Below are 72089 nucleotides of genomic sequence, written 5' to 3'. Positions count from 1 at the left end.
CGATATTTGGAGACTTTTAACCAGATTGAGGATTGCCCTACAAATCTCGCCATCGCACAATACAAGCGGGGTTTACTAGTTGGTAACAAGTTAAGGAACTCAATGACAATGACGCCACCCCTCACGATGGAGGCCCTAATGGAGAGAGTGCACCAATATATCCGCGTTGAGGAAGATAACGCTCGTGCTAAAGCAAAATCTAGCGCAACAGCAATGCCAAATAAAAAGACTACAGCAAAAGTCAACACGGTAGAACAACCAAGCAGGAATGGGCGTGGCAGACAGGCTAACAAAGAGGACCCAGACAAAAGGAGGTTAAGAGTTCGCACTGCCATCACCATAATATTCAACAAACCAATCTACCGAATTCTTAGCGAGATACGTGATCAACCCTTCGTTCGGCAGCCAGCCAAGTTAGGAGAAGCACAAAAAGGCTATGATGAGAGGTCATGTTGCATCTACCATGATGAGAAGGGGCACCACACTGAAAATTGCACACCACTAAGGCAACATCTGGTGGAGTTAGTGGCTGCTGGACACCTGGACCAGTACATAGAAGGGGGAACACAGCCAGCCTCCCAGGATCTCAACAGACCAAGCGGGATGCCGGTCGATGGCCCATCTCAAGGCGTGATCAACGTTATACATGGGATTGTCGAATTTCAGCGGTTATGTGAGCTCAGAGAAATGATCAAAAAGGCTGAGTACTTGAGGGAGGTATTAAGTGTACAACCTACCATCAAAAAGGAGAGAACAGAGGCCACGAACATCATATCCTTTTTAGACAGGGATCTAGCAAGGCTACATTGCCCTCACAATGACACACTGGTGGTCACTTTGCGCGTCAAGAATTTCGACATCAAACGGATTCTGATTGACCAAGGAAGCTCATGCGAGATAATGTACTACGAGACCTTCAAACAACTGAAATTGGAAGACAATGACTTGGCACCTGCGACATCTCCCCTTGTCGGTTTCAACTCAATGCCAGAATGGCCAGTGGGCAAGATAATCCTACCAGTCAAAGTAGGAACAATGACGAAACAGGTGGAGTTTTGGGTTTTGAAAGTCCCTTCCACCTACAACATAATCTTGAGAAGGGCATGGCTACATGCCATACGCTCAGTGGCGTCAACCTACCATCAGGCATTGCGGTTCCCTAACGAAACTGGCGTGATTGAAGAAGTCTTAGGAGACCAAATCATGTCAAAGTAGTGTTTCGTCACCATAAACGGAAGCCATGCTGTAAAAGGGTTCGTTCAGATGGTGGAAGAGCCAGAAAGCAACGAACTATTTGCAGATGTTGGCAAAGCAGCAGAGCAGAAGGCAGTAGAAGACCTGGTTAAGGTAAAGATCGATGAAAAGAACCCAGAAAAGTTCTTTTTGCTTGGCTCGTCTTTGTCCAGCACTGAGAGAATAGAGGTCATAAAGTTTTTAACCTCTAACATCGAAGTGTTTGTCTGGACATCGTATGACATGCCTGGCATTGACCCTAAGTTCGTCTGCCACCAACTTAATGTCCACCCAACTGCCAGACCAATTAAATAGCGCACTCGCAGATCAACACTCCACCACGCGGATATAGTGGCGGAGGAAGTGGGAAACTTGTTGGAGACAGGAGCCATTAGAGAAGTGCACTATCCCAGGTGGATCTCTAATACTGTAGTAGTGCCAAAGAAGAATGACAAGTGGCGCGTTTGTGTGGAATACAAAACAGTCAACAACGTATGCCCAAGGGATAGTTTTCCCCTACCACGGATAGACCAATTGATGGACCTGATGGCAGGGCACAATCGACTTAGCTTCCTTGATGCGTATAGAGGTTACCATCAGATTGCTATGTACGAACCAGACCAGGAGGTCACATCATTTACGATGCCTAGAGGATTGTACTATTACAAGGTCATTCCCTTTGGCCTAAAGAACGCAGCGGCTACATTCCAACGAATGGTCACCAAAATGTTTGAACCATTGTTAGGCAGAATAATGGAGGCTTACATAGATGATATGGTGGTCAAAAGCAAAGATGAGAAGGACCATCTCAGGGACGTAGATGAAATGTTCCAAATCTTGAAGTCTTAAAAGTTGCGTCTAAATGCATCTAAGTGTGCATTCGGCGTAGACTCAGGCAAATTCCTAGGTTTTCTGGTAACCAACCGAGGTATAGAAGGCGATCCCTCTCAGATCAAAGCAATCCAGGATCTTGAAAGGCCCAATATAGTCAAAGAGGTACAACATCTCACTAGCCTAGCAGCCGCACTCAACCTGTTCATAAGTCGGTCGTCAGATAGATGTCGACCATTCTTCCAAGCATGGAAGGCCAAATTTGAGTGGGATGAGAAATGCGACCGCGCTCTAGAGAGTTTGAAAGACTACATGACCTCTCCTTCATTGTTAGTAACCCCAGTGCCAGGAGAGGAGCTCTTTTTGTACTTAGTGGTTTCACAGCATGCAGTCAGCGCAGTGTTGGTCAGAGCGGAAGGAATCCAACATCTGTCTATCTTTTATGTTAGCAAAACCTTGCTGGGTGCTAAAACAAGGTACTTGCCATTGGAAAAGCTAGCATTAGCTTTGATGATGGCCTCAAGAAAGCTATCGTACTATTTCCATGCTCACACCGTGATAGTCCTAACGGCTTTTCCATTAAAGGCCTTGTTTGAGAGGGCAGAATTTTTCGGACGAATCTTGAAATGGGCGGTGGAGTTAGGGTAGTTCGATATCAAGTTCCAACCCAAAACAGTAATAAAAGCCCAAGCTTTAGCAAACTTTGTGGCTGAATTCACACCAGGAAGTCATCACAACTGCCCAGTCGATTTAACTGACACAACCGAAGTAAGGGGGGAAAGTGCCGCTGGAACTGCGCAGCCCCTAATACAAGACACCCAGCCACATTGCAAGCCATTCAGAGTTGAGGGCATGGAGGAAGGAACAAAACATGATATTCCCAGTGAGAACTCATCAAAAAATGAAGACTTGAAGTAATTAGACAGCCAGGATCAAACCCCAACAGCAGGCATGGACTTGGAAGAGAACACTAACGACACCCATGATCCCAAGACATCATCCGATCCCTCTACCTGCTGGAAGCTATTTGTAGGAGAGATGTGGAAACTCTTCATGGATGGAGTATCCAACAGGCACAGTGCAGGACTTGGCATAGTTCTCATCTCACCAGATGGCCTAACAATCGAACAGGCAGTCAACCTTGGCTTCCCTATATCCAACAATGAGGCGGAGTATGAAGCACTGTTAGCAGATTTAAAATCAGCACTTTGCATGAAGGCAACTGAGCTGATGGTATACAGTGACTCCCTGTTGGTAGTAAACTAGATTTCAGGCAACTACGAGGCAAAAGATGAAATGATGGCTAAGCACCAAGAGTTAGTCAAAAATGAGATCATGAAGTTTGAAGTAGTCCGAATAGAGAAAATTGGCCGAGAAGAAAACAACTGAGTAGATGAGCTGGCAGGCTTTGCCTTAATGGCAGATACATCTATCCCACACCCACTACTAATCGACTTCCTACCCAGACCAAGCATTCAAGAACCCGAAGTAGCTGAGGTATGTTGTGCCGAACTGAGCCCTTCTTGGATGGATCCCATCATAGTATTTTTGAAAGATGGCATCTTGCCTAAAGAAAAGAAAGAGGCCAACAAAATTAGAGCAAAATCACAACTATTCTGGCTCTCCCCATCACTGGCCTTGTACAAGAAATCCTTCACAGGACCTTACCTGAAGTGTGTTTATCCCAGCAAGGTCGAGGCATTCTTATTCGAGATACATAAAGGCGTATGCAGAAGCCACCAAGGGGGAAGATCGTTGGCCTACAGAGTAATTTCATAAAGATATTGGTGGCCATACATGCAAGCAGATTCAGAGAAGTATGTCAAGAGGTGCGGAAAATGTCAGAAGTTCACACACTAAATACATCAACTAGCCATAGAGCTTCTACCATTAACTAGCTCATGGCCCTTTGCAATGTGGGGTCTAGACATAGTGGGACCACTTCCAACAGCACCCGGCAACAGAAATTTCTTTCTCGCGGCAACAGATTACTTCACAAAGTAGGTGGAGGCTGAAGCACTCGTATCAATAAAAGAGAAAGATGTTAAGAAGTTTGTTTGGCAGAATATCATAACCCGATTCGGCATACCAAAGGCTCTAATATCTGACAATGGCACTCAGTTTGATGACAAGATCTTCAGGGGCTTTTGCGAAGAATACAAGATAGAATTCTACAAATCTATACCAGCATACCCTCAAGCGAATGGCCAGGCGGAAGCATCAAACAAGGTCGTCTTGGATGGTTTGAAGAAACAGTTGGAGAGAGCAAAAGGCAAGTGGGCTGAGGAGCTTCCTCATGTTTTATGGGCTTACCGTACTACACCTCGGCGGTCAACTGGAGAGATGCCTTTTTCCTTGGCTTATGGCATGGAGGCAATAATCCCACTGGAAGTAGGCCTCCCAACCATTAGAAGTGAAAATTTTGACCCAAACTTAAATGGTGAAGCCATAACCTTGGAACTTGACCTTGTGCAAGAAAGAAGGGAAAAAGCACTAGTTCACATTGTCTCATACTAGCAAGAGTTATCCAGAAAATATAACAAGACAGTGCATCCGAGGCAATTTAAGATTGGAGATTGGGTACTGTGCAAAGTAATGAGAAACACTCTGGTACCCGAAGATGGCAAGTTAGGGCCTAATTGGGAAGGGCCATACAAAGTGGTTGGTTTGGCAGGAGAATGGGCATATCACTTGGAAGATGGAGACAACAAGACTATTCTCAGGCCATGGAACACTGCAAATCTCAAGTTATTTTATTTTTAGTTTTACTTTAAAGTATTTGTAATTTTCCCTTTTTCAAATAAAACAAGTAGTCTTTTCAGCATAATCCTTTCTATTGTAAAAGTTGTTCTCAGTCATCGCTAGCAAGGGGCAACCAAGAAGTTTGGCAGGATTGGCCAAACAGTCAGTTCTTTCCTTCAGCCTAGATAAGGATCTAGGCTGAAGAAGGTTGGCAAGAATAACCAACAATTAGCTCTCTTCAGCTGAGATAAAGATCTAAGTTGAAGAGGTTTGGCAGGAATAACCGAACGTTTAACCCTCTTCAGCTGAGATAAGGATCTAGGCTGAAGAGGTTTGACAGGAATAACCGAACGTTTAGCCCTCTCCAGCTGAGATAAGGATCTAGGCTGAAGAGGTTTGGCAAGAATAACCAAACATTTAGCTCTCTTCAGTCGAGATAAGGATCTAGGCTGGAGAGGTTTGGCAGGAATAACCAAACATTTAGCTCTCTTCAGTCGAGATAAGGATCTTGGCTAAAGAGGTTTGGCCGGAATAACCGAACATTTAGCTCTCTTCAGCCGAGATAAGGATCTAGGCTGAAGAGGTTTGGCAGGAATAACCAAGCATTTAGCTCTCTTTAGCCAAGATAAGGATCTAGGCTGAAGAAGGTTGGCAGGAATAACCAACATTTAGCTCTCTTCAGCCGAGATAAGGATTTAGGCTGAAGAGGTTGGGCAGGAATAACCAAGAATTTAGCTCTCTTTAGCCGAGATAAGGATCTAGGTTGAAGAAGGTTGGCAGGAATAACCAACATTTAGCTCTCTTCAGCCGAGATAAGGATCTAGGCTGAAGAAAGTTAGCAGGTATGACCAACACATTGTAAACAGATTACAAAGCTCCTCGATTGAGATAGTTATCTCGGCCATAAAAGTTCAAGACATACAATTTAAGTTGAAAGACAAACACAAGCAAGGTATGAACCGGACAAAAAGACTGCAAAATAGTAGGTTTCATTTCAGAGTTAAAAGTGCATTAAAAGAGGCGGGCATTCAGCCCGGTTACAATTTCAAAAGAAGAAATACATCAAGTAAATAGATCATCCAAGTCTGCATCCAGGTCAACCCGAGCTTCACCACTCGGCAGCCCGGTCCCAAAAGGCAGGTCGGTCACGGGCGCATCATCAACCATACTTGGCACCGGTGGCTCCACCCGAGCTGGCAGAGTAGTTTGGAGGCCGTGATCAGTGGTAACAGTTGGGGCGTTGTTTGGTTCTGGGGATTCTTCCTCCCTCCCCCCCCTCTTGAAGCAACTTTTCTTGGATGGCATTGGCATAGTCTGCCATATAACTTGGAATGAAGTGGGGAGGAGGGTTTTGGAAGACCTCGGTTTCTTAACCATAACCGAGCTTTGTGCTAGCCGCCTTCCATCCGCATTTGAAAAATATATCCTTTGCAGCTTCACACTACAGGATGTAGGTGGCCTCCATTTCCTTGTAGCCCCTATCTTCAGCATCCTCCATTTTCTTGTTGAGCTCGGTGATCTTGGCATCTTTTTTATTTTCAAGCTTGGCCAGTTCGCGCAAGTAGCGATCTTTTCTCTTAGCCAAAGCCTTTTGCTTTTCTGCTTCCCCCGAGTTGACTAGCCCGGTAAGTCAGGCGATTTTAGATTCAAGCTCGGTCGTCTTTTGCTTGGCTTCGTTTAGCTCGGCCGTCTTAGCTTGGTGTTTGCCACGGCCAGCCGCGCTGTCTTGCGCAGCTCTAGCACGCGCTTATGAGCTATGTGGTTCTTCTGCATGGCCTATAAAAGGAAAGAGTGAGATTGTGACTAAAAAATCGAGCAAACAGATGCCTAACTTGGAAAACAAACAAAGGGGGCACTTATCAGCACCATTAACTTAGTTGCCGAACGGATGGCTTTGAGCTCGGTCAAGTGGTCGTGGTACTCCATGTCAGCTGGCAGACACACGCTTTTGGCTAGGTTGAAGGAAAACGTGTGGTCCTTATCTGCAACCACTGAGTCTATATTTGTTATGGTTCGGTTCTTGTAAGTCATTCTTGGGGCTCACTCTGAAGGGCTAGCCCAGTTAGAACGCACGGGTTCTGGGCTCGGTAGCGTGGTCTAAGGGAGCACGGTGTCATCTTCATCCACAAGGTGTTGTGGCTCGGTCAAGGAAGTGTGAGCATGCTTCCTCGGCTGGGATGACGAGGCTCGGGCTGTTGGGAGAGCCACCACAGCCTCGCGTGTTTGACCGGCTTATAGTGTCTCAGTTTGAACCTCGCCGGCTTGTGTTGATGTTGTTTCGGTGATCAGGGCTCAAACAGCTCAGCGCTTGGCCATCTCTTGTTCTTCAATTAAGGGAATGAGGTTGATTTGGGGAAGAGTTGGATCTGGTTCTGGTGATGGTTCGAGAAGGAAATCGGTTACCCTGGTCTACCTCCTTCTGCTATATGTATATGTTGGCTTAAAGTTCAAGAGCTCGGCCCAACCCCAGTGACGGTACCGTAGTGCGGCACGAAGGGCGTCTTGATTGGCGTATCGGTAATGTGATTTTAGTTGGTCTAGATCTATAAAGAAGAAGGACAAAGACAACAGTTAGCACGGTGTAAAATTATAACCAAGATTAGTAGAATAAAAAGAGGACTGAGGTATCCTTACCAGCAGTCCCCTTATTCCAATTAATATTGTAGCCCGGTATCTGGGCTTCCTGGTCTTCAAAATTGCCATAAACCCAGAAGAAGTCGTCGTCATTCACGTATTTGTCTGGTGTGTTTTTAATTATTTTCTCTCGGCCTCTTCTTATTCTTAAATAATACACCCAACCGTCGTCATTTTGACCGAGCGAGTATTGATGGAATAGCTCAGCCAATCCAAGGTTGAGGCCAAGCCGGCGATTTAGCTCGGCGAAGCCATTTATTATTCTGTAAGAATTGGTACTTAGTTGGGTTGGGAAAAGTCTAGTCTGCCTAAGGAATTCGCATATCAGTGGCTGAACTGGGAATCAGAGACCGGTCTCAACGATGGATATTATGGTGAAGGGAACAAAGCCTGGTTTGCCTCAGGGCGTGGTATCTAGTTCGGCTAATGAGAGATGGACATTGTCAGGAATGTTGTAGTCCTTGTGAAGTTCAGCAATGGCCCCTGGTGAGTTTACTAAGAACCGATATTTACCCATATAATTTAGATTGTTTATAATTTATCATGGCAGTCTAGCTTGGTGTTGAGATGACGTTGAGTATCTCGGTTGAGCGTGCAAAGGTGTGCCTGGCCAACCTAGTCAAAGTCTGCAAAGTGGAGAAAAAAAGTGTTAAGCCCAGATCACTAGACTGGGCTAAGTAAGAAGGCAAAATAAATATAACTCTAGTTCGGCTAAATGGGATGCAACCCGTTCCTAGTTTGGTTGGGGAAAAAGTCTTTAGCTTGCTAATTAGGAAAGTTCTTAGACCGGTCGTAACATAAGGTGTGATGCGAAGTTTTAGTTCAATTATTGGGTAAGGTTTTCTAGTTCGATTGTGTTCGCACCTGGTACAAACAGGTTCCTAGTTCGGTCATGGTGTTATTTTGGATCAACAAGATTGCATAACAAATTGATTTCTTGATTCAAGATGAAACAGTTGATTTATCAATTTATCCCTTCAATTCCTAAAGCCTCAAACTATGTTTTTCACATCCCCAATTTATTTTAGAACAAGATTGTAGAAATTAATCAATCATCCAAAATGACATACAAATCAGCATATCAATATGTAAGTATACAAATTAGAATACACATAATAAACAGATGAAGATTAAGGGCCCGTTTGTTAACTATACATTTTAGAGTGGTGCCAGGTGCCAAGTAATTTAAGAGTGGTGCCATTAGCACTGTAACAACCCCGTCTTGTGCTTAGCCACTAATCCATGATTAATAGTACCTAATCAATAATTAAGAAGAAATTCTGAATTAATTGCATGTATTATATGCAATTTGTGTTTATATTTGTTGTCGTAGAAATATCTATATGTGTTTCTGTTCTATTCTAAGAATTGAAAGTTTTACAGACCGCTCAAGTGACTGAAGTTGCGCTCAAGCGAAGACCTTGTCTTTGGCTCGAGCGATCGTCGACCGTCCGTTGAGCGTTAAAAGCATGCAACCAATACTTTTGCAGACTTTGTAGCTCGCTCGAGTGACCGAAGTTGCGCTCGAGCAGACTACCTTGCTTTTGAAAATTTGACTAAGTGTTCCATAGCACATTGTGGCATCCTCATTGCATCTTAGGCATTCCTAATCCCTAATTAAGACATAATAATGAGGATAAGACTTAGAAACACACTAAGAACAAAACATAATGAATTATGTATTTTCCAAGCATATGTTTCAGTGAGTATCCGTTATCTGCATGTATAGGTCACGCGCCATAAGCTATTCGATCTGTCTGCTCTGTCTTTCTATCTCTAGAGCCATCTGTGAGTAAGAACTTAGTAAAGCTATGTTCAATTTATTTATTTTCTATATGATGAAATAAGATATGTTTTATGAAATGTTATGTTCTGTATAATGATTGTCCAATTTCTTACATGTACTCATGGTATCCTTAGCATCATGTGATATCTGTTAGCTATTACCCGGTATCAGAGGTTCCATTATGGAACTTAGTATGTTTGCTATCTGTTACCCGTACTGGAGGCTCCATCATAGAGCTCAGCATATTTGTCATCTATTACACGGATCCGAAGGTTCCTTTATGGAACTGGTTACTCATAACCACCGTCTGTTCTGTATTTGTTCTGTTAATACTAATGGATGTACCACATATGATGAAACATAAACTTTGCTTTCTGTATTTGACTTGAATAAGAATGTGAATATGGATCTGCCTCTGTTTTTGAAATAAATATGAATCTGTTTTCCGAACTTGATATGGGACATCATTCATTTAAACTCCTTTACTCCGTTATTATTCACTGGGCTCCAGTTCATTGTATTATTTATGTATGTGGGTGATCAGGCGCGCGACCAGGCTTGATGACGATTGCCTGGAATTCTATTTTGTTGGCCAACCTTTGTGCCCCCGAGGAGGTTACGAAAAAAGTCATGTGGTTGAGTTTTGTGAACCAAGTTTAAGACCTTGTTTTCTTTTACTGAATTCTGAACAAGTTTTTGTTTATCTGTATACTGGATTAAGTCCCATTTTGGTTTTATCTGTGCTCGTAAGTGACGCAAGACTAATGTAATTATGAGGTCACATGTGTGTATATAAAGTTTTAAATTCTTGTCCCATGTATGTTTGCACAACTCATTGGACTATGTATGTTTTATATATCTGCTTCTGCAGCTCCTTATTATGTGTTAATCTATTCTGAGGCTTTTGGTAATCCAAGGATTACTGGCCAGTTACGACACTAAACCTATAAGGGCGGGTTTTGGTCGTGACAAGCAACCCATGAATTATTTTGGACCCCCACTTATAAATTTTGAAACCCTTAAAAAAAATTTTCCCCTCTTAAATAATACCAAAATTATACTCAAACATTCCACCCATTGAATGCACACCCCTACACCCCTATACTCCAAAAAAAACCTCCCTTCCAAAAAACTGTTACAAAACCCACTAAAAAGAAGAAGAGCCTCATACTTTTCAAAACCCCCCAAGAAGAAGAAGAAGAAGAAGAATACTTTTTCTTCTGGTTTAACCATTGTCACAGTTGGTACGCTTTCTCTCTTTCTCTCTCTTATTGCTTCTTTCATACTGAAATAAATAACAATATAAATTAAAGGGTTGTTTTGGATAAACTGTATAAATGCATGTTTTGAATTTTTTGGCTAAAAAGTAGGGGAAAAAAATATAATTGTTTGGGATAAGGATGTAATAATGGCCTGGCCTGGCCTGGCCCAAGCGGGCCACCCAGGTTCCTTCCTTTTTAGCGGGTCGGGCCGACCCATGGGCCAAGAGTGGGGCCCAGGCCCAAGCACAAGCCCACTCATTATAGGGTTGGACCTAGTCGGGCCTTTTATTATTATTATTTTAATATTAGGAATAAAAAATTAAAAAAATTACTAAAGTATTTGAGTTAAGATTAATGAGATGTTTTGTTTGTTATGTTTCATGGTGATATTTAAATTTAATTATGTATGACTTATGTTTTTTTAATTATGAATTTATAACTAAAAAGTATGCAATCATGTAACTTATTTCTTTCGAAATGAATAATTTTATATATATGAAAATGAAACTTTCAATATTGCAACATTAAATTATTTATATAAAATTTAGTGAATGAATAATTTTTTCTTTCAAAATGAAATAAAATATTACAAAAATTGATTTTATTAAATAAAATAGGTGTAAATTATTGATGATGGTAGAACAATTGCATCACTATACGTCCAGTACATCACAACTAGTTCACCACGTACTAGCCTACCAATCATTGGCATTATACCCCACCTCAATAATCTAATACAAAAAAAAAATGAAATTAAATGAAATAGTAAAAAACAAATTGTTGATCAATCATTAGAGGAGACAGACATTTCAGTAGCGTTGCCTGAGGACGTGTCATCCAAATCATTTTGAATTCGCTATTTTTCACTATAATTTTGTCTTTCTTGTAAGGGCATGCATATGATCTCTGGATATCATCAGTGCCTCAACCATTTGGGGTGAAAGCCTGCTCCGGTAATCGCTCAGCACCCGTCCACATGTACTAAAAGTTGTTTCCGAAGCAACTGTAGAAATAAGAACAATTAGTATATCACAGGCCATCTGTGAAACCACATGCCACATAGTTTCATTTTGTTTCCACTATTCCAAAATGTCAAAATCACCGGAATCATCCACTGACGGGCTTTCCAAATAACGTTGTAATTCAGAACTACTTACACTTGTATGTCAAGATATTCTTCTACTTTTTATTGCTGAAAAAACACTTAATCTCCTGCCTCAAGATGAGATTGCTAGTGTAGTGTGTGTAGGTGTATTTACAGATGTAGCTGCCCTGTATTCTTCAAATAATTTGTTGCATGTTTGCATAATAGGGGCAAACTGTGTTTGATCCGCGAAAAGACGCTCTAAAAATTCTTGTAAACTAACTTCTTTATACCTAGGATCAATTATTATGGCTAAAACTAATAGATGAGGCAAAATAATCAAAATATTTATCAATTTTTTCTTTCATTGAAGTAATAATGGTTACATAATATTCATTACTCATACATTTTATGAAAACTTTAATTATTTCTACTAGCATATGTAAAACAAATGGTGAAGTAGGAATATATATATATATATATACGAAAATAATTTTGTTGAAGTATCGAAAACTTTTAAAAAATCTTTATACAAGGCTACTTGGCACTAATTAAGTTATGTGGGAGTCAATATTCCTCCTATTGATGTTGTTGCAAAAAATAAATCTATTACTCTTATTTTTTTACAAGCGATTTTTAACATATTATATGTTGAATTCCACTTACTATCTATATCTAAAATTAATTTTCTAAATGGCATATTTTCTCGTTGACAAATTTTTCTATATTCTGAAACTCGATTACCAGAAGACATAATAGTAACAACTGTATTTTTTTTTATTACAAGTACAAAAGTCTTGTATACATGCATAACTTCTTTAACAATCAAATTTAAAATATGGGCACAACAACGAACATGAAATAAATTACCATCAACAAATAATTGTAAAATTGATTTTAAATGGGCTACAGTTGAATTATAATATGATGCATTATCTAAACTAATCGTAAATATTTTTATTTTGTAAAGCCCATTCATATAATACATTTCTTATATCTACACTAAGCGAATGACTAGTGTATGGAAGTTCAAGTAATTTAAATGAAATAATTCTTTTATTTAATTTTCAATCATTATCAATAAAATGTGTAGTGATACATTGATATTCAAAACTATTATTTGACCATAGATCAGATGTTAAACAAACTTTTCCATTCAAATTTTTAAAGATGTCAAATAATTTACTTTTAACATCCTCAAATTTCTTTAAAATCATGTTTCTAGTAGTATTTCTTGAAAAACTTTGATATTGTGGTGTAAAACTTTCGTGAATCATTTCGGTAAAATCGGGACATTCACTAGTAATAAAAGGTTGTTCTTTTTTAATAATATATCAACTACAGAATTTTGTGTACGTATAAGATCATATGAAAATGCTTGCAAATTATTAGTTGATGAAGCCCCTAATTGCATTTGACTTCGAATATCAAGTTGCTAACTTTGTAAATGTTTGTTAGCATGCCTTTTTAGATGACTAGTACCCCCTGCAGATGCAATACTAAGTAAATGTGCACACTATTTATATTTGGCTTTAAATGTGCTTGTACCATCAGGATTATTTATAGATATTTTTTCAAAATGTTTCCAAACACTGCTACTTTTGCTTCTAGATGATGATCCAACTATTGGAAGAGGGATATTAGAAGAAGAATCAACATATTCGTGTTGTGTAATATATGTATCAACATCGACATAAACTTTAGGAATATTAGGATCCGTAGTAATGTAAGTAAAACAATATATAATAATTAATAATTAATTTAAATAATGTGTAAATACAATCAGTAAAAAATAATAATTAATATATGTGCACAAATAATTAATGAAAAAATGAGTAACTAATAAATTTAATTAAACTAATTAATGTTATTGACTAGCGAATGCGATACATAAATTAGCTTCTTCTAATAAAAGTTTCTTGTTGCACAATTGCAATTGTCACTTAGGGATGACACTTCAAAATTAATTGAGGGTTGCGAGAGATTGAGAGCATTTAAGAGAGAGAGAGAGAGAGAGAGAGAGAGAGAATTATTTGTTGTAAGATTTATTTTGAAAAATGAAGGATATTTATAGTAGTTTTAAAGAGTGAAATAAATTTATATATATATATATATATATATTTATATATTATCGTTTGAATTATGACCGTTGGTTTGTATATAGCACTGGCCGTTGGTTTGAATTATGACTGTTGGTTTGTTGGTTTGAATTATGATAGTTGGTTTCTTATTACACACACACACACACACTCTCTCTCTCTCTCTCTCTCTCTCTCTCTCTCTCTCTCTCTCTCTCCTCTCTTGTTCCTCTGGCTAGTCTGGGGGTGGGTAAACTATTATAAAAAAAAAAATTAAATTATTAATGTTATTTATTTAATTATATAAATTTTTATTTCAATTCTTGTAATTCAATTATAGATAATTGTACAAATTATTAACTATTAACTATTATGTTATTTTGTTTTTGTTTTTATTATTTTTATTATTTTTACAAGATCAATCTTTTTATTTATTTTATTATTTTATTTTTTTTAATTATTTAACCGTTGCAAGTTGTTTTTTATTTTTATTTTTCGAAAATTGACCATTAGTAGAGAGAGGGTCAAATGAGTGGGCTGGGATGGGATGGGATGGGCTGGGCCGGGCCAGGCCGCCCCAATTTTTTTTTGGGCTGGATTGAGTCGGGCTAATAGGCCAGGCCACAAATGGAAGGCCCAAGCCCAAGTTACTGGGCTGGTGTAACAATTATGTTCCATGATTAACGTATAATCCATGATTAAGAAGACTTAATAAGTAATTAAGATGGAATTTTGCATTTCTTGTCTATGTGTTACATTACATGCATTTACATCTGTTTATAATAGGAAGATCTGTTCATGTTTATGTTTTGTTCCGTGAATTGAAGGCCTTATCGGCATTCGATCACGAAATTGATTTGGTATTTATGCTAGTTGGAATTTTTAGAATTTTATGGCATGTTTAATTGAAATCCGATTCGGAACAAATTAATTAAATTAATTAATGCCTACTAGATTAGTTTTAATTAATTACCACTAGGTGAGCCTATATAAGACTCCCTACATGCTCCACTCATCCTTTTGTTCATATCAACACATCCTTAAGCCTATACACACAAACCAAACGTGTATAGAGAGAGAGAGAGAGAGAGAGAGAGAGAGAGAGAGAGAAGGCTTCAAACAAAGGAATTTGCTAGAGAATTAAGGGGAATTGAAGAATTTGAACAAGAACTCACTAGAATTCAAGGAATTGAGAACCTAGGGTAAGAAATCAAGCTTTAGTTGTGTACTTAGGGTACTTAGCACATGAATTCAAAGAATTAAGTTATGTAATGCTAGAATTGAGCTAAAATGAAAGAATATAGGCCATACCATGCATGCATGTCTATATCATGGCATCTTGAGGAAGTTTTCAAAGAATTCTCACATGCATGTTATCATTCTACCTTATTTTTGAGAATTCATCTCATTTTCCATCTATTTATCTCATTTGATAATGTTTTGAAGGCTTTAAACTTACACCTTTACATGCATGATGTATAATGTTATGTTTTTAAAGATTTGGGTTTCATTTTGGATAATTGGCATACTTTTGGACCTTGATTTCATGAAATGATCTTCAATTCTTTATGTTTTCCAAGTTTAGACTTGTTTTCTCAAGTTTTGGGGCCCAAAGGTTGAGTTTAATGGCTTTGAATTCAAGTTTTGAGCTTGGGAGTGCAATCTGGAAGTTCCAGATTCTGCACTTCCGCCCAAGCGTCAAAATCTGCGTTCGAGCGGACACTCTGTTATCTTGTATTTCCGACCAAGAGACCTAAAGTCTGTTCGAGCATGAAATGCATGCTCCCAGAAGTTGCATGTTTTGCAGACCGCTCGAGCAGCAAGAGTTGCGCTCGAGCGAGGGCATGAGTCTCACACTCGAGTGAGAGTTGAGTGGCCATCGAGCGGAGATTCCACCTAACCAATACTTTTGCAAAGTTTACAGAGCACTCGAGCAAAGAAAGTTGCGCTCGAGCGGCCCTTCACATGTTTGCATGTCCGCTCGAGCAAGAGAAGTTGCGCTTGAGCGTGACCCCTATTTTCAGCAAGTTTTGTTAAATGTGTTAAAGTACATTTTAGCATCCACAATGCATCCTAGACATTCCTAGGCCATGATTAAGACTCAATAAGAGGTTAAGACCTAGAAACACACTAAGAATGAAACAAAATAGATTAAGTACCAAACGAGTGTGTATTTCATTATGTATTTCTACTGTGTGCATATAGGTCACGCGCCCCATGTTATTTGATTTGTCTTTTCTACAAGTGGAGCCATCTGTGAGTAATAAGTTAGTAAAGCTATGTTTAACTTTAATTATTTTCTAAATGATATGAATTAAGATCTATTTTATGCAATGTTATATTTCGTACAATGAATGATGGTCCAAGTTTCTGAAATGTAATCGTGGCATCCTTAGCATAAAGCCCTTGCCTGGAGGTAACAATACCTTGGTTTCAAGGCCCTTTCCTGAGGGTAGTAATACCGTGGTTTAAGCAAGTTACAAGTTTTCCGGTACCGGAGGTTCCCTTTAAGGAACTAACAAGCCTGATAATGCTAATGGATGTACCATGTATGATTACGCATGAACTCTGATTTTTGTACGAAGCGTGAACAAGAACGTGATTGTAAATCTATATCTGATATGAACTCTGATTTATGAACCTGATGTGGATATCGTTCATTTAAACCCTTTACTCTGTTATTATTCACTGGGCTCCCGCTCACTGTTTATTTTAGGTATGCAGGTGAGCAAGTGCGTGACCAGGCTTAAGTTACTGCCTGGAGTGTTTAAGTCAACCAACCATTGTGCCTCCTGGGGAGGTTCCTTTTTGAAGAAGTCAAGTTTTGTAAACCTGTTAAGAATGTTTTTGCTGTTTATTTTGCTTGTCTGTATATAGGGACAAGTTTCCCTTTTGGGTTACATCTGTGTATGTGGGTGACGTAAGACTATTGTGTTATGACACACACACACACACGTACATATATATTTGAAAATTTCTATCTCATATACGTTATCACAGCTCTATGGATAATGTATATTTCTATAATTGCTTCTGCAGCCCCTTATTATATGTCATTTTGTTAAGAGGCCTTTGGTAATCGAAGGATTACTGGCCGGTTATGATACTAAACCTATAGGGGGTTTGGGTCGTGACAGCTAGGCTTGGGCTCGGGCCTAATCGGGCCGAAACAGGCCGAGCCCACCTCAGGGCTTGGGCGGGCTTTGCATCGCCTACGGGGCTCGGGCCATTTTTACATCCCTAATTTGGGATAATTTTTTGACTTTTTACAAAAAAATATATATTAAAATATTGTATGAAATACCAGAATTACCTTCCTATTCTAAGTTGAGACATGCTTTCCATGTACGTTAGTGAAGTTGTCAAACTCGAGGCAGTGTACTAAGCTGCACTGGTTTTGTTTTTTTTGTTTTTATTTATTTAATTATTTTTACCTGTGAGCTGTGCAATTTTGTTTTTTTAATAATTGTGTTGAATTCAATAATGTCAACGGCTTGATGGAGAAGTGTTTATACGTGTGTTTGGAGCAGGAGAGGAGATGTTGAGGTGAGACCCTCTGTAAACCCTAGTATCCCTTTAATAATTGTATAGAGGAAGAGACAAAAACAAGGGCAAAATTGTCTTTTTGCCCTCTAAGTATTCAGTCCCAGATTTTCGTCCACACATTGTGAATAGTATAATTTTTTTTTTGCTTTTTTAGTGACTTTTTGTCTTTTTTAGGTGATGTCAAACAAGGGCTAAATTTCAAAATGTGATCAGTAAAATAGGTTCGAACCTATGAATAATGTTCGGTTACCACTTCCCGAACAAATAAACAATGTTCGGGCATGTGTTCCCAAATTTCGGTCATATATTTGGGAGTTCAGTCTCGAAAAAAATGTTGAGTAGATTTTATTATTTTTGCCATTTAAAAAAAAAAAAAAAAAAAAAAAAAAAAAAAAAAAAACTTGCCCTTACAAGGTCAATTTCCTCTGAGCTAAGAACAATATCAAAGTAATGAACTTCTCCAAACTTTTATTGTTGTACTCCTCTCGTTTTATGGAGTTGTGGTTGCCAAAAAAAATTCCACTCATTGTCATTGCTAGAAAAATGTAGTTAATCAAATGGTTGCCACAATTACCACTGGAATATTGCCGCCAAAGAGTTTTCAAAGTTTTGAGGGTGGCTAGGTTTTAAAGGTGGGATTTAGGGAAGATAAATGGATTGTGATGGAGGTGGGTGCTCTTATAAACTCTAATTTATGATGTAGTAGGTATGTAGGTTTAATTGTGAGATGGGGTGTCCCAAAATTAATGATGTCCTTTGTAGTAATTTTATTTGAGGTTATTATTGTAATAAAAAAAAAAGCTAAAAATTTGGGGGTCCAAAATAATTTATGGGGTGCTAATAGAAGAACTTTAATTTAAACGTTTACATCCAATTCTTCAAGGGTTTTTTACAAGGATACCCTCAACCCTCTACCACAATCAAACAATGGTTTAGGTTCACACAACAAAATAGCAACGTCCACCAACACTATGCTAGATTTTATAAAATCTAAAAAAAGGACTTTAACAAGGGGAATTGTACCCTTTGCCGTGATATAGTCTCTATGTGGGACAAGTGTTGTATGGTATGTGCTAACAATAGTGAATTTGCTACACTAAGGGATGCATATTATACTTTCTTTTGTTGTATGGACTAACATACGAATATTGGGTGTGGGTGCAAGTCCAAACATCAAACCTTCCTAAATCTAAATCTTAGGATATTGGATATGTTGGAAGAATAATGATTTTTTGGTGACTTTAATGCAATATTAAAGTGGGTTCCAAATGTCAATTGAGGTGGATTAAAATGGGTTTAAATTCTTTGTAATGTAATCTTTACACCACAAAAAAGAATGACAAAAAACCATTAAGGTTTGAATGAGAAATTGACTTATTAAGTTGGCCTCATGAAAGAGGTGTTGGGAAAGGTGTAAAACCTTGTATCCCACATTGATTGTAGAAGAGAACATTCATGGGTATTTAAGACCCATTTTCTGCATAAAGGTGTAAGCCATTTTCTGAATAAAAGGAGTTATGGATGCTTCAAGGATGGACTTGGGCCAAGACTATGGTCCAAGTTGATTATGAAAAAATTGCAAACGTGCGCCACCTGTCCGCCCGAGCCGGGTCCGTCGATCGTGGATCTTGGGACTTGGGTCTTGGTCTTGGGCATGGGCTTAGGCTTACTAGAATGGATTGAGTGTAGGGGTTGGGCTTGGCCCATCCATCTTAATCTTTTTGGGCCAAGTCTGTAAGGCCCTGGTGTCCCACATCGGGAATGGAGGGGGAGTTCCTGGGCTATAAAAGTAAAAACCTGGACCCTTATATAGCATCAAGGCCTTTTCCCAAGTGGTGAAATCCCTATTAGAACTCCCCAGTTAAGCGTGCTTAGGCTGGAGTAGTTCTAGGATGGGTGACCCACTGGGAAGAACAAATCCATGCAGGCATGACCCAAAGCGGACAATATCGATGACGTGTAAAGGGTCGGGGCGTTACAAAGTCAAATGTGTGGGCTGCAGGAATATGTACACAAAGCCTAGTTTCCTCTATTAATGATGGAATTAAATCCACCAGTTTTGCAGAATTAATTTAGGTTAATGCAAAATTAATTCTTGCATTTGTTGCAGGGGAGCCTCTTCCTCTCTCCCTCCATATGTATAAAAGGAGGCCCTCTCCTTCAGCTTTCTACACCAAAAATTGCTGTTATTCCAGTCTTCGAAAGTGTTCCAGTTTTATTATTTTCTTCTTGTGAGAGAGTGCTGCAAAGTTCTGTTCGCCGAAGCTATTCAGTCGGTGCGTTGCATAGCTGGTGCAACTGTTGTATCTTGGGAGACAGACGTCGAACAACCTCCAGCACCCAACTGGTGAGGCGGCGAATCTGTTTTAAGGACACTTTTTAATGCAGGCTTCAGTTTGCTTCCTTGTGCTAGTTTTATTTTATTATGAATTTTTGTAAATTCAAGCATGTTCTTGTTCTGAAATTCTATTTGTTTGTTCAATATGAATCTATTTGTTTTATCTTATCATACAATTGGTACAACAAACTTAAAACATATTATATATGTTTTCATGATATTAGATAAAAAGATTCATATGTATTAGATGAAATAGAGTTAGTACTGTCGCAAGTGGTGCATATGTATAATCACTGGTTTTATATAGAATTAATGATTTAAGTTATTTGCTTGCTACTGTGCTCATTGGCATATAATAGGCTCTATTTATTTTATATAGAGTACATGAGTAGAACTAGTGCTCTGTGGAATATATAAATAAATAAACCGTACACTACTTTGTTTGGTTCATTGGTTGTAATTATATGTTAGGAACATTGCTTTTCTTTTGTAAGTAAATTATCAAAATGATTTTTGGGCAGCCTATTGTGTTGATATTGTTAGACATATTGATTTTGTTTTGAATTATGATTTGATTTAATTTAAGAGTTAAAATTGGTTGAAATCTCATGATTAATTTAACACCATAATTTTGTCTTATTTATGATTATTAGAGGCCAAAATTTTAGCTCAAACAAGGAAGAACCAAGCAGGAGAACACAGTAGCAAGCAGCAACAGTTACATTGTTTCTAATTTTGTTTTAATAGATTATAATTGAAAACTTATTTTGATTAAATAATCTATAATTCTTTTAATGTTTAACTATGTTTTTGGAGGTCAAAAAGAAGTGTAGTCAAATGTTGAAGAAGTCCCAAAACAGAGCCCAAAACAGTCCAACACAAATAACAGTTCAAAAGGTTCAAACAGTCCAGCTCAAAACAAGGCACCGGACGTCCGGGTGGACATCCGGCCGGACGACCAGCCCATGGATTTTCTACCAGTTCTGCTGTAGTTTGAATTTTCTTCTCAACGGCTCTGAGCTACAACGGCTATTTTTCAAAGTAAAGTTGTTTCAGACCATGGTTTGCCTTCTACCAAGATCAAAGTAATGATGAAATGATTTATATTTAAAATTAATTCAATGGCTCTTTAAGCCTCTTGATCTTTATATATATACCAGAGAGCCTCAGTGAACTAGTTACAGAAAGTACATACTTACAAATTCATAATACATTCTCTGATCTAGAATAACTCTCATTCTCTGAAAAATTCTCTGAGAAGTGTTCTTCAATTTTGTTTACATCTTTCTCTCAGAAATTATACATTGAGCCCTATAGCATTAAGCTCATCTTTCTTGTGTAAGGTTTCTAGAAAAATCAAAGCTCCATTTTATATATCTATCTTTGAGAGATAATTCTTGTAGCTTTCAGTGAAAGCAAAAAAAAAAAAACACCTTCTTTTCAATCTTGTAAGAGTGTAGTACACTCAGTATTCTTGACTTAGAAAGTCTATGTAAAATCCATGGAGGATTGCTTCATCTTTAAAGAGGTTGCTAGCACCCCTGTGAAGCTAGAGCATAATGGAAAATCTCAAGTGAAGCTTGAGGAGTGGATGTAGGTCGAGTTGAAACTGAACCACTATAAATTTGTTTGACTCTCTCTTTCTCTTATCTCTTTATTTTATTTAAATTGCCATAGCTATATTTCATACTTTTACTGTGCTAAAATTATTAACTGACATAGCTATTAGAGCACTTGTTTTAATTATTTTCATTTCATTAACTATATTTATCTGATGTGCTAGTCATAAAATTTTATTAGAGTATTATTTATATAAATTGTAAAAACCTAATTTATCCACCCTTTTAGGTTGTCTTTTGGGTAACAGATATGTATATTGGTTTTGTGGGGATATATTTTCTGTGTACCAACACGTGGCCAAGGTGACACCGACGTGTCAGCCGACATGCCACGTGTCCTGGTCGTGACGCTGAGGTGATCTCGGCAAGGCCGAGATTATCTCCGAAGATATCAGAATCCGAGATAAGTGGATAAGGCACAAGAGTCCTAAAATGATGAAGGGACTTAGCCTGGATAAGGATAAAGCTCTTAGGGAGTTTATCTTTGTATACTGTAGAGTCCAGGATAAGCACTGAGCCAGAGTCCACTGAAGCAAGGCTTCTGTTAGGACAAGGATTGAGTTAGCTATAAAAGAGAGGCACCCCCGATGGGTCTAAGACACGCAATTTATCTTCAGAACAGTGAGTTTAGCACCATTGATTATCTTTGAGAGATATTTGGTTATTGACTTGATCGTCGGAGTACCCTCGGTGGTCGAACCACCGCCGGAGTCTCTTCTTTCTATTGCAGGTCAGCCAGGTGTCATCTATTCTGCTAGTACTCTCCAGCTGAATACTGAGTTGGCAGTGTGGTCAGAAAATCACTCACACAATTTGGCGCTGTCTGTGGGAAGAAAAGAGAATAGATGGCCAGTAACGGACAGAAGGAACAGATTGTGGACGACACTCCTGCTAGGGGTGGCAGGCCTATCGACCTTGACGTCGAAGGAGACAACCGCAACACAGAAACTCGTGACCAGAATTACGGAGTGAAAAACGTCGACCAGACTGGCAACGTACCAAAGAAATCAAATCGAAGCGGGTACTACAATGAAGGCGAGCTCCAGGTATGGAAGGATAGATGCCTACGGAGGGATGAAGAAGTGAAAGAGATGGAAAACAAGTTGGCGGACCTACAAACGGTCGTCAACTTCATGATGCAAAACAATGTCATGCAGCCACCGTTCCCGCTGCAGGACATGCCGATTCCAGCGGCCAATGCCCAGAAGGGGGGGCAAAAAACAATTCCCATAGCCCCTCAGCACACCAGGAGCGAAAGACACTCTCACCGACCTTCTAAGGAGGTCGGACAAGGAGAGTCAAGAAGGGAAGAATCACGGAGGACACATCGCACAAAAAGGCAGACCCCAAAGGACATCGGCATGTTCAGGGGCAGGCACTGTGCTTTGACACAATTAATGGAGAAAGATCGAAGAGGACTCACCACGAAGCTGAAAGTAATGCGCCAAAGAGATTGAAATCAGGAGACAGTCGAGCTCCTGGGCGGACAAAGGAGGAGTTAAGAGATTACCTCAAGAGGAAGCAACAAAATCCCGATGTCGAGGTAAACTCCCCTGATAAGCCGAGAACACCGTTCTCAGTGGAGTTGGATAGATTTGAGGCGCCGAAGAGATTCAGTATGCCGAGGTTCCGAGTATACGATGGTAAGTCAGACCCCAACTTCCACATTGGATTATACTTAAACTCAACGGCATTGTATAGTGGAAACGAGCCGTTGCTCTACAAAGTGTTCCCTTCGTTCTTCGGGGAGATCGCATCAAATTGGTTTCACAAACTACCAAAGGGAAGTGTGAAGACCTGGGAAGGCCTGGCCGAGATGTTTGTGGCCAGGTTCGTGACAAACAAGCTACAGCCATTAAGGGTGGACGCATTGATGGCTCTAAAGATCAGTAAGGATGAGGGCCTTAGGGCCTACGCAAAAAGATACTATGTGTTGTTCAACCGAATACCGAATATAATCAGGAGGTGGCAATCGTATCTTTCAAGAACGGCCTGAAAGATGACTGTCCACTACGAAAGTCTTTGGCAAAGACATTGCCAAAAAGCATAGAAGAGCTCATGGCCAGAATCGAGAAATATGCCAGAGCCGAGGAAGACACATCTGGAGCCAAAGAGACGAAGCAGGAGAAAGGAAACGGCTCGCCGAAGCGAGGCCGAGGTAACAATGGATCCAGCAAACAAGAGACAGAATTGAGGGCTGTATTGGCAATTACAACTGTGTTCCGAATCCCAATTCACAAAGTCCTGGATAAAATTCAGAACCAACCATATTTTAGAGCACCAGTGAGGGCACCTGGAGAGTTTATGGGAAGAAACCTTGGCAGGCATTGTGCTTACCACAATGAAGACGGGCATATGACTCAGGGCTGTAGAGCCCTGAAAACACACTTGGAAGACCTAGTGAGGCAAGGCCATCTGAGAGACCTTGTCGATGAAACCAGGACAAGGGAAGAACAGGCAAGACTGCCTCAGGCACTAGTAGCTCTGCCTCTCCCAGCACAGCAACCTCAGGAAGGAGGACCTCAGGTGATTAATGTAATTCACTCGAAGGTCAATGAGAACGAAATCAGGGGGGAGACCCAGAAGGTGAAGCACTTGTAGCATGTCTACCAAGTCGGGGAGAAGAGACATCGGGCAGAGGAGTGCCAAGGACCAGTAGTGTCCTTTACTGAAGCCGACCTTGAGATGGTGCAACATCCACATAACGACGCCTTGATAGTATCCCTCCAGGTTGGGGAATGCCAAGTAAAGCACATCTTGATTGACCAAGGTAGCTCTTACGACATCATGTACGTCCGATTTACAAGGAGCTCGGCCTTCACCCAGACGATATGGAGCAATCCAATAGCCCAATGGTCAGGTTCAATGAAACCCCGACATGGCCACTAGGAACGACGAGCTGGGAGGTGCAGGCTGGCACCAAGAAGATAAAGACAGAGTTCACTGTAATCGATACACTCTCCCCTTACAACATCATCTTGGGAAGACCATGGTTGCATGCGATGGGGGCTGTTCCCTCAACATTGCATCAACTGTTGCAGTTCCCAACAGAACATGGGATAGAGGAGATCAGAGGAGACCAGCTGCAGGCAAAGAATTGCTCCATAGCAGCAATGAAATCAACCTACAGCATACGAGAACCAGAGAAGGCAGAAATCAAAGGCGAGGACATGGAGGTCCTGGAGGATGTCGACAAGGAGCCAGCCGAGAAGAGTGAAGAGGCACTAAAAAAAATCCTCATCCAAGAGGGGGATGAAGAACGCTTCTTTCTTCTCGGCTCAGGCTTAGCCGAAGAAGAAGAAGAAGAAAAGGAGTTGGAAGCTTTCTTGAGAGAAAATATTGAGGTGTTTGCTTGGACACCTTACGAGATGCCTAGCATTGACCCCGATGTCACTTGCCATAGACTGAACATTAACAGGTTGGCCAAACCTGTAATCCAACGAGCCAGAAGATTGACGTTGTTGCACGTCGAAGCAGTGGAAGAGGAAGTAGACAGACTTCTAGAGGCAAGGGCCACTCAAGAGGTAAACTACCCGATGTGGCTATCAAACACAGTGGTAGTGAAGAAGAAAAATGGTAAATGGAGGGTCTGTGTGGACTTTAGCAGCCTAAATAAGGCCTATCCCAAGGACAGCTTTCTTTACCCAAAATTGACCAGCTGGTGGATGCCACTTCTGGACATGGAAGGATGAGCTTCCTAGATGCTTACAGGGGGTACCATCAGATAGCTATGTACCCCCCAGATGAGGAGGAGACTGTGTTCATCACCCCAAAAGACCTGTACTATTACAGAGTAATGCCTTTTGGGTCAAAAAATGCAGGAGCAACTTACCAAAGGTTGGTAACCAAGATGTTCAAACACCTGATTGGCTGAACGGTGGAAGTTTACATCGACGACATGGTCGTGAAGACCAAGGAACCTGAGGGCCATCTAGCCGACCTAAAAGAAGTGTTTGAAATCCTTAAGACATATCGGCTCCGACTCAATGCATCTAAGTGCGCATTTGGAGTTGGGTCTGGTAAGTTCTTAGGATACTTGGTGACCAGAAGGGGCATCGAGGCCAGCCCAGATCAGATCAAGGCCATCCTGGAGTTACAAAGACCGATGTCGGTAAAACAGGTGCAAATGCTGACTGGAAGGACCGCAGCCCTGAATAGATTCATCAGCAGAAGCTCAGACAAGTGCAAACCTTTCTTCAACTTAGTGAAGAAAGCCACAGACTTTCTTTGGACTGAAGAGTGCGAAGAAGCATTAGCTGACCTGAAGAAGTACTTGACCACAACTCCAGTCCTTTCAAATCCAGAACCTGGGGAGGAGCTGTTCCTGTACTTGGCAGTTTCAGAACATGCGGTAAGCGTAGTAGTAGTCCAAAAAGAAAAAGGGGAACAAAGGGCCGTTTACTATGTAAGCAAAACCCTGGCAGATGCAGAAACCAGGTATTTGCCCTTAGAAAAGTTGGTGCTGGCTTTAGTAATGGTTTCAAAGAAGCTGAACCATTACTTCTAGGCCTATAAAATTGTGGAGCTAACTAGGCACACTTTGAAGTTCTTGTTGCAGCAAGGAGACCTGACAGGAAGAATAGCTAGATGGGTAGTGGCTTTGGGCCAGTATGACTTGGAATACAGACCCAGAACAGCAATTAAAGGCCAAGTTTTGGCCGACTTCGTGGCCGAGTTCACGCCAGAATCCATCGTACATCGGGCTCCATTGAGCCGAGGTGAACGATGTCCAAGCAAGCAAGGAGAAGCCCAGCCGAAGACAACGGAACAAAGGAAGGAAGAAAAACTCAGACCCTGCAGCATTTATATCGGCGACTCCTTCAGACTGTTTGTCGATGGAAGTTCAAACCGACAAGGAGCGGGGGTAGGAGTAGTACTGGTATCTCCAGATGGAGAGATATTGGAACAGTCCATTCGATTGGGGTTCAAGGCCTCAAACAATGAAGCAGAATACGAATCATTGATTGCAGGACTGAAGCTAGCAGTGGCAGCACAAGCAGATGAGATAATAGTCTTTTGTGACTCACAGCTCATAGTTAACCAGACAACGGGCGAGTTTGCGGCCTGAGATGAGAGGATGTCGGCCTACTCTCAAGACGTCAATAGGCTGATGGCCTTGTTTCAGAATTGCCGACTACATCAGGTAAGTCGAGATGACAATAGTCACGCTGACGCATTGGCCAACCTAGCCAGTGCAATATAGCCAGGAAAAGCAAGGACAATTATAGTTGATTACTTGTCGGGCCCCAGCATTGAACCACTGACCACAGAGCATGAAGCAATGTTTGTGGACTTGGGACCAAGCTGGATGGATGCAATTGTATTTCTAAAAGAAGGAAAGCTGCCAGATGACCACAAGGAAGCACACAAGATCAAATTGAAGTCGGCAAGGTTCAGTCTGACAGCATAGGGACATCTCTACAGAAGGTCCTTCATTGGACCCCTTTTAAGGTGTGTACACAGTTTACAAGTTGAAGATTTTTTATATGAAATTCAAGAAGGAATTTGTGGAAGCCATACTGGGGACAGATCACTCGCCCATAGGGCCATTACCCAGGGGTATTGGTGGCCTTACATGCAGAAAGTTGTAGAAGCCTATGTGAAGAAATGTGAAAAGTGCCAAAGCTTGCACCACTGATACACCAACCAGCAGCAGACCTGAACTTTGTATCCAGTCCTTGGCCATTTTCCCAATGGGGCATGGATCTCGTTGGGCAACTGCCCCAAGCAACTGGGCAAATAAAGTACTTGCTAGTGGCAACAGATTACTTCACTAAGTGGATAGAAGCTGAACCCCTTGCCAAAATCCGAGATATGGATGTGAAGAAATTCATCTGGAAAAATATCATCATCAGATTTAGGATTCCAAGAGCAATAGTTGCAGACAATGGAACACAATTTGACAGTAAGCTAATTAAGAGCTTCTGTGCAAAATTCAAGATCAAGAACTACTTTTCAACCCCAAGCTTTCCCCAAAGCAGTGGACAAGCAGAAGCATCCAACAAAGTAATCTTGGATGGGATAAAGAAGAGACTGCAAGCAGCAAAAGGAAAGTGGGTGGACGAGTTGCCCAATGTGCTTTGGGCATATCGGACTACGCCGAGAAGATCAACAGGGGAATCCCCCTTTGCCATGGCTTATGGCACAGAAGCTGTCATTCTGCTGGAGGTCGGCATCCCTGGGATCAGAACCCAGGGAGTAGAGAATGGGACTAATGATGTCCTCTTAGCCTGAGATCTAGATCTCCTAGAAGAACGAAGGGAAAAAGCTACAATTCAACTCGCAGCATACCAGCAGTAGCTTGCCAGAGCTTATAACAAGAAGGTCAACCCAAGGGAGTTTCTAATTGGCAACCTCGTCTTAAGAAAAGTTGTCGACAAGAAGAATGATCCTAGAGAGGGCAAGCTTGGCCCAAATTGGGAAGGACCCTACAGAATCATCTCGGTACTAGGTAATGGGGATTATCGGCTTAAAGATAATGAAGGCAAAGAGCTGCCAAGGCCTTGGAACACTTGCAATTTGAAATTTTTCTATCATTAGAAATTTTTGTTCTTTTGACATTTGCCGAAGTAAATAAAATTTTCGCTTGTTCATATGTTTATACACTTATGACTGATAAAGATACATAAACATCGTTTCTAGAATACATGTATAATGAGAACCCAAATGGAACTTAGGTTCACATCAGGGGGCAGAGAGAAGAGAAATAATGTTTAACACTTGTTGAAACTTGAGAAAAGCTTACAAGTTGAAGTTAAACCGAGATAATGTTTAACACTTGTTGAAACTTGAGAAAAGTTTACAAGTTGAAATTAAGCCGAGATGATGTTTAACACTTGTTGAAACTTGAGAAAAGTTTACAAGTTGAAGTTAATCCGAGATGATGTTTAACACTTGTTGAAACTTGAGAAAAGTTTACAAGTTGAAGTTAAACCGAAATGATATTTAACACTTGTTGAAACTTGAGGAAAGTTTACAAGTTGAAGTTAAACTGAGATGATGCTTAACACTTGTTGAAACTTGAGAAAAATTTACAAGTTGAAGTTAAAGCGAAATGATGTTTAACACTTGTTGAAACTTGAGAAAAGTTTACAAGTTGAAGTTAAACCGAAATGATGTTTAACACTTGTTGAAACTTGCGAAAAGTTTACAAGTTAAACCGAAATGATGATTATACACTTGTTGAAATTTGTGAAAAATTTACAAATTAAAGCCAAAATTGCACTTATGTACTTGCCGATGTATACCATGTTTGGGTATAGAGGTATTTCTCCCCGAGAAGATTAAACAGATAAAGTATGCATTAGAGATGTGAAAATTATTCTAAGTATGGAAACATGCAAAGGCAGTAAAGAGAAGAAGATACAATCACTCAGGGAAGGAAGTTGTATTAAACATTCAAAAACCTACATGTCGGTTGAAGCTTACGTTGTTTCGAAAAAGAAAAAGAAGACAAAGTGCAAAAGATAGAAAAATGCAAAGGGTAAACATCAGAATCAAGACTCCTCAGCAACAGTAGGTGGTTGGGTTTAAACCTTGGAGGACTGCTGAGAAGGCATCTCGGTGGCCTTTTCAGCCGCAAGCTCGGCGTCAATTTTTTGGAGGGTTTCATCGAGGCTCTTGTCGGCAAGAGGCGCGACCGATGATGCCTGCTCAGGGGTAGCTTCCTTGGAAACCTCCTCACCCTCCTCATCCAGAGTCAAGTCCAGGACTTGCTCGTTCAGAGAAGGAGACTTGGTCGCAACAACCTCATTGGGCCTCCTCACCAAAGTCTCCTCTTCAAACTCAGATTTGTCATCAGATTGACTTGGAGTTAGAGGGAAAGGAAGAGGAATGGCATCGGCGTTTCTGAGGGGCGAGTCTTCAGGGACTTCAAGCCTTTTCAGCAAGGTCATCCAACCAAGGGAGAAACCCTTGTTGCATGCCTACTTTACCTGCTTTTCGTAATCAGCCGTGACATCGGCAACCCCCTCGTTATAGCCCTTCTCATCGGCAGCTTTGAGCTTGGCCTCTTTGGTGACCAAGGCATCTTGAAGTTCTTTTTGGGCCTGGGCCATCTTTTCCTCGGCCTCCTTTTTCTCGGCCTCGAGGACTTTCTTTATGGCCTTGACGGATTCTGCCTTTTCTTCAGCATCATCCTTGGCTTTGATAGCAGCTTCGGCCTGGTCTTCCAACTTCTTCATTTTTTATTGTAAGCCTTTGTTGGCCTTCTGAAGACTGGATACCTCTCTCTTCTTATCGGCCAACTCCTGCCGATTCTCAAAAGCTTGCACAGAGAAAGAATGGGCATGCTGGATGGCCTGAAAGTGAACAGAAGTTATTAGAAAGTATCATAAGTATGAAATGAAGAGAAAGAAAGAAAAAATTACCAAATAAAAACACTTACTTGAACAGAGCGCTGGAGCATCAGTGCATAGTTTTCATATTCGCTCAACTCGGCGTTTTGGTCGAGATCGCCGGGGAGAAGCAAAGCGATACTGAGGGAAACGTTGGCATTGATGTCATCAGCGCTGTCATTAGCCATAATTGGCTTGTCCTCCAAAGTAATCTTGGGAGCCCAGGGGGAATCATGCTTTGCAGACCCCGAGGTCGTTGCAGAGGATGACCTCGGCCTTTTTGATCTTTGGGAGTCAGATGGTGGCGCATCGGCTGGCCTTTTTTCGGCAGCAGACTGGGACTTGTCGCTCTCAGCCAGTTTAGAGATTGGCAAGGTGTCCTCAGTGTCAACCTGAGTCACCTTCGCCTTTGGCTGAGCCTTATTGATCCTTTTCTGCTTTGGCTTTAGGGGCTGGGTTGATACTGGTTGAGCATCAACTGAATCTGGGATGTCGGCCAAAAGATCCTTGGCGATTGCTTTTTGACAGCCCATCTCGGCGGTTAGAACAAGTCGACGCCGACGTCTTCATTGAGATGGTGGGATTAGATATGGAGTCGAGGTAGACGGCTACTTGGCTGGATCAGAAGTTGATCCTTGATCCTACCGAGATGTTGAGGCAGTTTGAGCAGTTGTGGCGAAAGGAGGAGACAGACTCTTCCTCTTCTTCTTCTTCTTGGGGACGTCGAGAAGAGCTAACTTGTACGTAGGAATGAAATTAAGCAGAAGAGGGGCCTTCCGTTTATGGACTGGTAGGTCCAAAAGTTTCCTTAAGTCTTTGCTGGGAAAGAAAGACCGACGGAAGCCTTTTGGGGGCTGACGAAGAGCTGCAAGAAAAATAGACATTAGAAACAAATAAAGTATTGAAGACTTTAGGAACAAGTTAGTATGAACACCGGGCTCTTACCATTACCCTCTACAAAAACTGTGCGAGGAAGATGGTAAAGGTGGATCTCCTCGTCTGGAGCAAACTCCCAGTTCCCCGAGGTAATGAAGTAATCATCTCCAGCTCCCTTGTTGGAGTCTGGGAGGTTGGTTATGATTTTGTACTCTCTTGACCTCGGCTTAAGGTAGTAGATATAACCAGTATCGTTTTTAAGGCCACACATGGTGTAGCAGTACTGGATATCGGCTAATGTGACCCTAGCATTCTCTTGTTTGGCTAAGGCTATGATGCCGTTTATGATTCGGTAAGAATTGATGGCAAGCTGCATCGGGTTCAGCTTATAATAGTAAAGTATCTCACGGAAAAGGGTGTTAAGTGGAAGCCGGAGTCCGCACTCAATGAAGGCTACCACAGGGAAGGGCATGGAATTGGTTGTAGGCATGATGGAGTCATCCTCCCCAGCCAACCTCAGATGGACGTCGGCCAGGATGTCAAACTCACGCCTAAAATGATCCAATCTGGTCGGGGTGTCTACCCTATGTTCCCACATACCCATGATGTCGGCTTAAACTAAGAGGGGTTGAATTTCAGAAAGTAGTGTTTTCAAGGGTTATTAGGACCTCGGAAAAAAGCTAAGTATAAGCTGGGTAAGAATTTGTGGAAATAGTTTTAGTTTTTCCTAAAAATCGTGGGTTCTACAAACAAATCCCAAGCCTAGGTCTACAAAAACGAAGATCAAAGGCACGAATCTAGAAAAGTCACAAGAAAACAGAAACAGGTAATGTGATTCAGAGTCAAGAACAATGAAGTATCATCAAGAAACACAAGACAGATGTAACAGGCCAAGAATAGTGGCTACAATCAACAAATGTATGAACAGTATGAATTCGAGACATACATTGGGCAGAAACAAAAGTGTAAGACAAACGCACTCAAATACATGATTCATGAATTGAATACTCAAGTAAACAGCGATGGTGACTATTAATGAAGCAAAAATTCTTGGATGGCAACAAGAAATAAAACCAGGAGGAATAGTCGCTTACCAGAAAAGGGGAAGCTGGAATGGGAATTGCGAAAGTCTGACGATGGTTGCAAAGGCAAAAGAGCAGTGAAAATCGTGCCCCGAGTGGTAAATGGATCGAGTTGCAGAGCTTTGGAAGCTTGAGCAATGGAGGATTTTGGAAAAGCTAGAGAGAAAGAGAGCTTCTGGAACGATGTAAAGTGAAACGACGAAGAGAGAGAGAAAAAGTTTTTGTTAAAACTTGAAACGGCAGCAAAACAGAATTGATGTGCCCAAAGTACGATCCAATGAAAGAAAAACGTGTGGCTGAAACAGTTTAGCTATTGTGTATGATAGCTCATACGCGTGAAAGAGCTCATTGAAATTCTTGTTCCTTGAGGAGACATGTCGGTTTTATATGATGACCTCGGCTAAAAAACTTTAAACTAATGTACTGTTACGGAGTACCGATATAGGTTTCATCACCTCAGAATGCCGAGGTAATAGAACCTAGGGGGCAGTTGTGGGGATATATTTTCTGAGTACCAACACATGGCCAAGGTGATACCGACGTGTCAGCCGACGTGCCACGTGTCTTGGTCGTGACGCCGAGGTGATCTCGGCAAGGCCGAGGTTATCTCCGAAGATATTAGAATCTGAGATAAGTGGATAAGGTACAAGAGTCCTAAAATGATGAGAGGACTTAGCCTGGATAAGGATAAAGCTCCTAGGGAGTTTATCTTTATCTACTGTAGAGTCTAGGATAAGCACTGAGCCAGAGTCCATTGAAGCAAGGCTTCTGTTGGGATAAGGATTGAGTTAGTTATAAAAGAGAAGCACCCCCGATGGGTCTAAGGTACGCAATTTATCTTCAGAACAGTGAGTTTAGCACCATTGATTATCTTTGAGAGATATTTGGTTATTGACTTGATCGTCGGAGTACCCACGGGTGGTCGAACCACCGTCGGAGTCTCTTCTTTCTATTACAGGTCAGCCAGGTGTCATCTATTCTGCTAGTACTCTCCAGCTGAATACTGAGTTGGTAGTGTAGTCAGAAAATCACTCACACAGGTTTGTTCCTTGATTAGACTATCCTACTATTTCACGTTATATGAAAATCCATGATTAGGATTTGTAGCCCACTGTTACATTAAAAAAAAATAAATAAATAAATAAATAACAAAGGCCAATGTTTGCATGCTCCTTTTTACCACTGTGCTTTCATTTGCATGCCTATAAGTCCACTGTGTTTTTTTTTTCTTTCTTGGAAATTCAAAGATTGTAGATTATGCAAGTTTGACATGTTAATTTTTTTCTAGCTTTTAGTTTTTTTTTCCCTTCATGATTTAATTGCTAGAATTATTACATGATCATTGTTTTGTAACAATTTTACATAACTCTTGGCATTTAAAATTTTAATTTAAGGTTTTGGAGTTATAGAGTTTTGTAACTTGTCTAAATTTATGTACACGAATATTGTGTAATTTAATTGGGTGAATTAAATTTTGAATTAAATTTATTTATTTATAGTTATAAGTTTAAATGTTTATTGTGAATTAATTTCATTCATAACTCATGACTATTAATTTTTTTTAATTTATTTATTTGGAGTTATAAGTTTAAATGTTTATTGTGAATTAATTTCATTCATAACTCATGACTATTAAATTGTTTTTAATTAATTTATTTGGAGTTACAAATTTTATTTTAAAGTTGTAATTCAATTTGGAGTTACAAATTTTATTTTAAAGTTGTAATTTAATTTTGGTGTTACAAATATTATTTTAAAGTTTTAATTTAATTGTGAAGTTACAAATTGTATTTTGTTGGTAACTTATCTAGCATTTTAATTCATTGGTTAATTTTATTATTCAATAATTGGCTAGATAGTTTCAATTAATTTATTATATTTATTTTTTTCTTAGATTATTTGTTTGTATTTTGTTGTGGTTTTCTGCTAACATTTTTTTACAGAAATACCTATGCGAAAGGGAAGGGAAAAAAAAAACTAAAACGAAATGAATAGATTTGGGTTATACAAACGAAATTTATGGACTATATAATTTAAGCATTTTTTGCTTGAGGTTTAGTAGTGGTTACTTGCCAATTTTTTAAAGCAAGGTTGTTTGCTTAGCATATTAAAGCATTTTACATGCTTGTATTGTTGTAACAATTTCTATATTGCTTGTAATTGTTAGCAATTTTATTTTAATTGCTTGCAAGTATGGAACTCATTTGTTTTAACCTAGTTCATCCCTTGGAAAATTTAATTCTTAAAATTGTTTATTACGGACTAGGAGTCAACATGCTCTTGAAAGTTTTGTCAAAAGGTTAACTGAGTTTTAAGTGGGACCGATGTGACCCCTCCAGTCTTTCTGGGAACATTCTTGACCATGTTCGATTCTAGGTTTAGTGGTGAGACTAGTTTTGAATTAACTTTCCAACAATGGGATTTTCTAGTGTTAAGTTTAATTTCTAGAAACACAGAAAGTAATATTCTGTTGTAATTTTCAGAAATGGCGACTGTCACCAATGATGCTGCTACTACTAATGTTGGTGGGGATTTGAACCCCGGGTCAACTGGCTTGCCAACCCCAACTATGACCTCTGCGGTCAACCCTGGTGTTACTTCGCTCAGTTACCATAAACGCCCAGAGAAAATTTGCTAGGGTGAATTTCAAGAGATGGCTGCAAAAGATGATGTTCTACTTGACCACGCTGAACCTTGCAAAGGCTTTGAGCGAGGATCCTCCAACCGTAGCAGAGAATGAGCCAGACATGCAAAAGGTCATGGCACTTGACACATGGAAGCAGACAAACTATCTTTGCCGGAACTATGTGTTCAATAGCTTGGCAGACTCACTCTACAGTGTGTTTTATGCCAAGAGCTCAGCAAAAAAGTTATGAGAATCTCTGGACAAGAAATACAGGACTGAGAACGCCGGGGCAAAGAAATTTGTCGTTGGCCGGTTCTTAGACTTTAAAATGGTAGATTCAAAAATTGTGATAAGCCAAGTCCAGGAGTTCCAAGTGATCTTGTATGAAATTCATGCTAAGGGGATGCCTTTGAACAAGTCATTCCAAGTTGCAGTGATCATTGAGAAACTTTCTAAAAGTTGGAAGGACTTTAAGAACTACTTGAAGCACAAGCGGAAGGAAATGTCAGTTGAAGACCTGATTGTCCAACGCCAAATTGAGGAGGATAATAGAAAGAAAGGAAAGAGTACCTCCTTTGTGAAGGCCAATGTCATTGAGCATGGAAAATCTTTTGGGGTGAGGACGAGGCCTCCTGTGAACAAGGGCTCAAAGCTGAGGCCAAGGGGTGGTGTTGCAAAGAAGCCGACATACAAGCCGCAGGAACCTAGTTATCGGTTCTTAAAGAAGTGCTACAACTGTAGTAGCGAGGGGCATGAGTCTAGTGACTGCCACAAGTAGAAGAAGGGATACAAGACCAAGCCTCATGATCACATGGTAGATATGCAAGAGCACTACCATGATGAGGATGGCATGCACTTGTTTGTCGTTGTCTCTGAGGTGAATCTGGTGTGTTCAAACCCAAGAGAATTGTGGATTGATACTGGGGCTACACTCCACATCTGCTCCGAGAAGAAACTGTTTACACCTTTCGAGCCAGTTACAAACGATGAGAAGTTGGTCATGAGGAATTATGCTACCTCAATTGTTGAGAGGAAAGGAAAGGTGGTCCTGAAGTTGACCTCAGGAAATGAGCTGACCTTGAACGAAGTCCTGTATGTTCTGGACATTCGTAAGAATCTTGTCTCAGGGTCTCTTTTCAGCAAACATGGTTTTCGGATGGTCTTTGAGTCCAACAAGGTCGTTCTGACCAAGAGCGGAGTGTATGTGGGCGAGGGTTATATGTCAGGGAGTATGTTTAAACTCAATATAATGATTGTTATCCTAAACATGAATAAAGATGGATCTTCTTCTACTTACATGCTTGAGTCTTCCAATTTGTGGCATGGTAGACTAGAACATGTGAACTTTGAATCTTTACGTAGATTAATCAAGTTAGATCACATACCATCTTTTAAGATTAATCCAAAACACAAGTGTGAAACTTGTGTTGAAGTGAAGTTGACAAGATCTTCGTTTCATTCTATTGAAAGAAGTTCAGAGCCGTTAGACTCAGTGCATAATGATGTGTGTGACTTAAAGTTTATACAATCACGTGGCGGCAATAAGTCTTTCATTACTTTTGTTGATGATTGCACTAAGTATTGTTATGTGTATTTGCTCAAAAGCAAAGATAAAACTGTTGACAAGTTTGTTCTTTATAAGAATGAAGTTGAGAATCAATTAGGCCGCAAGATTGAGGCTTTAAGAAGTGATCGTGGTAGTGAGTATGAATCACCGTTTATTGAGATTTGTGCTCAATCCGGGATTATCCACCAAACCATGGCACCTTATTCTCCTCAGTCAAATGGGATTACTGAGCAAAAGAATAGGACGCTAAAGGAGATGATGAATGCAATGTTGATAAATTCTGGATTGCCATAGAACATGTGGGGGGAAGCAATTCTCTCTGCGAATTACATTTTGAATAAAGTACCTCGGAAGAAGGTGGACACGACCTCGTATGAGTTATGGAAAGGTATCAAGCCTTCTTATAAATTCTTACGAATGTGGAGGTGTCTTGCAAAAGTGACGGTACCTATGTCCAAGCGGGTTCAAATAGAACCGAAGTCAGTGGATTGTGTATTCATTGGATATGCACATAATAACAGTGCATATCGATTTCTTGTGTATAGGTCTGTTATTCCATATATACACAAGAATAATATCATAGAATTAAGAAATGTGTCTTTCTTTGAAAATTTATTTCCGTGTCATTTCCAAGAAAGGATTCAGAGTTCTATGGAAGAGGTTGAAGGTGACAATGATCACATAGCTGATCAAACAGATGATCACTTAGATGATCAACCTGAAGATATAGATGAGCCAAGAAAGAATAAGAAGGCTAGGACTGCAAAGTCTTTTGGTCCAGACTTCTTAACTTATATGTTAAAGAGAGAACCTTGAACTTTCCATGAAGCTATGACTTCACCCGAAAGTCCTTTGTGGAAAGAAGCAATCAAAAATGAGATTGACTCTATCTTACAGAACCATACTTGGGAGTTGGTTGATCTACCCCCAGGTAGTAAGGCCTTGGGGAGTAGGTGGATCTTTAAAGAAAAATGAAAGCTGATGGGTGAATTGATAAGTATAAAGCTAGACTAGTTATCAAAGGATACAAGTAGTGTGAAGGCCTGGATTACTTTGATACGTATTCACCTGTGACAATGATTACATCCATTCGCATGGTGATTGCGATAGCAGCTTTATGTGGTCTGGAGATACATCAGATGGACGTACAGACAACTTTCTTAAATGGAGATTTAGATGAAGAAATCTACATGGAGCAACCCGAGGGATTCTCAACTCTAGGACAAAATAAGAAAGTTTGTACGCTTGTCAAATCATTGTATGATTTGAAGCAAGCTCTCAAGCAATGGCATGAGAAGTTTGACAACGCTATGTTGCCAAATGGATTCAAAATCAACGAGTGTGACAAATGAGTGTATGTCAAAGACACTGACAGAGGTTATCTCATGTTGTGTCTATACGTAGATGACATACTCATTGTTGGTAGTAATGATGAAATGATTCAAACTGCCAAAAGCTTGTTAAACTCTAAGTTTGACATGAAAGATATGGGCATTGTAGATGTAATTATGGGTGTTAAGATTAGAAGAACATCTGATGGTATTGTACTTTCTCAATCTCATTATGTTGAGAAAATACTTGAGAAATTTTGTAAATCAGATACAAGTGTGTCTATGACACCGGTAGACGTGAGTCTATACTTGACCAAGAATAATGGTGAGAGTGTTTCTCAGCTAGAAATTCTCAGGTCATTGGAAGTTTGATGTGTCTGATGAGCTGTGCAAGGCTGGATATAGCCTACTATGTTAATAGGCTTAGTAGATACATGAGTAATCCGAATGCTACTCATTGGAGGGGCATTATGCGGATGTTAGGTCATCTATGCTACACCTAGGGTTATGGGCTATATTATATCAGATACCCAGCGGTACTAGAAGGATATAGTGATGCTAATTGGATATCTGATATAAAATACTACAAATCCACTAGTGGTTATGTGTTTACTCTCGGAAGGGCATCTGTATCTTGGAAATCTTCTAAGCAAACGTATATATCGGGATCAACGATGGAATCTGAATTTATTGTTTGGATAAAGCGACTGAAAAAGCTAAATGGCTTTGCCAGTTCATTGAGGATATTTCATGTTGGTCGAGGCCTGTGCTAGCCATTTGTATTCATTATGACAACCAATCAGTGATTGGATGGGCACAAAGTAATATGTATAATGGAAAGTCTAGACATATTCGTCATAGACATAATTTCATACGAACACTACTCTCGAACGGAGTTTTCACTTTAGACTATGTAAAGTCTCAGGACAACATTGTGAATCCACTAACCAAAGGGTTAAATCAAGTATTAGTAGAAAAGTCGTTAGAAGGAATGGGGTTAAGGTCTTTAGTGTAAGGTGTTACTGGAATGGAAACCCAACCTAGTTGACTAGAGATCCCAAGATCTAGGTTCAATGGGACAACCTAATTGCGTGTAACAGTGGTATGTCATTGAGGAGGTTAAACCTCCATCCATTCCTTTCATCAGTGATACCTGCAAGTGTAGAGGTTAAGCTGAGCTTTTAATGACTCTAGTGTGTTAAGTTATTGAGCTGAGTATAGCAGGATGCTCAAGTAGAGTCACCTATATGAGTGTGAAGTGGGGCCGCTTCTATAAGAATTAACAGGGCCTAATTATTTAAATCACTCATTGAACCACGCTAGTGTTCCAGGGCCAAACCAGACACAACAGTGAGAGCGAAATAATGGTTGGAGTAATTCTAGTGTGAGGACTGTTGTCTTGGTTTACATAAACGGCAGAACAGTTCAAGACTCTGTGTTCACTGGATAGCCAATAAATCTGATAGACTTCACTAGGAGGGGTTCAAAACCAAAAGCTACATTTTTCGATGACGGGGTTATTCTGTTGCGCTCTCTCCGAGTATTTGTTGTGAAGCATTGTCTGTTTGTTATTATTCGGTCAATTTTTATTCATGTGGGGGATTGTTGGAAAAATAATGGTTTTTTTGTGACTTTAATGCAATATTAAAGTGGGTGTCAAACGTCAATTGAGGTGAATTAAAGTGGGTTTAGATTCTTTGTAATCTAATCTTTATACCACAAAAAGAATGACCAAAAACCATTAAGGTTTGAATGAGAAACTGACTCATTAAGTTGGCTTCATGAAAGAGGTGTTAGGAAATGTGTAAAACCTTGTATCCTATATCGATTGTAGAGGAGATCATTGATGGGTATTTAAAACCCATCTTTTGCATAAGGGTGTAAGCCCTTTGGGGCATCCAAATTTTTCGAAGGAAATGAGTTATGGATGCTTCAAGAATGGACTTGGGCCAAGACTATGGTCCAAGTTGGTTATGCAAAAATTGCCAAACGTGTGCGCCCATGAGCCGCCAACCCGCCCGAACCAGACTAGACCGGACCGGGTCCGTGATCTATGGGTCGTGGGTTGTGGATCTTGGGACTTGAGACTTGAAACTTGGGCTTAGGCTTGGGCTTGCTGGAATGGATTGAGTGTGGAGGTTGGGCTTGGCCTATCTATCTTAATCTTTTTGGGCCAAGTCAGATGTGTGGGCTGCAGGAATATGTACACAAAACCTAGTCTCCTCTATTGATGATATAATTAAACCCATCAGTTTTGCAGAATTAATTCAGGTTAATGCAGAATTAATTCCTGCATTTGTTGCATGGAAGCCTCTTCCTCTCTCCCTCTATGTGTATAAAAGGAGGCCCTCTCCTTTAACTTTCTACACCAGAAATTACTGCTATTCCAGTCTTCAAAAGTTTTCTAGTTTTATTATTTTCTTCCTATGAGTAGGGGTGAGCATGGTCCGGATTGGACCGGATTGGGATAAAACCAGGACCAATTCGTTATCTACGGTTCCTAAAAAATTGGAACCAACCCAATCCGTTTAAATCATGGAACCAATCCGAATCAATCCATTTAAATACGGATTAGATCGGTTTAGGACCATTGATTCACATAATTAAATAACAAAAATATATTTATAACACTTTAATTTTATAAAAATATAAACATAGCGCTATATTAGTTCCACAATAGCAACATATTTTTCTATAATAGCGACATACTGTTCTAAAATTTAAACAACCATAAGAAAATTGGTTTCACTATAAGTATTTAAACCATTACAAATTAAAACTAAAAACCTACAAACAAGAGTAATAAAAGAAGATATTATACGGTTTTAGGTTTGAGTTTAGATTTTATATAGAATTAAGAGAAGATACTGTGGGGGATGATGTATAATAAAAATATAGACTATTTCCATACGGTTCGGATCGGTTCCAATCCGGAACCGTGGGGTTCAATCCGGAACCAATCCGTAGACTACGGATTTTTAATTCTTCAATCCGGAACCGAACCACGGATTCAAAAAACCAATCCAAACCTATCGGATTGGAGTGGACTGGATCGGATTACGAATTTCACGGATCACTTGCTCAGCCCTACCTATGAGAGAGTGCTGCAAAGTTCTATTCGCCGAAGCTATTTAGTAGGTGCATTGCGTAGCTGGTCCAACCGTCGTATCTTGGGAGGCAGATGTCAAACAACCTCCAGCATCTAATCGGTGAGGTGGCAAATCTGTTTTAAGGACACTGTCTAGTGCAGGCTTCGGTTTGTTTCATTTTGCAAGTTTTATTTTATTATGAATTTCTGTAAATTTAAGCATGTTCTTGTTCTGAAATTCTATTTGTTTGTTCAATATATTTTATGTTATCATACAATTGGTACAACATGATCTGTATCCAAAAAATGGGTACAAGTATGAGGACAGATCACGAACACATAAATATTGTATATTGTATAATATTCTTAGAAAATATGATGTAAATTATTTAGATATATACTTGAAATTAAATAGGACACAAGAAAAATAAGAAATTTCTCTTTCTCGTGCATATGAAAGACAAAATATTTTTTTACTAGCAATAAGAACTTCTTTTGCGAATAGCATATAAAATTAAAGGATCCAACTGCCTACATTGGGTGCAAGTGTCAAAACACATATCCCACACCCTTACCTTTGTCATATCTGGTGGACATGGGTACTATACGAGAGAAATAAAGAGTTCATGTAACATTGATGCCTTCCACAAGAAAAGAACTTCGAAAAGTCCCTTGGAGCAAGCCCTTCTAAGATTTGTTGAAGACGCAATAGCTACACTCTCTAAACAAGGTAGGATTTACGCTCAAAATATGTATAAGGGTTTATAAGAGTTATGATATAGCTCTTGGTGCCTTCCACTCATCAAAATACTTCAAATGGTTGTTGAGGTTTATGTTGCCAAGTTTTCAACGGCTACCTAACGAATTTTGTTTTTTATTTTTTTGAAAACTTCCAAAACGTGGTCAACCGTATGTCATTGTGTTCAACCATCTACTACTATGGTTGATCACATCCACTAGGATGCTAGAACTTCAATAATATGATTAACCATTAAAAAAATGTACAATTACAGTTGTTGAATTTCATTTATTTCCCCCCTGCCAAATTTTCTTTTGTTATTAGCTGCATCTAAAGCATTTTTATGCTTATATTTAAACTCATTCAGCATTCTTTCTACCAAGATCCTCAATCTAAGAAACTTCAGGTACTTAGCTAATTATTACCCAACTTCTCAACAAGGCTATTGTATAATCATCCAAATGGAAAGTTGTCTAAACCTATTAAGCACAAAGTCCACATTTTTCTTCAGGCGAGTGACAATTGTTCTTGACAATTGTTTTCACATCATCAATGAGTCATTTTTTCATGTGCATGCAATGCAAGTTATTTGTTCTTCTATTATTAAAACATTGTGTAAAGAGCCAAGAGATTAGACAATAAAGAATATTTCCCAACTTCTCAATGAGGCTTGTATGGGGGGAAAATATTTGTCGCCTTTCGTACTCCTTGCTCCCAAGCTCTTCTTGTTTTGATAGGACTCTGTCTTACTGCGAACAAACAAGGGTGAGCTACCCAGAGAGTGGGTTGCCAGAGAACCCCTGCAACGGTCAAGTTAGCTTTCTTGGAGAAGAAAAGAGAATACAGAGCACTATAGAGAGAAAGTGGCTAAAAGTTGCTTACCCTTGTGAGTCTGCTTGGGCCTCCTCTTTTAGACTAGCCATGCAACCCCAGATTGTGTGTGCACTATATCTGTTGCCCTTTGCTGGACGCGTGGCTATACTTCCCTTTCCATTCCTCACACGTGTACACGTGAATACTACCAAACAGTATTGGCCAAACCACCGAATGGTATTGACGCATGCCCAGAGCGGATTCCTTTGCATTGGTCCACGTGGAGTACCTAACCGTGCTATTACTTGGGTTGCACCAGAGTAAGACTTTATACATCACAGTGTCGAGCTAAGCCATGCCGGCCTTCAAGTCAGAGCTACGTTCGGTCAACACGTTGGTGGCATTCTCTTAGGCAGGTCAACTATGGGTGTGCAGGCCATTATCTCGGCCATATAATGCGGCCATAGTGCACTGCCCATTCCCCGGGTCCGCCCTACACTGCACCTAACCCTGTCGAACTTGCAGCCCTAACATGGCTTTTACCACCGTGATGCCCAAAGATAGCTCGGCCCAACACCAAACTCTGTGTTGGTTTAGCTCGGCCAAATGTTGAGTATAAATCCCCCTCTTAATTTCCCCTTAATTCTATCCGTGTTAAGTGTCATTGGGATTATCTTTCCTGGTCGAGCTATCGAATTTGTCTAGTCCTTGAGACTTGTGCCCATTGTCTAGTCATCCATCAATCAACTATACTGACAACCCGTCATATCAATGCCACGTAGCGCTCCCCCAGTGGACCCATGCAGGCTTCTAGCCATCATCACATTCTCCAAAAATTAGAAAATTGGCGCATCTTCGCCTCTTGTTCGTAAATGCATACTAACCCTCTCCTTTTTCCTCTACTGTTCATCTTCCTCAGCCAAACTCTTCGAAACCCTTAAAGCTCTTGAGCTCCTACCGTCGTCGTCATCACCACTCATGCCGCTTCAAATCCGAGGGTGTATTTTCCATCATATCGGACATCACACTGACGATTCGACCATTTATATCTTGATTTGGCATATAAATCTAGTTAGTTCTTCACACTTTTACACATCTTCTTACATTGTTCTTCGTGTTCTTCATTTTCTCCATTTTGGGACTGTTTAACCCTTGTAAATATGCTTTCTCTAGGATGAAGCTGGTAGACGTTTATAGAAATTAGGCAAACCGAAACCAGAATACATAAAGGGTCTTAGAGCCCCTCACCCTTCCTAGTTTCAGTACATAACTTTGAATTTAGGATGAACAGTGTAAATTCTAGACAAAACTGAGGAATAGTTTGACTTTTGATCCAGAAATAAGATCAAGCCGGGTTAAAAACATGTTTGTGGTCCCTTTAAATGATTTGAATCGCATTAGAAACTTGTAGGAACACAGGACCGAGATAGATGCCAAATGTTTAGGACTAAACAAACAAGCCTCGACATTGAAAGCCAAGCTAAATTTTTACAGCCACGCACTTGCTGTCGTGCTAACATTTGCCTTTGATTTGTAATAATGTAGACTGAACTAGGATCGACCAGGCACACATCATTGGGAATTGGTGACACTTGCAGACCGAGCAACCATACATAGAAACCGCTCAGAATGACCGAGCAATCAATTATAATTAGTAAACAAAATAAAATCAGGATAAATGAGCAAGTACCGATTTATGGTCAGTTTGCCTGGGGTTATAGCCGAGTTCCATAGGGAGTTTGGCATCCCTGACGACGTTCAATTTGAGCTAGCCAAGAAAGGAGATACACCTTGGGGTAAATTGGATGCCTGGCCCTTTACTGTCTTATCCATAGTAGAAGGCGACCTCCGCTTCCCAGTTCAGCCCCTAGTCTGCGAGTTTTTTAGGTAAACTAGGTTGTGTCCAACCTAAGTATCCAACAACACTTACAAAATAATCAATGGTGTGGCCGCGCTAAACCATATTCTCAGTTTGAACCTCGGCCTTGCTGAGATATTTCATCAATATACCCTTAGCAAGAATAAAGGAGGTTTCTGCCAGTACCTCAATGTTAGAAAAGGCCGAGCAAAATTGGTAGAGACCACATAGGATAAAGAGTTAAACGATGACGATTTTCTATGGGTATCTGGTAATTATAAGGATACCGAGGTGCCTATACCAAGCTGGTACACAAGAAAGGATTTTGTATTATACAAATATACAAAATTTTAACATGTATATTAGAAATACTCTTATTGCATGGATAAGGATTATAAATTTTTTTTCCAATTCAAATATGTTGGATTGATTACATATTAATCAAATATTGGATTGATGGGTTTTTCAACTGGCTCGGGCACCAACCACTATCTTCCTGTGAAAAATGGGACTCAAAAAAGATTAGTGTGGAAAGAAATGCACCACTAGCAGACATTCAATGAAGGGTGTTTGGGATTGATTATTTATTTTATTTTTTTTTAGTGATTTTTTTTTAAAAGAAATTAAATTTAAATTTTTGGATTTTATCTAATTAGACGGATTAAAATAGTATTAAAAAAATTGGAAAAAAGTCCATAAAGGATTTTTTTTTAAAAAAAGTTAAAAAAATAATTGCATTATTTAGTGTCTAGTGAATTTTTTTTTTTTTTTTAATATTTTAGATTCGTCTAAACAAGTCCTAAAATGAAAAAAAAAAACAAAAACAAAAAAAACATCGGTATAATTTTGAAAAAAAATAAAGATATTTACAGAGAAAAAGTTTTTTTTAAAAAAATTAACTTTTCTAAATATATGCCAAACACCCATAAGGTAATATAACTAACTTTCTTTGAGATTTGGGAAAAAAATGCGTTGACTTGTATAAGTTTAATATAATCACACCTGAAACGTTTATAAGATTTTAAATCATAGAAAACTTGTATCATTTTCATCAGTATATCACTACTATAATATTGTCATCTTTTTTACTTAAAAAAAAAAAACATACCTTGCCTTAATTTATCCTTATATGTATATATAATTTGCATGAGCTCCACCCATTTTAATTTTAAAAGTTGATACAATTTGTAAAGTTTGTTATATTTTTTTTTTAAAATTCAAAAGTAACCAATGTAATTTACCCAATTTTAATGGAGTAATGCTAGAAACTCACATTTTCAGATTAGAAATTTACCTACAATTTCACCCACAATGATGTAACAAAGAAGGTAAGCTTTACATAATTGATCGTGTAACTAATCAAAAATTGACATCTATCATACTTCTTTAGTGTAGGTCAAATTATGAGAACTTTTTGTGAATCTCAAATATTTTCCAATTTTGATGCCACCAACACCAACTAATGGAGAACCTTTGAAATTTTACGCCAAGTTTGTAGTCATGTCACAAATAAATTTGAATCATATATTTATGTGGAGACTATGTAAAACCCATACAAAGAAAAAATCCAAATTTTTTTTTATGATTGTCATGGGTAATTCTATTTACACCAACCATCTTTCAATTTTTTTTTTTTTATTTATTACAAATTTATCCCTAAATTAAATTATTCTTTTGGACAAAATTCTAACCCTAATTTGTCGGGGTACATAACACCAACCACCGCCCCCACCTATAGCTCACCTCCAACAGCTTCGGCACCAAACCCTCCCCAGCCAACGATGCCAATCATAAAATGCACAAGATGAATTGAAGGTGGGAACCATGAATCTATTCACCGAATTTAATAGCTACAACATGTGCTCCGAAATCAAAGAGAGACACGAGAAATGGAATCGATATCCACTGTTTGATTGAGCTAGAGAAACATTTAATTTCAAATAGCATAGAGTACAAGAAGAATGAAATAGCATCAAAGGGCATCATCCTATCTTCACACAAAATAATCATCCAGAGAAGTAACAAAATGTAGCAAACTGTCATTATACATGGATATAAAATATGCAAATCCTGGAAGTTTGGCACTACAATAATAGATGAATTCTATGTTATAGCAATTTTAAATATTTGAACAAATAGTAATTGTGGGCCAAAAACAAAGAGAAAGAATCCATTCGTCCAACACATTTGCTCCTCTAACTGGTTTTGCACTTTTCTCTTCTCATCAAGAGACCTAACCACACAGTGATGTCACCCCACATCTAGGGCAAAAGGTCTAACAGGAGTAGATCCCGCAACAATTACCCAAAAATAAATCAAATGCAACAAAACTAAAAGAACTCAAAAAAAAAAAAAAAAAAAAAAAAAAAAAAAGAAAAAAAAAAGCCATGTTAACAGAAATAACATCTCAAAAACAGAAAGCAGACAGATCGACAATTGTGCCAATTCATTAAGAATTTGAGAGGAAGGAAATATTAGATCTTGTTAAGCAAAATCATAGCAAACATTGCAAAGCAGCCTACAAACTACAAAAACAGAACTCCAATTATTTCCATTCCATCCCTTAATAGGGATAAAATTTTGCACTAACACCCAATTATAGGAATTCGCTAATATTAACTATCCAATGGATGGTTATAGATTTACTCAATTGCAAGAAAACAGGAGTCAATCTTATCAGCTTCTTTATCTGGAATTTCTAACTTGAACTCCTCTCCATTACAATCTGCAGATTGTCTAAGCTATTCAATTCCAAATCTTTATGAAAATGGACATCAGGAGTCACCTGCAGATAAAGGCAGAATGAATTGTAATTCCAAATCCAATAATAACTTCCCATGCTACAATTGCAGCCAGAGATATATGAGAATCCCATGCTAGACATAATTATGTAACGCTGACAATGAAATTTGCTGATGAAAAGAATTGCGTTATAAATTTGACGTTCAATCAAGTCAAGGAAAAATTAAATTCCAAAAATCTGAGGTCTAAAATAATTTTGTTAATATGGAGCCTTCTAGTTTTATTTAGGACTTCTTTTTATGAAATTAGAAAGCATCTTTATAGTTCTATCACTACAAAAAAAACTGTTTTTTGCGACGGCGTTTTGCCGTCGCAAATACTCCAAACGCCGTCGCTAATAGTTTTTTGCGACGGGGATCAGTTTTTTGCGACGGCAGGTGGGGGGTCGCAAGAGAGGGGGTTGCAAAAGGGATTTAGCGACGGCAAGAGCCGTCGCAATTGTTTTTGCGACGGTAAAAACATATTTTTGCGACGGCATAATTCTGTCGCCAAAAAACTACGAAAATATGTTTTTTTGCGACGGTAGAGACTTGCCGTCGCTAAAGTTGTTTTGTCGACTGCCTATTCCCGTCGGTAAAAGCATCGTCGCTAATGACCATTGGCGACGGGAACGTAAGCCGTCGCTAAAGATCTTATTCTCAATTTAATACTTACCTTTTGCGACAGTATTTGAGCCGTCGCAAAAAGATTAATACCATTTTTGCGACGGGGGAGCTCCGCCGTCGCAAAAAAAAATTTAAAAAAAAAAAATCACCGTACAAAAATAATTAAAAATATAAAAAAACCTGTATTAAATGAAAAATAACTAAAAAAAATCTAAAAATTACATAATAATATAAATATATATATAAACAAAAGACGGCACATGATGAACATTCATAATGTTGTTCCATTAATAACAATACAGAAATAAAAATTATACCACTACATAATGTCGCATAATACATACATAATATTGTTCACAAATTTAAATAACATAAATCAAAATCAAAATCAAAACCAAAAGTTTTCGTCTTGCTTCCTTCGTGGGTTCAAAAAATAAAAGCTGGTTATAATCTTTATACGCCCGCATTCCACAAGAAGCAAACTGCAACTAAGGAAATATCTGAAAAAAACAAAATAAAAGTAATTAATAACAATATAATGGTATTAATATTTTAATTACAGAAAAATATAAAAAAATTAACTACTATATAATTACAAAGATAGTTTAGTAAATAATTTTGACTACACCGAAATCCGACTCTAACTCCCAAACCGGGAACCCGATTCGAGCCCCGTCTTCTCCCACAAGTCTCTCGTGCCTAGGCGGTCGTGTGTGCCAAGTTTCGTGCCAAACCGACGCCGTTTCGTGATTTTGGGGCGTTAACACCTCGAGTTCAAGTTTCTTAAGAAACTAGTTTGCCTAAAGTGAAATCCGGCTCTAACTCCAAAACCGGGAACCCGATTCGAGCCCCGTCTTCTCCCACAAGTCTCTCGTGCCTAGGCGGTCGTGTGTGCCAAGTTTCGTGCCAAACCGACGCCGTTTGGTGATTTTGGGGCGTTAACACCTCGAGTTCAAGTTTCTTAAGAAACTAGTTTGCCTAGACCGAAATCCGACTCTAACTCCCAAACCGGGAACCCGATTCGAGCCCCGTCTTCTCCCACAAGTCTCTCGTGCCTAGGCGGTCGTGTGTGCCAAGTTTCGTGCCAAACCGACGCCGTTTGGTAATTTTGGGGCGTTAACACCTCGAGTTCAAGTTTCTTAAGAAACTAGTTTGCCTAAAGTGAAATCCGGCTCTAACTCCAAAACCGGGAACCCGATTCGAGCCCCGTCTTCTCCCACAAGTCTCTCGTGCCTAGGCGGTCGTGTGTGCCAAGTTTCGTGCCAAACCGACGCCGTTTGGTGATTTTGGGGCGTTAACACCTCGAGTTCAAGTTTCTTAAGAAACTAGTTTGCCTAAAGTGAAATCCGGCTCTAACTCCAAAACCGGGAACCCGATTCGAGCCCCGTCTTCTCCCACAAGTCTCTCGTGCCTAGGCGGTCGTGTGTGCCAAGTTTCGTGCCAAACCGACGCCGTTTGGTGATTTTGGGGCGTTAACACCTCGAGTTCAAGTTTCTTAAGAAACTAGTTTGCCTAAAGTGAAATCCGGCTCTAACTCCAAAACCGGGAACCCGATTCGAGCCCCGTCTTCTCCCACAAGTCTCTCGTGCCTAGGCGGTCGTGTGTGCCAAGTTTCGTGCCAAACCGACGCCGTTTGGTGATTTTGGGGCGTTAACACCTCGAGTTCAAGTTTCTTAAGAAACTAGTTTGCCTAGACCGAAATCCGACTCTAACTCCCAAACCGGGAACCCGATTCGAGCCCCGTCTTCTCCCACAAGTCTCTCGTGCCTAGGCGGTCGTGTGTGCCAAGTTTCGTGCCAAACCGACGCCGTTTGGTGATTTTGGGGCGTTAACACCTCGAGTTTCAGTTTCTTAAGAAACTAGTTTGCCTAAAGTGAAATCCGGCTCTAACTCCAAAACCGGGAACCCGATTCGAGCCCCGTCTTCTCCCACAAGTCTCTCGTGCCTAGGCGGTCGTGTGTGCCAAGTTTCGTGCCAAACCGACGCCGTTTGGTGATTTTGGGGCGTTAACACCTCGAGTTCAAGTTTCTTAAGAAACTAGTTTGCCTAAAGTGAAATCCGGCTCTAACTCCAAAACCGGGAACCCGATTCGAGCCCCGTCTTCTCCCACAAGTCTCTCGTGCCTAGGCGGTCGTGTGTGCCAAGTTTCGTGCCAAACCGACGCCGTTTGGTGATTTTGGGGCGTTAACACCTCGAGTTCAAGTTTCTTAAGAAACTAGTTTGACTAGACCGAAATCCGACTCTAACTCCCAAACCGGGAACCCGATTCGAGCCCCGTCTTCTCCCACAAGTCTCTCGTGCCTAGGCGGTCGTGTGTGCCAAGTTTCGTGCCAAACCGACGTCGTTTGGTGATTTTGGGGCGTTAACACCTCGAGTTTCAGTTTCTTAAGAAACTAGTTTGCCTAAAGTGAAATCCGGCTCTAACTCCAAAACCGGGAACCCGATTCGAGCCCCGTCTTCTCCCACAAGTCTCTCGTGCCTAGGCGGTCGTGTGTGCCAAGTTTCGTGCCAAACCGACGCCGTTTGGTGATTTTGGGGCGTTAACACCTCGAGTTCAAGTTTCTTAAGAAACTAGTTTGCCTAAAGTGAAATCCGGCTCTAACTCCAAAACCGGGAACCCGATTCGAGCCCCGTCTTCTCCCACAAGTCTCTCGTGCCTAGGCGGTCGTGTGTGCCAAGTTTCGTGCCAAACCGACGCCGTTTGGTGATTTTGGGGCGTTAACACCTCGAGTTCAAGTTTCTTAAGAAACTAGTTTGACTAGACCGAAATCCGACTCTAACTCCCAAACCGGGAACCCGATTCGAGCCCCGTCTTCTCCCACAAGTCTCTCGTGCCTAGGCGGTCGTGTGTGCCAAGTTTCGTGCCAAACCGACGCCGTTTGGTGATTTTGGGGCGTTAACACCTCGAGTTTCAGTTTCTTAAGAAACTAGTTTGCCTAAAGTGAAATCCGGCTCTAACTCCAAAACCGGGAACCCGATTCGAGCCCCGTCTTCTCCCACAAGTCTCTCGTGCCTAGGCGGTCGTGTGTGCCAAGTTTCGTGCCAAACCGACGCCGTTTGGTGATTTTGGGGCGTTAACACCTCGAGTTCAAGTTTCTTAAGAAACTAGTTTGCCTAAAGTGAAATCCGGCTCTAACTCCAAAACCGGGAACCCGATTCGAGCCCCGTCTTCTCCCACAAGTCTCTCGTGCCTAGGCGGTCGTGTGTGCCAAGTTTCGTGCCAAACCGACGCCGTTTGGTGATTTTGGGGCGTTAACACCTCGAGTTCAAGTTTCTTAAGAAACTAGTTTGACTAGACCGAAATCCGACTCTAACTCCCAAACCGGGAACCCGATTCGAGCCCCGTCTTCTCCCACAAGTCTCTCGTGCCTAGGCGGTCGTGTGTGCCAAGTTTCGTGCCAAACCGACGCCGTTTGGTGATTTTGGGGCGTTAACACCTCGAGTTTCAGTTTCTTAAGAAACTAGTTTGCCTAAAGTGAAATCCGGCTCTAACTCCAAAACCGGGAACCCGATTCGAGCCCCGTCTTCTCCCACAAGTCTCTCGTGCCTAGGCGGTCGTGTGTGCCAAGTTTCGTGCCAAACCGACGCCGTTTGGTGATTTTGGGGCGTTAACACCTCGAGTTCAAGTTTCTTAAGAAACTAGTTTGCCTAAAGTGAAATCCGGCTCTAACTCCAAAACCGGGAACCCGATTCGAGCCCCGTCTTCTCCCACAAGTCTCTCGTGCCTAGGCGGTCGTGTGTGCCAAGTTTCGTGCCAAACCGACGCCGTTTGGTGATTTTGGGGCGTTAACACCTCGAGTTCAAGTTTCTTAAGAAACTAGTTTGACTAGACCGAAATCCGACTCTAACTCCCAAACCGGGAACCCGATTCGAGCCCCGTCTTCTCCCACAAGTCTCTCGTGCCTAGGCGGTCGTGTGTGCCAAGTTTCGTGCCAAACCGACGCCGTTTGGTGATTTTGGGGCGTTAACACCTCGAGTTTCAGTTTCTTAAGAAACTAGTTTGCCTAAAGTGAAATCCGGCTCTAACTCCAAAACCGGGAACCCGATTCGAGCCCCGTCTTCTCCCACAAGTCTCTCGTGCCTAGGCGGTCGTGTGTGCCAAGTTTCGTGCCAAACCGACGCCGTTTGGTGATTTTGGGGCGTTAACACCTCGAGTTCAAGTTTCTTAAGAAACTAGTTTGCCTAAAGTGAAATCCGGCTCTAACTCCAAAACCGGGAACCCGATTCGAGCCCCGTCTTCTCCCACAAGTCTCTCGTGCCTAGGCGGTCGTGTGTGCCAAGTTTCGTGCCAAACCGACATCGTTTGGTGATTTTGGGGCGTTAACATCTCGAGTTCAAGTTTCTTAAGAAACTAGTTTGCCTAAAGTGAAATCCGGCTCTAACTCCAAAACCGGGAACCCGATTCGAGCCCCGTCTTCTCCCACAAGTCTCTCGTGCCTAGGCGGTCGTGTGTGCCAAATTTCGTGCCAAACCGTCTCATCTTTTCCCACAAGTCTCTTAACTTACAACGTAAAGAATGCAAAGATACATTTTATACCTGATCTTCTGGTGGTGGTGTATATGGATTCTCATCTTCTGCAGATTCCCTAAATGCCCGGTGGCCACTCGATGCATCAGGAACCTATGATAGTCAATGCATAATGTGTTAATCATATTCGAATTTTATACATAATCTTGTGTGAAAATTGAACTATCAAACAATTTAATTTATATCGAACCTGTCTGTTGGGATCCACACTCGCCCCCTGTGACACAAACGCCATCATCTCAGCTCTCATCTGCTGTAAATGTGTAGAGAACTCTGCTCGCAGCTCCTCCTTCAACTCATCCCTTAGCTCTGCACGAACCTGCTGCGTGATCTGCTCAATAGTCGATGGTTGGGGTGTTGACTGTGATGGCCCAGCACCATCTTTATACACCGCTCTCCGAGGCACAATTCTCCCGTATGTGCGACAATATCCATGTCCGTCATGACCTATCAACTCATGGAAAATGGCATTCCTAGCCTCCAAAGTCTGACCATCCTCAGGTAGCATAGAGAGTTGACGATTAAACTCATCCTGTATTGAATAAGACATACAAGTATATGCCAAATTAAGATGGTTGACACACATAAAATAAACTTCAAATACAATCAAAGGTGTTTGGAAACTACCAAGGTCTGGATAACCTCTGGGTCATCTGCTCTACGTGTCATAAGCCAAACATTCATCTTATCAGTAGACTTCCCGTTATTGGTCATCTACATTTTTTTAGAAATATAAAAATTAGAATCCAAATAATTTGCAAATATTCAATGTTTATTTATATACAAAAATAAAACAATAAAATGTAAACCTCATGTCGTATCTGAGAGAAACTAGTACGCCCTGTGGTATGAGCTATGCCGTGAGCTCGCCGATTTTTAGCATTCCTACTTGCAATTTTCTATAACAGGTTCAACAAATGTAAGTATGTAAATATGATTTGTATGTTTACATATCATAAATATAACTTATTTGTATACCTCAGCATCAGAAGTACGCCAATACTCCACAAGTTCTTCCCACTGGCTTGGCACAATGTGCAAAGGAACATCATCCTTCAGATTAGGATCAGAACTTCTAGGCTTGAAATACTTAACCTTAATCTTGTTCTTGTGATCCTTCCATATGCTGTTGCAGTTTTTCATGCAGATTGGCTTGTACTCCTCTGGACATATATTCAAATTGTCCTATAAAACACAATTTCAAAGTGTAAATAATAATAACACAATTTTGGAATTCGAATTTGTGGTCAAAAATATACTTTTACCTTCACATCCTTCCAGATAGCATCAACAATATCATCAGGCACATTGTTCCAGTCAAGAAAAGTAAGAGGAACAATGTTACCATTCCGCACAATGATGCCAAGTTGAGTAGTTAACTTAGCGACGTTATCCCCTATTGGGCAGTAATTTTCATCAAATTGTATGTCCAGCTTTTTACCAGTACCCCACTCTTTAATGCCCTTGGCACATCCTCTACCACGCCTAGTCGAGATTGATGAAGAACTAACATGACCTGCGAGATACAAAAACAATAAACAATATGCAACGGTAATAAACAAATGCAAATTTAAATTATGTGAATACAAATCGAATTCTTATACCTGATGTAGGCTGTGAAGAAGACGAAGGGTCTGCAAAATTCAATGAGAATAAACAAGTTATATATAATGAGCATAAATAAATGTATGTTTAAATAATTTTCATACAAAAAAAATGGCAAATTTATATACCTGCGGATAGCTCATAAGCTGATGACTCTAGTCGGGATGCTAGCTGCTGTGGTGCCACTGATGGTGGACGCACCGATGGTAGGCGTGGGGGCTGAGTACATGGTAGCTGCTGTGATGCCACTGATGGTGGTCGATGCGGTGGTACTAATGGCCCCTCAGATGGTGGTGGCACTAATGGCCCCTCCGATGGTGGCCGATGTGATGCGTCCTCTGATGGTGGTGCTACTGATGTCCTGTTATGTAGCACATCAGACATCATGCGCCGGGGATGATCAGGCTTCCTCTTCCTTCCCATAATAATCTGCAAGCAATATAACATTAATTGACATTAGAAACATAGACAATGGGTTGTCATCAACTATAATATGACATTAATTGAACTAATACAATTACAAAGACAAAGTAAATTAAGAAATTGATGATTAACTACAACCTTTGCCTTAATTGAATTACTAATGTTGATTAAATATCAGCCTATTTGAACATCAACTGTTTCCCCTTCTGCGGCTTCCCTCACCCAACCAACTTCTTCATCACGAAGCATTATATTTTCTTCCAATTGTTGGCTTATGTATGGCTCGATTTGTGGGTCAGTCGAACTCATATCAAATAAACCTCTTTGAGACATCTTCACCACGACTTGCCAGTCTGGTTGTAACGGGTCTGCAACATACCAAACTTGCTCTGCTTGGGACGCCAAGATGAAAGGTTCATTGGTAATTCGATCATCTCGGTACAACAAATGATTGAAGTTTACCAACGTGAAATTGAAGACATCTTCTTTTTTTCCGTGAATATTGTCAATCCAATCACACTTAAACAACACATGTTTCTTCTCATTGGAATATCGAAGCTCAACAATATCTGTCAATTGTCCATAATAGTACACAGACCCCACACGAGGATTCTTGTCTTTTCGACTAGCATAACTTATGGTATCTGCCTTCAAAGCTACACCACAATTTTGTGTGGCTCGACGATCATCCATGGCCTTTACTCGATACCGAAACCCATTCAGTATATACCCGTTGAACCTCCTTGCCAGGTTATGAGGACCATTTGCCAATAGAATAATCTCTTCAGAAAATATGACATCAGTAGTCCTTCGCAAAGTTTGGACCTATTTAACACGAAAATGTAAAATTTAAATGTAGTTCGACTTAAGTAACTAGAATCTATAGAGTTAAATACATACATGTTCCTTGAACCAAATGTGAAAAGTTTCAAAATGTTCACGCCGAAGCTGATGATCGTCGACACGAGGCATTTTGAGCTGAAGTACTTCAAGGTGTTTGCTGTGTAGATTGAGATTTTAGCAATACAAAAAATTTTGTTGAAAATTCAATAAAACATAATAACATATTGAGTGAGTGACTTAACCTACTTTATGAATGGTTGAACCGCGCTTGTATTGAATAAGATGTACCGATGAGCTTGTACCCAAGAAGTATTATCAAGATAAAAGCTTGTGTTTTCACCAATAGCATGACCCAAATTATCAGCACCACTATAGTTTCTCACGGGTCGACTAGATTTGGTTTCCACATCATTAAGATATTGTGCACAAAAATTCATGCATTCTTCCATAAGATATCCTTTAGCAATTGATCCTTCAGGATGAGCTCTATTACGCACGTATTGCTTCAAAGTAAGAAGATACCTCTCAATTGGATACATCCATCGAAACTGAATCGCTCCACCCAATAAGGCTTCATCAGCTAGATGTATAGGCAAGTGCTCCATTATATCAAAAAAACTCGGAGGAAATATTTTCTCTAGATGACAAAGTGTTAGAGCGATACGATCTTGAATATATTGCAAATCCGTCGCACGATTCACTTTCGAACACAATTGTCTAAAGAAATTGCTCAATTCAATCAAGGGTTCAATTACATTCTTTGGTAACGATCTTCGAATAGCCAATGGAATAAGTTGTTGCATCAGAATATGACTATCGTGGCTCTTAAGACCCCCAATACTTCTATCATGTGAGCGCACACGACGTGATATATTGGATGAATACCCGTCGGGAACTCTTACTTCCTTCAACACTTTCAAGAACAAATCTTTTTCATCCTTGGTCATCGTGAATTGTGCTGGTGGTAAATAGGCTTTATTCGACCCTCTTAACTGCAAATGTAGGGGTTTTCTAATATTCATATCTTGTAAATCACGCCGAGCATTAACACCATCCTTCGATTTTCCTGCAACCCCTAATATTGTCCACAACACATTATCACAAACATTCTTCTCTATATGCATCACATCGAGGTTGTGTCTTATTAGATTGTGCTCCCAATATGGCAATTCATAAAAGATACTCTTTTTCTTCCAACTATGGGTGCGATGTCCAACTTTCTCCTTCTCTACCTGTCTCCTATGCCTCTCCTTAAGGTCATCCCTCTTGTATTGGGTTAAAATACCCTCAGATTCTAATTGTAGCAACATCTCAGTTCCAGACAACAATTTTGGTTTGAGTCTGACTTCCCGACTACCATCAAATGATACTTTATCCTTCCGGAATTTATGGCCAGTAGGTAAAAATCTGCGATGACCCAAGTATGATTGTTTCCTACTATGCTTCAACCAACACGATGTAGTTTCCGTATTACAACAAGGACATGCATATTCGCCTTTAGTGCTCCATCCTGACAAGTTTGCGTATGCAGGAAAATCACTAATTGTCCACAGTAAAGCTGCATGCATTTGAAACATTTGATTTGTTGATGCATCAAATGTTGACACACCCTCATTCCATAGTTCGTTCAACTCCTCAATTAACGGTTGCATATACACATCAATCTTGTCACCAGGTCCTTTCGGGCCGTCAATAAGCACGGACAAAATTAGAAATGGTTGCTTCATGCACATCCATGGCGGCAAGTTGTATGGAATGAGCACAACAGGCCAAGTGCTATGAACTATATTCATCGTCCTGAATGGGTTAAAACCATCAGATGCTAAGCCAAGCCTTACACTTCGGCAATCATTACTAAAGTCAATATTCCGACGGTCAAAATCTTTCCATGCAAGGGAGTCAGCAGGATGCCTGAAGACGCCATCATCAGTTCGTTCCTCTGGATGCCATCTCATGAACTTGGCCGTCTTGGATGACATAAACAACCTCTGCAACCTTGGCTTTAAAGGAAAATACCTCATCTGTTTTGCAGCTATTTGTTTGCCACCTTTGTTAGGACCATTTGAACCACCATCACCATTTGATTTCCATCTAGAACTGTTGCATATGACACATTTATCAAGATTGGCGTCCTCGTTTCGAAACAACATGCAACTGTTGGGACATGCATCCCACGTCTCATACGTAAAGCCCAAATCTGTTGTGACCTTTTGAGCTTTATAATATGAGTCCGGTAGTTTTACACCCAACGGGAACGCCTCATTCAATAACTCAAGCAACATGTCAACAGACTTGTCTGTCCACTGATTAAGCACCTTCAAATGTAGAAGTCGAACAATGAATGACAAAGATGTGAACTTCTGACAACCCGGATACAATTCACTTTGTGCATCTTGAAGAAGTTTGAAATACTTTGCAGTCTCTGCATTTGGACCGAGCTGGGATTCAGATGCATGGGGATCAGGCCCCTGTGGGTCATCACCCTCAACACTTGTACCGGCATGTGGATTTCCCATAGCCCCTTGTATCATTCCAATCATATCATCCCCAATGTCTAAATTAGCTAATGTTTCATTCTCTCGATTTCCATGTACAGATACGTAAGATTCCCCATGATTAATCCAATGTTTGTATTTTTTAAAAAAACCATTCAAAATCAAATGCTCCCGTACACCCTCTCGTACAAAATAGTATCGATTCTCACACTTCCTACACGGACAACTGATCATCGAACCTTCAACCCTATTGGTGTAGGCAAACACAAGGAATTCATCAATCCCATTAATGTATTCGCTCGACATCCTATTTGGCAAATCAATCCAACTCTTATCCATCATCTGTAGACATCCACAAAAATATCTCATCAAAGTAACTCCAAATATAATACCTACGTATTACACCCTCATCTATCAAAACAAGTAGTACACTTCCATTCCAAAGCTCCAAAAGAAAAGTAAATTGAGTAAAAGGATAACGAGGAAAGGGGACTTTACTGATGGTGCATTATTTTATTTATCTATTTGTTCAAAACTTAATTATGGACATATATCATGTATGTCATATTACATGTTTAACATGAATGTGTATATTATAATCATATAAAAATTTAAAAGATAAACTATCAGATCAATGTATCTTCCTACAGATAAACTTATAAAATAAACATATTATTCTATTAAAGTACGACTTATGATAAAGTTAGGAGTTTAGAATGAATCGAGTCTATATAAAGATAGGAGATAAGCGAAGTCTATTATTTTACTTTTAAAAAAAGAGTAATATTATGTATAAATGAATTTTTTATCGGATTTCCTAATATTACACACGAATGTATTACACACGAATGTATTACATGTGCCATCTAAAAAGATAGGAGATAAGCGAAGTCTATTCTTTACATTTTTTTAATCTTATTTGATTCTTTCTTAGAAGATGATTGAATGATTTGGAGAGTTGGTAGAGCTTGAGTATTTTTATTTTTTATTTTTTAAGAGAAGGAAGCTGCCCCTTATTTTACAAAGGTTTCAATAGTATATTGTCCTTCTATCCAATTGCAAACCTTATCAATGTGATCATGGGTTTGGAGGATTACTCATAAACAACAAAACTCCATTTTTAATTGAAAATTATCTTGCAAACTCGCACAAAAGCCTAACAACAAACCAATTAGAGCTAATTCAGTTTACCAGAACTCTTGTATACATAGTAGAAAGTCAAAGGCTCAAGTCTTATCACAGTCTCGTAAACAAAGGTTTCCCTTCCCATATTACGTCTTTCTCCCATATATTCAAAATAAAAAAAATTCTCTCAAAAATGTGTATCATAGAGTCAATGGAGGATTTGGAATATTATATAGTGTCATCAAAAGGAACAACAGAATGTATTAACTGTCTTGAATAGAAAAAAAAAAATGTATTAACTGTCTGAGGCTTTGTGTTATCAATAATTTATTAGGGTTTACCAAGTATACAAGTCTTAACTAATCATGGGTAGTTCTCATCTGCAGGAACATTTTACCTTTTTCAAATCTTGTGGCTGATTTTGTATTTGGAATCTTGGAATGAACAATTGGTCCAAATGGGAATTTACTTAAAACCCCTATGCAAAGTCTCTCAAGTGAGTCCATATACGACTTGTGTGATGCACCTCAAATTTTACTGATTTTGAACTCCTAAAAATGTTGTCTTTCACACAAAAAAATTTCAGTATCCCCACCAAATAAAAATCTGTCATCTTGCCCCACCACTGCTGTCAAATTCATTAATTCTCAAAACCTTTTGATGAGACATAGAAAGTCAGATTATTGGAGAAAATAAGCCTTACATACATTTAAATACGTGTGTGTGTGTGTGTGTGTGTGAGAGAGAGAGAGAGAGAGAGGCTATATTGCCAATTTGAAACCTATTCACAAACTAACAGTGTGTGCAACACACGATGAGTGGTGGATGTCTAGCTGCTAAAAGCCTAAACCAAGGTTTTTAGATTATTCAGAAATTTAGAACTTCAAAACCTCAAAGATTAGATCAATATGTTGTATCTCCAATTTACATTTTGCAGCTTCTCGGCAGTGACAAAAAATCTAAAGGATCAAATTCTGCTGATATTTTTTAAGCACACTCACCATGCACACACACACACACACACAGTTATACTTGTAAGCTAAATCCTAATATTGTTAAATTCCTTTATTAACATTTTGAAAATACTTTACTGGTACCAAAACTAATTTTATAAAATTAGTGATTGAGGTGTGCAATATAGAAGATTTTTTAGCTTTACCAAAAGCAATAAAAAATGCCAGTACTGCAACTTCATTCGAGATCAAATGCACCAGTCAAGTTCTTATAATAAACATAGCAAAATGGAATTTCAATGACAAATCATCTTCAAATGTTTCTCTAAGTAATTCACAATTACTTACTAAAACACAGAAAAAGCATCACTTGATTTGAGAAATTAAGATTTTTTCCAGTAACTTATTTCACATGACGAGAACCCTTTGACACTCCACATCTGAGCATACTATTGAAAACATAATGGAGCAGATACATACATACATATATATATATATATATATATGCAGAGAGAGAGAGAGAGAGAGAGAGAGAGAGCATACCTGAGTTGCTGTCGTCGTCGAAGCACCGCCGCTAGCCCTTCGCCGTTCGTCGTCGCCGCACCACCGCACCACCGCTGGCCCTTCGCCGTTCGTCGCCGGTCGCCCGTCGCTGGTTTGGGGGAAAATTGAGCGGCAAGATGAGAGGCCGAGCTAGGGATTTTAGGGATTTTGTGCTTCAAATCAATTTTAGGGATTTTGCGATGGAACCGAGCGGCAAGATGAGAGGGAAGAGGGGGGAAAATGTTTTTTTACTTTTTGCGACGGTAAGGTTTACACCGTCGCAAATTATACAAAACGATTACCAAACGACGCCGTTTTAATATTACTTTTTTGCGACGGATTTTTGCCGTCGCAAATGGTCGAGTATTTGCGACAGCAAAATTTTTGCCGTCTCAAATAGTTTTTTTTCCCCGACGGTTCAACATTGCCGTCGCTAATAGTTCCTGATTTTCATACTCGCCCGTGTAGTTTATTGCCGACGGTTAAACGCCGTCGCTAAAACTACTTTTTTGCGACGGTTTGTTTTGCCGTCGCAAAATACCATTTTTTGCGACGGGGATCGCGCCGTCGCTAATAATTCCGTCTTTTTTGCCTTCTTTTCTTGTAGTGTATTGTTCGCTGCCAACACTTCTCTGTTGTTTTCTTTAATTCACAGTGGTTGCCTTTAGTAAAATCCACAAGACTACTATACAAAAATAAGAATTAAAATAAATTAATAAAACAAATTCAAAACTATAATGCAGGATAATTTTTGGGAGGAATGTTGGACAACAGTCACATGACTCACATTGCTGAAACAAGCTCAAATAATACTATAACAGTTGAACAGAAATGTTCACAAATTAAAAAGAGACCAAACAAAACCACAATCAATGGTAGAGTCAAAATAAGGATAAATTGAAAACCAATTACAATTATATCTGTCATTCATATGCTACCAAAAGCACAAAAAAAAAACTAATTTCCAATGCTATGTAAACTGTAAAGGACAATAGCCTTCTATAAACCAAATGCATTGCAGTAAGTAGAATAAACAAATGCTCAAGTTATTTATCTGGTTGAGTGACGAATTGACCTTTGTAGAACATCAGTGCTGATTGTTCAGTTCTTGTTGTCTGAATCCTTCGATAGAAACCAAACTCTCTACATAGTGAAAAGCTTCGAACTGAACTCCATGGATTGGAATATCTTTAGTGTCTCCATTTCGGGGGTTGTACAAGAATATCCTTCCCCCTGCTTCTGCTACTATAATCTCACCATTCTTCGTGCATTGCAACACCCAAAATTGTTCAACACCCAAAACCGGTCCAATCACAAATTTCTTACACCAATTGCTCTCACCGCCACAACGATCCTCTATCATCCACACATCAAAAAATGGGTTGCCAGGACACAACACAACCACAGCAGCATTATCTTTCCAATCCATTAGTTTCCAGTGGACAAGAGTCCCGATGTAGAACCCAGAAAAATCGAGCCCCGGCAACATGACAAAAGCCTCATTTTGAAAATCAAACCATGCGAAGCGAAAACAATGATTTGAAGGAGTTGCGAGCAACCAATAGGGAGCTCCATTGACAATCGCCTCACAAGACAATTTATGGATATAAAAGTGCAAATCCATCCCACGAATCTCTCTCCAACAATTAGAAATTGCAGAGTAGACCTCGGCTCGGACCCGTAAATTGAAAGAAACTATCCTGACGACCTTGTAGTCACTGGAAGAAGTAGTAGAATGGAATCCGAATCCGAACCCAAGAGAGAGGTGAAAACACGTAGGAGGAATTTGGATGGTGGGAGAGCGGAGAGATTTGAAGAGTTTGGTAGCGGGGTTCCAGAGGAGAAGGATGATGCGTCGATGGAAATAGAGTGGATGGTTCGAGAGACGGAGACAGAGACAGAGGAGGCCATTGATGGAGCCGATTAGGTGTAGATTGCGAGTGTGGTTGGACCAAGGGTGGACCAGATTGACAGGGTTTTGAGACGATGAGGGTGATTGTAACAGAGAGAGGGAGGTGGTGGTGCGGTGTTTGAAGGTGAAAATGGTGGCGGCGGTGGTGGGGGTGCGGTGGTGTAGGAGATGGGAGGAGATGAAGGTAGGGTTAGAGATGAGGTGTCGGAAGGTTTTGCATACACACCTGAATCGAACGAGAGATTTGACAGGGAGACGATTGAGAATGTCGACGATGATGTCCATGGGGAGAGAGAGATTGTAGTCCGAAGACGATGACATTGCATCATCGGTGGACTCTGTATTTCTTTCTTGATTCGCCATTGTTTCTTCTTTCCAAGAATGGGAATACAGAGGGAAGAGAGAGGAAGGGTTTTCAGAGAGGTTTTACACACAAGATCAAGAAATGAATAGAGTTAGTTAGAGCAGTTTGTATGTAGACTGTAGTGCACCAAAGACAAGTTATTGGTCGTCGTTGGCACCGGTATCCTAACAGTTGTGATTGGTGTATCACGTAACAAAATATAAATTTTCTGCATACAAAAAAAATTACAATAATGATTCATCCCATTAAAAATATCGTCACTAATAGCACTAATGCATTAAAAAAAAAAAATACAATTCAAAGACCAAAACATCACATCATTAATGGCGGGACCCACTGCCACCTAATTAGTAGGAGCATTAATTGGTGCTCCCAAGCATTTTTCAAAAAATTATTAGTTGATCCTGTGTCATTACATGATCATATCTCAAATTAATCATAAATTTTTTGTGTATTTTTATGTTTCTCAATTATCTAAATCAAAATAGTGAGTCATACTTTTTTTCATCAATCACAATACATATGGAACGTCACATGACCGCATAGAAAAATTATTGATTTGTTATACAGTGTAACGTGACTATATTTCAGACCAATCACAAATTTTTATATCCCTCATATTTTTTAATTATTTAATACAAAATCATAAATTTTACCTTCACTATTAATCACAATATATACATAGCAAACGTCACGTGACACTGTTCCAGAACCAATTTCACTGTCACCTAAATGGGGCTGTTGTTTCTTCTCGTTGACCAACGAGCAAAAGCGGTTCAACTTTTAAGCAACTACCTATGGTTGATTGGTTGAGTTTTGAATTTATTTATTTATTTATTTTTGTACAAAAATGGGTTTGACAATCTAAATATTAAAAAAATATTTTTAAAAATTATAAAAATTTATTTTAATTCAAAAATAAAATAATTTTTTATTTTTGTACAAAAATGGGTTTGACAATATAAATATTAAAAAAAAAATTCACACCTTTATTTTTTCATTTTTTTGCTAATTATTTTTTGATTTCTTTATGAAAATAAATTCAAAAATAAAGTTTAAAAACTCAATCAAATAATGTGTAAATTGCTCATCTATCTAATATTAGTGATAGGTGCACACGCTGAGCGTGCATAATTTTATATTAGAAATAAAAAACATATCTTTTAAGGTATACTTAAAATATAAATTGTCTCATGTAATTTAAAAAATAATAAATACTCATTTATAAGAATTTTTTATTGAACAAAACTAATTAAAAAAAATGAAATTTGTAATTGTTGTTCTCCTATATAATAATAAATTTACTTCAATTATTAATTAAAATAAATTTTTAATATTATTAAAAACTGTTAATTAATTTAATAATTATTGATAAAAGAAGTACTTTGTTATGAAATTAAAAATATGAAGGAAATTGATTGGAGTAGAGGTATCAGGATCCTCTAGAGTATTAACCCTGCAGTGATCTCCTAGAGTGAGAGATCCAACGGTGGAAATTAAAACTAACCAAAACGACGTCGTGCCGGTTAGTAAGTTGAAAGAAAAAAAAAAGGAAAAAAATAAATAAATCAGCTTTGGTTCAAAATGACGAACATGTTCTGCAAATATGAAGCAATAGAGAGACTGTCTCTCTTCTCCTCGGCGGCCATGAAGGTAAGTTAAACAATTCCAAAAACATTTTTACAGATTATAGCCACATTACTTGATACATTTTAGATTAACATGTAGATTGATTGGGGTATCTATTTGCATTACATTTCTGACAGAAACTGCTAGCTTATGCATTTTATAAATATCTTAGGAGCAACACCCAAATCTATTTTAGAGTTGATGAATGTCAAGAATCTCAACCTAGCTCATTTGGTTTTCTGTTTAGAAATTCTATGTGAATGGTATTTTCTTGTGTTTAATAAAATACCGTTTTGAACTTATGAAATAGATTGCTCTTTCTTTTAAGTATTATGTTTTGTTTGGAGCAGGTCGGCGGCGAAAACAGGACGATGGCGACAGCGGAGCGACGGGACGCAAGGAGGAGCGGCCACTCTCTCTCTTCTTCTCTCTCTCACACTCTGTTTTCTTTCCTTCTTCCCGCCTTTTGCTGCTGCTATACCTGAGGAGGGAATTTTGAAAAGCTTATTATTTTTTTGTTTTTTGTTTTTTTAATTTTAACTTACTAACCAAAACAACATCGTTTTGGTTAGTTTTAATTTCAACTGTTGGATCTTTCACTCTAGGAGATCACTTCAGGGTTAATACTCTAGAGGATCCTGAAACGGAGTGGAAACCCTAATCAAAGACAGAGAAGGTTTTGAGAGAGATTTTACACAAAAACAAAACTGATTGGAGTAGAGACCCCAACCAGATGGAGTTCAGATAAATTGGGTGCAGTCCAGTTTGAGTGTGTAGTGCACCAAAACGACAACGAATGACTGAATGCCATATTCACTGCCACCTAAGCAAGTGGGGGCCACCGCTAATTGGGGTTGTTGTCTGTTTCTTCTCGTTTCACCAACGAACAAAAGCAAATAAGCAAACACATTGGCCTGTTTGGCAAGTGAGGTTTTTATTTATTTGTTTATTATTTTTAAATTTATATAAAAAATTAAAATAGTTAATAATATAAAATATCACATCAAATTTATAATTATTTTATTTTTTCTTTCACAAACATCATATCTAACTATAACAAAAATCTAATAATCTTTCCAAATACAAAAATTTTAGCTTATTCAGATAGTCAAAAACTAAAATAGTCTGTTAAAATAGTCAATTTCCCAACCGAGGCGTTTATTTTGTTTCACTTTCCAAGATTTACTTTTCAAAAAAATAAAATTTTTATTTTTCATTTTTTTATTATTTTTACTGGATTTTTTTTAATATTTTAAGAAATTTTTTTAATTTATAAATAAACCTAACATAAATATACTTAAAAAAAATATGATATTTGGAAGAAAAAAAAACAAAGAAAATTCACTAAATGCCAAAAAAATACAAAAAATAAAAATAAAAATAAAAAATAGTACATTTTTGTATTCTTGTGTATATATTAATTTTTTAAAATATTTTTTTATAATTTTGTTTTGGTAGATTGACAAATAAGTCCTAAATCTTGGACTTGTAATCTATATAATCTCATATTTTTTTTCTTATAATCCATTTAGTTCTTTGCATTGGATTGTCATATTTGGAAAAAACACACTAAAGAGTTTTTTAGTGTCACATCATACCTGCCACGTTAGAGTGTCAATGTAACGCCCTCAAATAAAAAGAGGATAATCCAACCCCAGAGATTCATAAACATAATAGAAAATGTTATACTTTTAGTCATCAGAGTTTATATTGTAAGAGATATTACATGCATTATACTTTCATAAATGTTCATTCTGAAACTACAGCATGTAACACTAATTGATTACAACAAAATAAACGCCCTACGGGCTTACATCTTTTCAAGATATCACTTGATTACAACAAAAGAGTCCTAAGCTCTATACATGTAAAGCCCTTGGCTTGAATTGACATTTAAACACAAAAGTAACAAAACAAAGCCTCCAACTCCTAAGTCCTCCCAAACTACGCCCTTAGAGGAGGCATGTCACCTGTACCTGAAAATGGTTTCTCAAGTAGGGTGAGCCAAAACCCTGTCGAGATAAACTAACACAATATATGAAATTTAACTAAGATATAAATGTCAAATAAAAGTCCAATACTCAAGGCCAACTTATATTCTCCCCATTACCATTCAATATTGATAGTCATATCTTAATCCATTTCCATTCATCCATTTCAAATCAATGCATAAGTGTAGTTCCTTATTATCTAAACAATTCCAAATGAGACTACAACTCATTCATTCACAATTCAATAACATTCATTATCCAAACACTTCTAACTCCTTGCCATTTTACGAATTCTCGTCCGAGGGAATCAGCACCCAAATATACATATATAAGGTTTCGGAACTTTCACCCTGGACGCTCCGGCCAACTTAATTTAAAATGGAGTCCATCCCCTATCTCCTCCCAAACAAAGATACATATACAATGTATTTAAAGACGTTATCATATATAATGACTATCCAAATCACATATTCAATGGCTTAATCAAACCATCATATTCAATGCCTTAATACAAATGATTAGTTTCGATATACCTAATCCTCATGCAGTTTCTATGACAATCATAGCTATCCTCCACCGATAGCCCAAAACAGATATTTGTAAACAGATATACTATTATCAAGCATATAATTTATCAAATCCAACTACACCATTTATTCACACACCCTCCAAATTTCATATTTCCCCTATAAATTTCATTATTTATACAAAATAGTTATTTTTAACACAAATTAGGGCGAACCTTTCCATTTTTCCCAATATCATCCCCAAGGCCCAATCTCACCATTTATATTCAAATAACATCATATTCAAGAGCTCACCTACATATGGAGTCCAATGTAGAAAACCCCTCTTTCAAAATTCAAACCCAAACCCTAGCTTCACCCAAATCCTCCCAAACTTCACCATTTATATAAAATGACAAATACCTAGGTTAAAAACCATAACAAGGTGTAGAATATCCCTACCTCAAGTATAGAAGCTCAAAGGAGAAAAATGAGATCTTCAAAAGTGGACAAAACCTAGCTTTGCTCGGATGGAATGAAAGCCCACAAGATGCTCCACCTTTTTCTCAAAGGAAGAAAGGTAGAGATGCTTAGATCAAGAAGTACTTGTAGAGAGAGAGAGTGTGTGTGTGTTTTAGAGAGAAAGGATGCCGGATTAGGGTTTTGAGTGAAAAGATATCCAAAAAGTGATACAAAAATGCTTTGCTGCGAACCGATATACGCGATCCTCGCTCGATCGAATGAGTGGTCGCTCAAACGACCAGACACAACAAGTGACCTCGCTCGAGCACAAGAAGTGTTGCTCGAGCGTAAAATACATACCTTCAGGTATTTCACAGACGCACACCCTTGCTTGAGCGCAAGAAGCCTCGCTTGAGCGAAGAAGAAAATTACACAAGGCTCGCTCGAGCGCAAGAAGCCTCATTCGAGCAAAGAAGCCAAAATCTGGGAACAACAATCTAGACCAACTAATAACCAACCTGTTCCAAACTTGCCAACATGTTCCAAAACTCAAACGCAAAGAGTCAAAGAAGAAAAACAAGACATGGACACAATATTAAATCACGAAACCCGAGTCCGGAATGCAATGAAGGTCGGGGCAAAATCGGGATTGCTATAGTCACATTTGAGAAAAATTACACCAAAGAGTTATTAATTTTTTTAGAGTGCCACATCATACCCGTTACATTGGAGTGTCACATGTCACGCTTGAAAAAAATACACTAAGGAATTTTTAATTTTTTTTAGAATGTCACATCATACCCGCTACGTTGTTACGTTTGAGAAAAGTACAGTAAGGATTTTTTATTTTTTTTGAAGTGTCACATTATACTCGCCACGTAGCCACATTTGAGAAAAGTACACTAAAGAGTTTTTAATTTTTTTGGAGTGTCACATCGTTGGAGTGTCACATTAATACTTGTCACATTAGCGTATCATATCATACCTATCACATTAATAGAAGGGTATAGTTGTTCACCAAAACACTACCAAAATAAAAAAACAAGACCACACAGAAAGAAACTCTCCATTAATAGGAGTTAACAGATCAATAGAAAAAAATTAAGACTAATTGGAGTACTTGTTTGTGAGATGAGATTTATTGGTAAATATCAATTTTTTTTTAGATACATCTAAGTAAAGTGTATCTAAAAAATTAAAAAATTGTTTAAAATATTCACTAAAAAAAAACACAAAAAACAAAAATTTAATTTCTAGAAAATTGAAACCATTTTTTTTTTTGTAAAATGGGTTTGACAAAATTAAATATTAAAAAATATTTTTAAAAATTATAAATTTGATTTTAACTCAAAAAATAAAAACATATTTTAAAATAATAAGTATAGTTATTTTTTTAAGGAAAAAAATTTTAAAAATAAAATCTAAAAACTCAATCAAATAACATGTAAATTCCTCATCTATCTATCTATACATACATACATACATACATACATACATGTGTATATATATATATATATATAAGAACCGTTTACCTGTTGAGGTTCGTCTTTTCTTTCTGATTTTGCCATTTTATTTTGAATAATTTACTAATTGTGGCCTATATGTTGAGTGAATGTTTTTTTTCTTAATTACACAAATATTCTTGGTCAATTAAGCAACAGATTTTTTGGTAATTAAGCAAAGATTCTTGGTCAATTATGAAATAGTTTTTTCTGTAATTACGCAAACATTGTTAGTCAACTACGAAATATAAATATTTTATTTTTTAACAAATTATAAATACACCCATAATGTTAGTTTAAAATATAAATCGGTCCTATAATACTAGAAATTATAACTATCGTTTATTATAAATTTTAATTTAATACAATATTCAGGGAAAAAAATAATTCTCCTATGCAATAATAAGTTATCAAAATTGTTTATTGAAAAATATTTCTCATATCATTAAAAAAATTTAATTTTAAAGATTTATATACTGAAAAATATTTTCCATATCATTAAAATTTGTTAATTTATATAATAATTTACTTATTAATAAAATTAGTCATTTGTTATGTGAGTATAATTTATATATTAATAAAATTAGTCATTTGTAAATATATGCATTTTCTTCTACTTCTTTATTAGATCAATAAATTATTTTAGTAGTTTTTTTTAGATGGGAAATCATCTTAGTACTATTTTTTATTTATTTATTTTTTATAAATTCGAAAGAAATGTTAAAGACTCATAAATTCACTCAAAATGATATGATAATAAAATTGGGGTCTACATTATTTGGTGTATAACAAAACAAAAAATGATACATATCGTACCATATAATTCTATCATATATCTAATGATTTGTTCTATGCAATTTCATAGAATATTATTTTAATTTTAAGAAATTTATAAAAATACAAAACTTAAATATACTGTAATAATAGCACGGGCCTTTCGAAACTAGTATCTATATAACAATGGCAGAAGGGTTTGTTTGAAAATGTCTTTTAAATTAATGGTCTAGATTTGTCTAAATTAAAAACAATGGTTGAGATTTACTTTTAAAAATATCTCTCTCACAAACTATCTCCAATGGTCCAGATTTGTCTAATTTAAAAACAATAGTTGAGATTCAAAAGAGATTCAATAGTCTAGATTTCTCTAAGAAATAAGATTCAATGGTTCAGATTTGTTGAACTATCAACTCTGCCTACTTTTTCACTTTACATCTCTCTCAAGAAGAAAGCTTTGTATTCCTTTTTAAGCTTTGATGAAAGCTCTGTATTCAATGGTCCAAAAAGCTCTTTCAAGGAGGAGCAAAGCTCTGTATTCCTTGGTCCATAAAGCTCTTTCAAGGAGGAGCAAAGCTCTATATTCCTTTGCAAGCTCTGAAGAACAATCGAAAGGAGGAACATTCAAGCTTTGTATTCAATAACGAGGAACAAAGCTCTCTCAAAAAGGAAGAACAAAACCCTTTGTATTCCTTATCATTTTTTTGCCACCATCACCAGGTAAGGCACTTTTATCTCCTTACTTTCTTTTTGTTTTTCCATTCATTTTTTAACCTCTATTCCCCCCCCCCCTCTCCAATAAGGAGGAACAAAGTTCTTTCAATAAGGAAGAACGAAACTCTTTGTATTCCTTATCATTTTTTCTCTACCATCATTAGGTAAAGCACTCTTATCTCCTTGCTTTCTTTTTGTTTTTTTATTCATTTTTTAGCCTCTATTTGTTTGTTTGTTTGTTTTTTCATAGATCTATTTTTTTTTCTTCATCATGTCATCTCCATCTATTGTTTTTTTTTTTTTCCAGCTCATAGCTCTTTGTTAACACCCATTGTTTTGTTCTCAGTTCTAAAGCAAAAAAAAAAAAAAAAAAATCAAAAGCAAAAAAAAAAAATTATGTTTTGTTCTTAGTTCTTTTTTGGTTCTATTTTTTTTCCCTATGTCCTCTGTTTTTTTTTTTCTTTCAATTAAATGAGTTGATGTTAACATTAATTGGGTTGAGGTTTTCTTTAATAATCAATGGGGTTTCAACACCCACTTCTCTCTCTATCAAATGGGGGTTAAAGAAAAATGGGTTTCATGTTAACAATCACTTTTATTTCATCTTAATGGGTTGAGGTTCAAAAAAAAGAAAAAAAACCTCTGAGTTAATGTTAACATTAATTGGGTTGAGGATCTCTTTAATAATCAATGGGGTTTTAGGGCCCACTTCTCTTTCTATCAAATGGGGGTAAGGAAAACAACAATGATTCATCCCACTAAAAACATCACCACTAATAGCACTAATGCATTAAAAAAGTAAAAAAAAAAAAAAAAATACAACTCCAAGACCAAAACATCACATCATTAATGGCGGGACCCACTGCCACCTAATTAGTGGGAGCACTAATTAGTGCTCCCAAGCATTTTTCTAAGGAAAAATAGGTTTCATGTAAACAATCATTTTATTTCATCTTCGTGGGTTGAACTTCCAAAAAAAACTCTGAGTTAACGTTAACATTAATTGGGTTGAGGTTTTCTTTAATAATCAAGGGGTTTTAACAGCCACCCCTCTCTCTCTCTCTCTCTCTCTCTCTCTCTATATATATATATATATATTTCAAATGGGGGTTATGGAAAAATGGGTTTCATGCTAACAATCATTTTTATTTTATCTTAGTCAAATGGGTTTAGGCTCTTTTTAATTATCAATGATCATGTTTTTACTCACCAAACATAAAAGAATAATGCTTGGGACCCCCTTTTTGGGGTCACCCCCTCACCCCCTTTGCAACGTGGCAGGTGGTGATTGGAGGAGCAGGAAAAAAAAGAAAAAGAAAAAGAAAATGCAACCAATGAGAGAGAGAGGGGGTCAAAGGGGATGGGAAGAAAATGGGGGATGAATCATTGTTGAACATAAAAATAGATTTGTATACATTTTTAGTATTGAGGAGTGCTCTTAATTAATGTTAACATTAAATGGGTTGTGGTTCTCTTTAATAATCAATGGGGTTTTAACACCGACTTCTCTCTCTTTATCAAATGGAGGTTAAGGAAACATGAGTTTCATGTTAACAATCATTTTTATTTTATCCTAGTCAAATGGGTTGAGCCTCTCTTTAATCATCAATGGTCATATTTCTACTAATCAAACATAAAAATAGATTGGTATACATTTTTAGTGTTGAGGAGTGCTCTTAATTAATGTTAACATTAAATGGCTTGAGGTTCTCTTTAATAATCAATGGAGTTTTAACACCGACTTCTCTCTCTTTATCAAATGGGGGTTAAAGAAAAATGAGTTTCATGTTAACAATCATTTTTATTTCATCTTAGTCAAATGGATTGAGCCTCTCTTTAATCATCAATGGTCATGTTTTTACTCACCAAACAGGAAAATATATTCGTATACATTCGTATACATGAAAAATGGGTTTTTTTTTTTTTTTTTTTTTGTTAAAAATCATTTTTATTTCATCTTAAGGGGTTGAGCTTCCAAAATTTTTTTGAATCAATGTTAACATTAATTGGGTTGAGATTCTATTTAATAATCAATGGGTTTTTAACCCCCAATTCTCTCTCTCAGGAAAATATATTCGTATACATTCGTACACATGAAAAACAGGTTTTATGTTAACAATTATTTTTATTTCATCTTAATGGGTTGAGCTTCCAAAAAAATTCTAAGTTAATGTTAACATTAATTGGGTTGAGATTCTCTTTAATAATCAATGGGTTTTTAAACCCCAATTCTCTCTCTCTCTCTCTCTCTCTCTCTCTCTATCTCTCAAATGGGGGTTAAGGAAAAATGGGTTGAAGCTATGTAATAGTTTGTTTTATTGCTGAAATTGTGATAAATTTGAGTTATATCCTTTGGTGCCTATTACTGGTTGAAGTTATTTGATGTTTTCTTATCATTATTATTATTATTATTATTATTATTTGTTGGTTATAGGGTGCTTGGCTTCCATTGGGAAAAAAATTCCGTAGCAATTCGAGTTGACAATAATAATTGTGTGTGAAATTTTTTTCCCCCTTTTTTGCGTGTTGAGAATATTGCAGGTTTCAAATAATACAAAAAAACACTATCAAATTGGTTTTTTCATTTTTTTTCCTACTATGAGTTGTCAATTTGATTTTGTTAACGTTGTGTGATCTCCCATTTTTGCCAGGTGACTTATGCTATTTTGAAGATCATTAGATTCTCAATGGAGTTGTTTTCCGGTGACTTTCTCTCTCAATTGACAGCGGCGAAAAACTTACGTTATTTCCTCTTTTATTGGCTATTTTCATTTAGTGTCTTTTGATGTAGTATTAGTTTTCTATCTAATTTATATGAATTAGTTTCCTTTTTGTTTTCATTAT

At 38.5% G+C, this 72089-nt stretch overlaps 2 protein-coding genes across 4 annotated transcripts; both read right to left on the bottom strand.

The window, feature by feature from the left end:
* Window positions 1-47137: 47137 nt before the first annotated feature.
* LOC145820498 (uncharacterized) lies at window positions 47138-59760 on the bottom strand. Of its 3 annotated transcripts, none has more exons than XM_082916373.1 (10): window positions 59392-59760; window positions 53138-53438; window positions 53009-53038; window positions 52670-52920; window positions 52383-52589; window positions 52214-52303; window positions 52032-52118; window positions 51595-51936; window positions 51414-51497; window positions 47138-47376 (listed from the first exon to the last, which is right to left on the bottom strand). In XM_082916373.1, exons 2-10 carry the CDS (start codon window positions 53430-53432, stop codon window positions 47365-47367), a joined length of 1398 nt encoding a protein of 465 aa, XP_082772499.1. In that variant the 5' UTR covers window positions 53433-53438; window positions 59392-59760; the 3' UTR covers window positions 47138-47364. The 3 variants fall into 3 exon arrangements, with proteins under 3 accessions (XP_082772499.1, XP_082772500.1, XP_082772498.1); XM_082916374.1 differs by lacking the exon at window positions 59392-59760 and adding an exon at window positions 53571-53707; XM_082916372.1 differs by lacking the exons at window positions 47138-47376; window positions 51414-51497; window positions 51595-51936; ... (4 more) ...; window positions 53009-53038; window positions 59392-59760 and adding exons at window positions 53571-54257; window positions 54333-54432; window positions 54522-55862 and having other exon boundaries at window positions 53321-53438.
* Window positions 59761-60478: 718 nt separating this feature from the next.
* LOC145819303 (F-box/kelch-repeat protein At3g23880-like) lies at window positions 60479-61666 on the bottom strand. The gene has a single exon (XM_082913281.1). The coding sequence runs from the start codon at window positions 61664-61666 to the stop codon at window positions 60479-60481; it is 1188 nt and encodes a 395-aa protein (XP_082769407.1).
* Between the last annotated feature and the right edge of the window lie 10423 nt (window positions 61667-72089).

Source organism: Camellia sinensis, chromosome 2 (genome assembly GCF_055761805.1).
Source record: "Camellia sinensis isolate YWXY chromosome 2, ASM5576180v1, whole genome shotgun sequence".
Lineage (NCBI taxonomy): Eukaryota > Viridiplantae > Streptophyta > Magnoliopsida > Ericales > Theaceae > Camellia > Camellia sinensis.
Note: the sequence above shows the minus strand (reverse complement) of the source record. Positions and strands in the feature narration are given on the sequence as shown.

Coding starts and splice junctions, on each gene's coding strand:
- LOC145820498 (XM_082916372.1), bottom strand. CDS start 55,852: ATGTTTCAAATGCATGCAGCTTTACTGTGGACAATTAGTGATTTTCCT. Junction 54,433..54,521: donor GCGGTTCAACCATTCATAAA/GTAGGTTAAGTC, acceptor CAATCTACACAG/CAAACACCTTGAAGTACTTC. Junction 54,258..54,332: donor ACATTTGGTTCAAGGAACAT/GTATGTATTTAA, acceptor CGTGTTAAATAG/GTCCAAACTTTGCGAAGGAC.
- LOC145819303 (XM_082913281.1), bottom strand. CDS start 61,666: ATGGCGAATCAAGAAAGAAATACAGAGTCCACCGATGATGCAATGTCA.